Consider the following 72,089-nt stretch of genomic DNA (forward strand, 5'->3'; position numbering starts at 1 on the left):
GGTGGGGGGGGAGAGAGAGGAACAGAGAGAGAGAAAAACATCGATGTGAAAGGGACACATCAAGTGGCTGCCATCCGCACAACCGACCAGGGGACCAGGGCCGGGGACAAACTGCAACCAAGGTACATGCCCTTAGCGGGAACCGAACCCGGGTCTCTCAGGACCGCAGGCCGACGCTCTAACCGCTGAGCCAAACCGGCCAGGGCGCCACAGCAATCTTGAAAAAGAAGGTCAAAGCAGGTGGGATCACAATACCGGATATCAGGTTACACTACAAAACCACTGTAATAAAAACAGCCTGGCACTGGCACAAGAACAGGCGATAGATCAATGGAACAGCACACAGAACCTGGAAATTGACCCAAGGAATTATGCTCAATTAATACTTGACAAAAGAGGCAAGAACATATAATGGAGTAAAGACAACCTTTTTATTAAATGTTGTTGGGAAAACTGGACAGCTATATGCAAAATAAAAAATAAAAGTAGACCATCAATTTACGCAATACATAATGATAAACTCAAAATGGGTAAAAGACTTAATTAAATGTGACTTGTGAATCCATAAAAATCCCAGAAGAAAATGTAGGCAACAAAATTTCAGACATCATACGCAGTAGAATTTTCACTGATACATCACCTAAGGCAACACAAACAAAGGAAAAAATGAACACGTGGGACTATATCAAACTCAAAAGCTTCTGCACAGCACAAGAAACAATCATCAGAATGGAAAAGGAACCCACTGTATGGGAGAGCATAATTGCCAACAGTATATCACATAGGGGGTTAATTTCAAAAATATATAGAGTACTCATACAACTCAACAAAAGGTAGACAGCCCTGGCCGGTTTGGCTCAGCGGTTAGAGCATCGGCCTGCGGTACAGAGAGACCAGGGTTCGGTTCCCGCCAAGGGCACGTACCTTGGTTGCAGTTTGTCCCCGGCCCTGGTTGGTCATGCGGGTGGTGGCCACTCGATGTGTCTCTTTCACGTCGATGTTTCTCTCTCTCTCTCTCTTCCTCTCCCTCCCTCCCACTCTGTCTCAACAAAAAATGGAAAAATGTCCTCAGGTGAGGATAAAAAAAAAAAAAGAAAAAAAAGGAAGACAAAGAACCCAATTAAAAATGGCCAAGAGATATATGAAGAAATGCTCAACATCATTAATCATTTGAGAGATGCAAATTAAAACGACTATGAGGTACCACCTCACAACTGCCAGAATGGCTACCATCAACAAATCATCAAACAACAAGAATTAGCAAGGGTGTGGAGAAAAGTGGACTCTAGTACACTGCTGGTGGGAATGTAGACTAGTGCAGCCACTATGGAAAACAGTATGATGTTTCCTCAAAAAATTAAAAATTGATTTGCCATTTGACCTAGTGATACCTCTTCTAGAAATATATCTGAAGAAGCCTTAAACAGCAATCAGAAAAAATATATGTACCTCTATTTTCATAATAGCACTATTTATAATTGCTAAGATCTGGAAACATCTCAAGTGTCCATCAATAGATGAATGGATAAAAAAGCGGTGGTACATATATACAATGGAATACTATGCAGCGGTAAGAAAGAAAGATCTCTTATCTTTTGAGATGACATGAAGGGACTTGGAGAGTATTATGCTGAGCTAAATAAGCCAATCAGAGAAAGATAAATACCACATTATCTCACTTATTTGTGGAATACAATGAATGAGGTGGGATGATGAATGAAATAGACCCAGAGACACAGAGGGGAGTATGGTTCAGACTGACAAATCTCAGAGGAGCATGGCAGGGCAGATGGATGAGATGAACCAAAGAACTTACATGCATATATGCATAAACAATGTATATAGACAACAATGCTGGGGGCGGGGGGGTTGAGGGGCAGGATGGGGAGGAGGGTGTCTAGGGGAAAGAAGGAGAAACATCTGCAACAAGAATCAATTAGTAAAAATTGAAAAAAAAAAAAAGAAAGATAGGAGGTTTTTATTGGTAGAAGGTGGAAGACACAAGAAAAGATCAGATTATATCTTCTTTCTTTGGAGAACGAAAAGGGGTCTATGTTGCAGATGTCACTCAAATTCTCATTTTGTGAATCCAGTTCAATCATTCCACACAAGTACAGTAACATCACTGCTTTTGTTCAGAGTTGTCAAGGAAAATTACAGCACACAATGTTAAACACACCAGGATGACTTTATTTATGACTACTATAATAAGAGAGAGAGAGGCCATAACTGTGAACTTGATTCTGTCAAAACAAAGGATGGTAGAATTTTTGAGGGCTGTGATGTGCTAATGGAAAAGTACTGGAGGGTGTTGGGGAGGAGATCAGTGGGTTGTGTTGTGAGCACTGTGTTGTTTATTGAGTTTGTATTAGGACTAGTTGTCTTGGAATGTTTCTGTCTGTGGTTAGGTTACCTGGATTCTGTGAGGTCCAGGGTTGATCACAGAGGTGGGGGGAGGCGGGTCAAATATCTAGAGGAAAAAACCTGTCTAATTTTAGTCTAACAGAGGGAAATATTAAGGGCATCTTTGTCCTCGCCATTCATTCTAAATTACCCCGAGAGAGAGAGTAACAAAGCCATTCTAGAAAAAATAAAGGTATAGGACTCCTCAGAAAGTATTGTTCCAAAAGGTTTCCAGGACTGACCTCAAATCACTTTATATTTTCATATGGGGTAAGATATTCTGAAAGTTTATAGCAATTAGAGCTCTTGGAAATAGTGCCTATTCCATGTCTTGGATTAGTCAACGTTGGCGTTATTGAGTTCCCTAAGGCAGAATAGAATATCTGGCCAAGCAATGGCTTTATAAGGTTATATCACTTGCACCAAGGAAACGTTTTTGCAGACTAGCATTTAGGTGAATGCCATTATATCCAAATTTGGTTAAAACCAAAACCACTTCAGTTATAGAAAAAAAAAAATCACGAGAAATGATAGCTAGAAGCTTAGCAACTGAAGTACTGATAAGAATGGTAAGTATTGAAAGAACCATGAGAGCCAATGTTTGGTTGGATACTTTGGAGCTGTGATATTATAGCCATAGGTTTACTCACTTGTCTTTCTTGAACCGAGGGAAAAAAACAACAACGGGATGATGATATTAATGATCAATGGTTATACTTATATGGGTGAAAACTCCCTTCCCAAAGCTACTGATTCAACAAAGGAAAGAGGTAACAAACAGAAAAATACTGCATACAGCTTTTAAACGATGTGTGCTATTTGAGAAGTTGGGGCATTCTGTGCTTTGAAAGGTGAGGAAAGAGTAAATAAACAAAATGGAGTTACCATAGCCAAGCTGCAAAATTACTTAAATCAGAATAGGCTGGAACATGAAGAATAGATTTTATTTTACTTAAATTAGCCTGAGGACTTACACTTTTGAACTTCTCAGTTGTGCATCAATCACGGATATACATAAAAATCCTACAGGTAACCCTTCGGAGAACTTCGGAAAGAATGTTCATGCGTCCAGACCACCTGGGTAACACTCGTTACCCAGAATGCCTGACATCTGGAGAATCACCATATTGGACCAGTCCAGAGGCTGAAATGTGTGGGACTGATTCTTCTCAAGAATGTGCTTTTTACTATTGGAACTCTCAACTTTTCTCTTTTTGTTTGGAACACTCTGGGTGTTACATTGGTGGTGTTCCAGGATTTGCAAATCTTAAGACCCTTAAACACAACTTTGTCATTTAATCCTAGGGAAGGCTCCTGATTTATTTTCACTCAGTTGACAAAGGTGATACCAGCTGGCATTTATTATAGGCAAAGTAGTCACCTTAAAAATCTTGGAATAAAACTTTAAGAAATCAACAAGATTATGATCTAGAATTCTAAAAGGTTCAGTTTTAGGACTAATGTACTTCAATCTGAAAGATAAGATATTATTATTCTTAGACTGATTTCATCGCTAAGGACACAGACAGACAGTAGACAAGGAAGCTTTTTGTTTCAGTGTGAGAACTATATAGACAATGAAGAAGAATATTGGCATCTTTCAAATAAGATGAGAGGCCTGTTTTAGTTCCACAACTTCTAGCAAACATTTACTCATATTTGATAGTGGTAAAAGTACCAACAACAAAGTCAGGAAGGGTTCTCAGTACTAAAGTTATTCTGTTTTGTTTTTGCCTTTTTGCCACAGTTTGAAGGGTCGCAGAGCTGAGATACCCCGAGCTAATCACCCCCAAAGAGAGCTGAGTACATGGATATAGATAGGAGCGTCCTTTAACACAGTTAAAATCTTCATTTCCAATGTACTCCACTTGTCAGTGTGAATATAAAAAAATAAAGATATTAATTTTGGTATGCTTCAGTAATTAACATGTGTTTCCAACTAAAAGTAATATTTTGAAGTTTAAAATACTTTGGGTTCACCAGTGTTTCTGAACCAAGTGTCAATCTGATGAGTTCTGAAATTAATTGTTTGAACTGTTCTGTAACTACATAATTTAATTGATTAAAAGATTATTCTTCTAGAGTTTATAGCATGAAAAGGCTTATTAGAAAATGATCACCTTACTGATGCATAGCAGGGAACTTCAGGCTGAGAGATAAGCTGATTGATTACCGCAGTGTTGCAGTGTTGTTCGTAATACCAATAGAAAATCAGTGGTGGTTTTACTGTTGTTTCCATACATTTTTAGTGCATTTACATTCATGGAACGTAAGAAAAATTTGCCTGAAAATTCCTGAAAGGTCATTGATTCTCCATTTCTGGGTTTGCTTGTTTGTATTAACAGCTAAAATGAAAATGTATGAATATGTTTCAACAGTTCTTTTCTGTCATGGAATCTAGTAAGCAAGCATGTGCTAATTCGTGTCAACTCTTATCTTAAAATTTGTTTGCGGTTCTTGCTTTCAGAAGAATTGGCATTTATTATAACAGTAGAAGCAATTTCAAATGTCAGTTCAGAATTTTACAGCTTGAAACTGCTCATCCTTCAATAATTAGGTCAATAAAACTAACTTAATTTAATTTAAACAGTGATGCTGTTTCTAAGGCCTTGTGGAGTCATTACAATTAGTAATTCATAATTAGTATTTTATTGATGTCCTAGCACCATGTTACTGAGGATCATCAAGAACCTATGATTATTGGTGGTAATTTGATAAACTTTCAGAATCATTGCATTAATTATGTGCCTTCCAATTACATCTGAAGTTAATGAATGCATATGAATATTGTGGAGATGAATTTAAAGGACAGCTCAATCTTAATTATAAGACATTTTTTCAAAATTCTAATTATAACTATCCTAGTTATTAGCTTGAGAGAAAATGAGGCTTATCCAAAATATGAAATTTGAATATTGTTCATATGCAACGATCAGTTTTCTAAAATGGTGACGGTGGATACAAAACAGCAGTTGGTGTAATTTATACACAGTATGTTGAATAAAAAAGCTATAAATTTTTTTTTAGAATGAACCCAGAACAGGAAAAAAGCCATTGAAATTAAAGTAAATGGTTTCACTAACTTTGCCTCTATTTTTAGTATAAAACCATAATAGAACTGCAGTCAAATTTAACATTATTTATTTAGTTAATAAAGTAAAAGAATTACAAAACAACACATTTTCATAGATAAACATTTCTATCAGTCAAAGTCATAAATACCTTTTTCTTTCTTGATGGGTAGAGGGGGGCATGGTCACCCTAAGTTGGCTCCAATTAAACGTAATTAGCAGAGTGTATTTTAAAAGTCATTTTAATTACCAAATAGTTGGAAGGTAAATGAATACACATTTTGAATTTGAATGAGAATGAACATCGGTAGTAATGTCCATAGAATTCAGATGTTGTGAATCTTCAGAGTACCTCCTGTAGGGTTCCAAAACCTAAGTTAGCTAAGGCTCTCGCTCTTTGGTGTTCACCTAGCACACTCTTGATGCCCTGTTCTGAGTACTTCCTGCTGTTTCTTTGTTCTGCCCACATTTTTTGAGATTAAAGGGCCACTGACCAGACAAACTAACATAATAATCTTAATAGTCTTAAAAATGTTGGGGACATTGTTCCTACAGAATAAAGAGAAAAAGCTAAAATCAGAGATAGAAACAGGGCAAAGGAGGAAGAGAAAGAAGAAAAAGCAACAGATTTTGAAGTAATTAAAAAAATAATTAAATTGAAAACTTATTTTTTCAAAAGTAAAAAAAGAAGATTGGTTTCCAGTGTACAAATACCAGAGTCATGAGATGCTAACTAGACTTTAATAGTTTTTGAAGTTTATTTTAATTGATGGTGAGGTATGGGTCTAGGAATTGGGGGGTGTGGGTTCATAACCAGATGCTGTAACTGTCTCGATGTGTGGTTTTCAAACAAGCCGTTAAACCTTCTCCAAAAGTAGGGGTCTGGAATGCATAAGCTATGAAACTCCTTACTACCTTCAAAATTCAATGTCTGTGAAAATACAACTGTTACCAAAGTCCATGGTTTACATTTGCAACAACTCGTTATTTATGCACTTAAAAATCTTAATTAAGGAATGTACCTAGAGCAGAACCTGACACCGATGCAGCATGTCAGCAGGTTTAAGTTTTAGAATAATAAATTATACCCTGGCTGGTTTGGCTCAGTGGTTAGAGTGTCGCCCGCGGATCAGAGAGTCCTGGGTTTGGTTCCCGCTAAGGGCATGTACCTCGGTGTCTCTCTCACATCGATGTTTCTCTCTCTCTTCCTCCTTCTCCCCCTCCTGCTCTGAAGATAAATGAAAAAATCCTCGGAGGAGGGTAAAAAACAAACAGAAAAGACTATCTTCTCTGAAATTAGGTTCTTTCTTTTCATTGATAATACGGACAAGATAACTGAATGTACCATGACTGCATGATCTCAACGGACCTTTCATTGTGTCCAATTGTAAAGTTTTTATCTTCATACAGTTTCATTTTAACAAGATTTATATAAATGACAAGAGTCTCCAAGGTATTTTTTCTTTCATTATTTCTGTTATTTTGTGAGAAATGTGTAATGATGACATATAACCATTCATGACAACAGTCTCACAAAAGCTTGCCTAGTCATTAAACATTTGAAGTAGGTGTCTTAGAAGCCTGCACAGTGAACTGGGTCAGGACAAAGAAACAGACACAGATATCCGATCTAAATTTTAGTATCAAATTCCAGGCAACATTTTAAAATCTTCGTGGTTCCACTCTTTATTGTCAATTCGGGCTCTTAGGCAGCTCGCCCTAATCACAACCAGCTACCAAGTACTTAACAATTTAAAATGTTCACTGGGTGAACTAAATGTGTGATGTTAATAATATTTGAATATTAAGACTTCCTTATGGTTTCATCTGTTTTGGGGAAATTTCTTCAGTTTGGTTACGTTGATGATAATGATAATTTTGGTGATGATGACATTGATGAAAGAAGAAACTTTTTTCATTGTTATTGCTATGATATTATTACTACTACTACTACTACTACTACTACTACTACTACTACTACAGTTGACTAACAGTGTGGGGCTTAGGAATACTGACCCCTGAGCAGTTGAAAATTTGTATAAAACTTTTGACTCCTCCAAAACTTAAAAGCCTATTGATAATGGTCAACTGCTCAAAGGAAGGCTTAACCCAAAACAGATGACTAACACATATTTTGTATGACATATATATTGCATACTGTACTCTTATAATAAAATAAGTTAGAGAAAAATAGAAGTTGCCCAGCCAGTGTGTCTCATGATTGAGCATTGGCCCACGCACCAAGAGGTCGCTAGTTCGATTCCTGGTCAGGGCACATGCCCAGGTTGTGGGCCAAATCCCCAGTAGGGGGCATGTACGAGAGAGAGAACCAATTGATGTTCTCTCTCATTGACGTTTCTGGTTCTTTCTTCCTCTCTCTTCCTCTCTCTCTCAAATCAATAAAGAAAAAAATAAATAAAAAGAACATGTTATTAAAAGTCATAAGAAAGAGAAAATACAGTAACAGTGTTTATTTGAAAAATTTCAAGTGTAAGTGGACCGATGCAGTTTTCACCCATGTTGTTCAGGGGTCAACTATACAACATTAGCAGCCACAAATTCAATCTATGGGTCAACTCAACACCAATTATGTAACATATAAGTCATCTTCAACACCCCAAATTGTATGCGTTATTATTATTTTAACCTTGATACTTTGCATTACCATCAAACCATTCATTTATTTCTCCTAGGTCGGAAGTGGCTTTCTGACTTCTTGTACTTTTATAGTAACTGTCTCTGTGAGGTTCTTCAATTGAACAAGGTTTTGAAACGGTTCTGCGGTCTTTTAAATGGAAATTCTTTAATATATGAAATATTTGCATGTCACTAGAATTAGCCGCAGTCTCCTCATCTCTTGATAGTCCTGGAAAATTATTGTGTGTTGCAAGGAAAAAACCCCAGTGCCTTCCAGAGCCACCTGGGGTCTTCTGTAATGCTGGAAAAGTTCAGCCACATGCGTCCACAAGAAAGCCTTTTTCTTAGACAGATCTGTGAAAAGAGGGCTAAGACTCTACCCTAGCCTAAAGAGGAGATTGACTATGTCTTTTCATTCGAGGTTGTATATTCACTTCTATATCCACGATTTGATGAGTTTGCAGGGAATAGGCCTATAAAGCAAGAAAGTAACGGAAACCATTCCCTTAGTGACTTGGGCTTGTGCCAAGGTTGCAATGCTGCAAACTGACTGAGAAAGGTTTCAATGCAAACTTTTTTCATCATGCCCATATTATTTTGCTAATAATAGATTTGAAAGTTGCTGTTTAAAAGCAGTACCTAGGGTCGGGGGAGTGAGAAAGATGAAGGGAAATAAAAGGTAAAGACCTCTAGTTATAAAAAAAAAAATGTGTAAGTCATGGGGATGTAATATACAGCACAGAGAAAATAGTCAATATTATTGTCATAACTTTGTATGGTGACAGATAGTTACTAGATTTATTGTGGTGATCACATTGTAAGGAGTACATATGTCAAATCACTGCATTACACCTGAAACTAATATGATATTTTATGTCAATTATACTTTTATAAAAATTAAAATAAGAACTATGTTTATGTAGTCCAAAAATGTGAACATAATATAACATCTAGACAATTCTCTTATTATCCTAATTAGATTTTGTGAGGCAACTGTATTTATAAGTAATATTGCATCATTTTTATTTTTGTTGTATTAAGCTAAAACTTTTTTATTTTGTTTTTCTTCCCATTTCAAATGCTTGGGACCCCGATTTAATGTTTTTCTATGGTTACTGTTATATCCTCCATAGAAAAATCTGCATTAAAACCACTAAAACAATAATATTCGCAGGACTCAGAGTGTTGTAAACACGTCCAGAACAGAAATTTCAGTGACATTTGTTTTTTAATCTCGAAATCTAGCTTTAAGATGATCACCAGACAGAAGCCTGGGAAACATACATACGCCTGCCGTGCAGTGGGCCAGGGCCACTCAAGCTGCTAACTTGTCATATGTCACTACAGGGAGCTTCCTCCCGGGAGCGGGGCCTGGAGGAAGGCTTATTATTCAGCCGGTGATGAAAGGTGTGCACCATCCTTCACACCAGTGAGAATGCTGCCCACACAGAGTGGGAGCTTTGAGGTCTTCGCATTTCAGTCCTCGGGTTTTCATGTGTCAGTTCTGAAAACAAAATGTAGGAAAAGCTGCACAAGAACCTCCAGAAATAGCCTGAGTCAGTAGCAAATGAACAGGCATTCTGTTGGACATATTGATTTAGTCTGTAATTTTCTTGTTGCTTGTTAAAAAGCAGAATGCACTTAGAACCTCCATCTCTGTACAGCATAATATGCCATTGATCTTCTCGTGTAAAAGCGTTTGTTGGGAATATCTGTCCACTTGAGCTTTTACACGGGGCAGGGTGGGTTCCAAATGCAAAGCTTAATTGAGATGTATGAGTCGTTTTATTGAACGGACACATGAATGAAGGAAAGGCAATGAATAGGAAATCGTTCCCGCCAAATTTCCAGGGTCATGTCATGCAAATGCAAGTCTGACAGAGCTGAGTTGGACACTGCTACTTGTAAATCCAGCCATGTTCAGTGGGGGTAAGACATGCCTTTCACTTCACGGCTTCTGCAACCTTTCCCTTCACAGTTAGTACTCTGGCCATTAAGATTCCCTAGTTCTTGTGTGTTGCTTAAAAATAGTATTCGGTTTTTAAATTAAGTATAAGAATGGAACAAAAGAAGCAAAAGAAATCTGCAGAAAAGAAACATTATAAAGGAATTGTTATGTTCATCCATAAACATGTTGTTTACTGAGTGACCGCTGTGTGCACTATATGTGCGGGTTTGGTGGGAATAAAGAGGGGGTGGGGTATAAAGATGGAGAGACTCTTTCCTACACTGTGACAACGGAAACAACACATTTAAATAAATATTAAGTATTTAAATAGATTTAAATTGGAGAAGAGTTTAATAAATGCAACAAGGACATGTAAGGTTACAATGATAATCATAACAAAGAGAATTGCTAAGACAAATAAGCATGAAGTGTTCAGAGAAGTCCACGGGTGAGGACACAGGCACTGAACAGGGAGTGAGGGATGGAGGGACGGCAGAGTGTGCGGGAACGTAAGAAATCGGGCGGGTGAAATACTCACACTGAACACTGAGAACAAAAATAAGTGGAAATGTTGAGGAAATTTTTAATATACTACTTTGGTTAGAAAGAAGCATTTGGGAAAATCAATAGTTGGATAGTCATATTACAGTGATATGTGAGATCTCTGTGTGTGAGAGAGAGAGAGAGAGAGAGGAGACGCACGTGAGAGAGGAGAGAGAATAGAATTTCAAGGCAATACTCTTCTCACACATGTTGGGCCTTTGCTCAAACTAATGTCCTATAATTACCTAGGCTATCTTTTATATATATATATATATATATATATACATATATATACATATATATACATATATATACATATATATACATATATATACATATATATACATATATATATAGTTTTCATGAGTCTGGGCAAAAACTCATGCAGAGTTCAGTAAAAAGCATTACTTCCAATGAACTGAAAGCTTTACCTCTATTTGTGCATCTTCCACTCTTCATGGTTAACACCAGACGAAAAGCAGAGTTTTGCCGGGATCAGTAACACTCCACACGCTCCACATTCAAACCCACTGAGCACTGTACGGGCAGAGCCACCATCCGGGAGACACAGGAAAGAGGACCTGGTTTCTGTCTTTTCTGCAAACTTTGGAAATTACCTCTCACACGAGGCATTGTTTTTGCATTTTAAATATTTTTTATCATTAAATGGATGGCTTTACTTATAGTTGATGAGTTAATTCTCAAGAGATTTGTGTATTTTAGTAGATAGCTTTAAGATTCTTACTAAAGGCCTAAAACTTGTATAAATTTGAACTGAGACATTATACACTTGCCACAGCTACCCAGTGAATACTTTTTAAAGATTAGGCAAATCCATTCAATGTCAGTGTTTTCTATAATTCATGTTGGAGAGCTAGTAACTGTGCATCCAAAAGACTAAAATTTCTAGATATTTTAAGAAAGGACCTCATTGTAAAAGTAATATGTATTGTTAAAACTCTATTTAAAGGAAATCAAATACTTTCCTCCATGTCAAATGTGTTACAAAAATCTGAAGAATTTGAGACTGTGAGTTTTCCTGAACTGATATTCTTGCAGAATGATATTGAAAGATCTCTGCTAATGGGGATAACTGACTATATTTGTCCGTAGCCAACGTAGCTCTTATATTGGGAAAAAAACAAAAACAAAAAATAAATATAGACAAAATCCTTGATAGCAATATTTGTTTTGGTTTGTTTGTTTGTTTGTTTTTTTGTTTTGGGTTCTAATCTGAATCCACATAAAATATACAACATGTGCTAGAGATCGAATGTGAATATGTCTGTACAATTTACTCAGTCTAATTTCATAGCCAGTCTCCATGGTTCTTTGGACAGAAAGAAATGTAAATAGTCTACCACTGCCACCGATGAAGCAGTATGAGACTATAAATGGGCCAAACTTTGTGTTATTCTTCACATAATTAAGACTTGTAACTAATTCAACATTCATAACGTACCCATGTGGATTCCATAGATGCACCCACCATGCCGACTGCTGAGGATGAGGAAGAATTCAGTGTGCCAGAGATGTGGGTACACCAGGGTTGGTCATTCTGTGCTGGATGAAGTTGTCTGTGTGTATGTAATAGAATCTGGGCATTCAGAGTCTCAGGAGGGAACGTGCTTCAGGAGAGATCGGTCGTTCTGGGACCCGTCCATCTGTCCTGGATCATCAGCCTGTGTTCTAAGCAGGTCTGGGCTATCAGTATATCCAGAATGGATAATGTCTCTGAGATTTAGAGGTCTCTCTAGAGAGGTCTGTCTAACCAGGCTCTGAGAACAGAGTACTCAAATGTACATATTGTTCAGAGGGTGAGAAATATCTTTAAGTTTTTCCTCTACCTTCTCCTAGACCTGGAATCAATTCCTCTTTTTAGGCTTGGATCTGACCATGCCTTGAATGTGTGTGAATAAATGGAATAAATTCATCAGGGTACTTCATCTCTAAATATTCTAGCATGGTTTTCCCAAGTGCAAGAAAAGTTTCTTTTACAAACAAACATTAGTACCACTCTTAAAATGTAATGTTATGCAGAGTCTATAGCCAACTTTACCCATTTTTTTTCAAAATGCCTTTTATGATTTTTTCTACCTTCTCCCCATAAAACTTCAGTAGGGGTTCATGCATTGAATTTATCTGCCATCTTTTACAAAATTAATGCATTTTTTATTAAAGTATAGTTGACATACAATATTTCAGTAGTTTTAGATGTACAACATGGTAATTTGACATTTATATACCTTACTAGGTGATCACCATCCGTCACCATACATAGTTATTAAAATATTATTGCCTACATCCCCTATACTATACATCACTAGGACATTTTATTTTACAACTAGAAGCATGTACTTCTTATTCCCTTTCACCTTTTCACCCACCTCCCACTTCCATCCCCTCTGACAATCATCAGTTTATTCTCTGTATATGAGTCTGTTTCTCTTTTGTTTGTTTTATTTTTAAATTGCACATATAAGCCAAATCATATGGTATTTGTCTTTCTCTGTCTAACTGCTTTCATTTTGTATAATGCCTCCTAGGTCCATTCATATTGCCACAAATGGTAAGATTTCATTCTTTTCTCCTGCTGAGTAATATTCCATTATGTATGTATATCACATCTTCTTGATCTGTTCATCTCTGGATACACACCCAGGTTGGTTCCATACTATGGATGTTGTAAATAATGCTGCAGTGAACACAGTTTTCATTTTCTTTGGATAAATACCTAGATGTGGAATTGCTGTCTGCTGTCTTTTTTATGTCCCCTACGCCAGAGCAGTTTCCCACCTGCCTCTATTTACTGTGACATGGGATTTGTAAAAACCTTTCAGATGACCCTTGCTTGAGTTGGGTTATTTGACTAGATAATAATGTTAACTAGAGCTTTGGGTTAATAGAGACCTGGATTCTGAATTATACCACTTCCTAGTTGTATGACATTTGTCCATTTATTTAATTTCCTGAACAGACTTTATTCTTCTCTGGAAAACAAGAGTGATAATAATTAATAACAATGCCTAACTCATAGGGTAGTTATGAAGATTAAACTATGTAACAGAAAAAAAAACTGATTACTCCAACACTTGAATTAAGAAAATACAAGAGATGATGAGGACAAGGATGATGATGAACATAATGATGATGAAAATGATAGTGAGAATATGATGCTATTATGGTTAGTGTAATATCGTTATTAGCACGACTGCTGAGGCCCTGACAATTTGCCCTCCAACAAGATCCCAGTTTGCTCATACAGCTTGTTTATTCCTCTTGTTCCAAAATATATCATTCTCTTTACTCTCAAAAGTGTCCTAGTTTGAACAGTGAATTATATCCTCATGCTCCCCATGAAACTAGTATGAATATTCCTCAATAAATTGACCCTGCTAAAAAGGAAGGCCACTTGATTGCCTGACGTCTTGCTGTCTCGTCTTATTCTCAGTATCTCATATCACCCAGAGCTGATAAGATTCCTTTATTTATCTGCCCACATCCTTTTTCTTCCTCCCTAGTAAGACAATTCTTTGGAGGCAGAATCCAGGTTTTGTCCCCCCATTTATTAAATGCCTTATTTTATTCATTTTATTATTATTATTTAATATAGTTTTGGTATCACTTAACACTATAACCTCAAATATTTCTATTTATTTAACAAGGTCCTAATAAACTCTTGTAGGTATTTCCTAACTCTGGGTTACTAGCCCGACTACTCCACTTAGCTTTCTAGTTACATTCTCTCTTCACTCACCCACATTTTCTCTAGATCTTTTTTTTTTTTATCCTCACCCGAGGATATTTTCCATTTTTTGTATAGATAGAGTGGGAGGGAGAGAGAGAGAGAAACATCGATGTGAAAGGGACACATCGAGTGGCTGCCACCCGCACGACCAACCAGGGCCGGGGACAAACTGCAACCGAGGTACGTGCCCTTAGCGGGAACCGAACCCGGGTCTCTCCAGACCGCAGGCCGACGCTCTAACCACTGAGCCAAACTGGCCAGGGCTTCTCTAGATCTTCAGAGGCAAATGAGGAGTGATGAACATTATATAAACAAATAAACAACAACAACAACAGAAACTAATAGCAACAGTAAAAGGCAGACCTGTCCACCACTACAATGACAGATGAAGAACATTGAACTTGGTCCAACAAGGTCTTACCAAGGTACTACCTCCACGTGGCTATGAACAGCCCCTGGCAGCTTGACTCAAGCTTTCCAGTTAAGTTTAGTTTTAAGCTACATAACTTTCCTCTCTCTCAGAGCTAACACTCAAATGCTTTCTACAGCAAAAATAGCAATCTCTGCTTGTGTAATTATCTTATTCCAGGAAATTGCGAGTCTCCATATGATGTCCTAGCTTCCCATAAGCTCTAAGGGTTTCTGTTGCTTGGTTTTAATTTCTCTTTCTTTTCTCTATGTACATAGATGGTGATGGTGAAATTAGGAGTAGGACCCAGGCAGAATGAGAAGTCACACCTGTAACGTACAATGCTTATTCTTGACTCTCAGTCATTTTCATGAAAGGCATTATTTTCTTCATGGTTGGAAGAGTTATAATCAATATGTGGTGTTTCTAAGAATTATTTTACGGATTTGGTAAGGAACAAGTCTGAGTTTATAGAGTTGTATTTATTTATTCTCCTTCACTGTACATTTGGTGTCTGTCTGCTGTGCCACTCTGGGGAGCAGACATGGCTAGACTGCTGTATTTCACCCCCTATCCTTTACCCAATGACAGCCATCTAGTACTTGTTCTTTTAGGAAAGAGACAATAACTGCACGCCAGTTGTAGTTATACAGGTAAATGATTTGGGGGAGCAAAAGAAGGTTAGAAATTTCACGCTCTTCTTATTAACTCCAGGAATATTAATTTCTGTCAATAGCAATTGGATTTATTTTGTCAGCACAGAACCATCAAATATTTAGTTTTTTTCCTTGATTTGAATCATATCTGAATTTAAGTGGGCAAATCATACAACAAATATAGAATTTTAATTTATTTTTTTCTGTAAAATGAGACCATTGGACTTCCTTCTCATTTAACTTTAATAGAAGGTAAACCTAAGCAGCCAATGTGTATTAACTTAATTTTTCTGTTTAGTTGCAACAGAATATGTCAATTGTAATTAAGAAAAAAAATGAGAAAGTGTTACTATTTAGAACTTAGAAGTTGGAGACAGATTTTTGCCTGCATAATAAGTTAAATAATCATAACTTTTAGCTTACCTTAAATATATACAAGCCTTACAATTTGTTATATTCTAATAATGATCTAATCTAAAAGTGCAATATAACTTTAATTTTAAATTATTGAAGTAATTTCATGTGATGTTGGGCTTTAAGGGGAAGGATACTTAACAAAGAGCAGAGATATTCCTAATATCCAATCACATATTCTGAACTTATCTTTTCCTTTTTATGCAGGTTAGTATCATTAAGTCAAACCTCAAAGGATCTGAAATCGATCATTTCTTTTCCCAATTAACCATGCTTGAAATACGGGTAATTCAACTAAAGGGTAAAAAATAATAATAATGGCTAAGCCATAGCTGTACAAAAATTTTTAAAGAGGCAAATACCACGTTTGACAAGGTGAGAGATGGATAAATGGATTTCTTGACAGGAATTGTGAACGTACTCCTAAATATGTGAATCAACTCCTAAAGGAGTTTGCAGAACTGAAGGACTTTAGAAAAATGAAGTTTCCTCCTATCTATGCTACAAGAGATGGTTTAGGTAAGATTATGACTGAAGACAAAATAGACCTGATGAGTACTAATGAAATTTGGAGCCCTGTGGGTTTTAGATTTATTTTAGAGGATATGATAAAATCAGATTCAAAAGTCACACCTTATTATAAAATTGGACTAGAGAAGAAATTTTATATTGGGATCTTTTTTAATAAAGTAAAGGAGAGGGAGTTACTGTCCAATTCATGATAATGCAGATAATCTCTATTTTAAAAAACAAAGACTTTTCTATTCCTTTCTCCCCTTACCAGCGGTTCTCAACCTGTGGGTTGCGACCCCTTTGGGGGTTGAATGACCCTTTCACAGGGGTCACCTAAGACATAACAGTAGCAAAATTACAGTTATGAAGTAGCAACGAAAATAATTTTATGGTTGGGGGTCCCCACAACATGAGGAGCTGTATTAAAGGGTCGCAGCATCAGGAAGGTTAAGAACCACTGCAAGGCTGTCAGATACTTTCAAAGTCCCTCAATGGTGTAAGCCGCATGCCCAAAACAGCCCCAGGACTTACCAAATTGGGTCATGTGAGTCCTACTGATGGCTGGGTTTCCGTAGAATAGCACTGGGAGTCCATCACTCCCATTGGCCAGAGGTATATATTTTTTTCACAGGATAACTAGAGATGGGGCCACCCAGAATGGGTGACTCTGATCATGTAGGTGACTATCAGAAGGCAAGGCTCAAGGTTTGACTTGAAGGCATGGGCACACAGACACACTGCCTCTGGTCTGCAGCTCTGGAGGGCTGCAGGAAGAGGCATCTCTTACCCTCTCAGGAAAATATATTTTTTAAATTGGCTTAAGAATTTGTGATACAGGGTATATAAAGTCAGTTTCTAACTTTGTATTATTTGGGTATTTTGTCTCAATGATTGTGATCATTTAAAAATAGATGTCCAGTAGACGAACGGATAAAAAAGCTGTGGTACATATACACAATGGAGTACTATGCAGCTGTAAGAAAGAAAGATCTCTTATCCTTTGAGACAACATGGAGGGACCTGGACAGAATCATCCTAAGTGAAACAAGCCAAACAGAGAAAGACAAGTATCATATGATCTCACTTATTTGTGGAATATAATGAACATAACAGTCTGAGGAATGGGGTAGTTACAGAGACGTGTAAGTGGGGTACAGACTGACAATCCCCAGAAGAGGGGGTGGTAGGGGAGAGATAAACCACAGAACTTATATGCATGTATGCATGAACAATGGACATGGACAACAAAGCGGGGACAGGGTGGGGAGGGACGGGGAGGGGAATCAGTGGGGGAAAAAGGAGAAACATCTGTAACAAAAATTAATTAATAAAAAAATAAATAAATAAAAATAAAAAGTGAGAAAAAAAATAAAAATAGATATCATAATTACTGCTGGATGTCCATGGTAAAGCAAGATATTCATTTTTAAATTATAAAAAAATTAACAAGGATTAGTCATAATTTATGAAAATTCTATCTTTCCTAAAGTTTATCAGTTATTCTTAATAGTTCATTGTATCTATTATTTTAGTATTGCATATTCACGTGTAACACCTATATTTATATGTGTTTTATAAATACATGCCAAATACATTGTATCTCTTAAACACTAGAATTTTCAGCAGACTATAAAATATGGTTTTTAGGTATTTACATTTTATAAATGAGAATTTTTGTGAGATACATTTACCACACACAATATTTTCAACACTAAAATACATGTAGTAAAGATTTTTAAATTATGGTTTAAAAATGATTTTTCCACAGCATGTCTCTCTGAGATATTTCTTCACTTATTATTAAAGTATTACTTATAGATTGAAGAAAACCTTTTTTTCTAAAAAAAAAAAAACTATCTTAACTCTAAAAAGCCCTTCGTCATGTAGTGAAAGTTAGCAAATATGAAAAAAAAATTTCTAAAAAAAAATGTTAATTATATGTATATTTGACACATGTTATAAATGCTTCCTAGATAACAGCCCCAAATTCCAGCCTCAAGACTGCTGCTTTCACAGTCACGTGATTACCAGTATTGTTTCTAATCTATATTCCAATTGATTAATATTTGTTCATAAGCTTTTGATTAGCTTATTTATTTATTAATTGACTTGGCCAAGTATTCATGATCTCATTTGTGAAATGTCTGGAGATCCTTTTTACAGTTCTTAATTACTACAGACCTCACAGTTAATCTAAAATACACTTGTGCTATGCCAACTTCTAGTTTATATTTAATTTTCTGAAAATTAGATCTAAATTATAGATCACTAAAATTTATTCAGTGACTCTACTAGAACTTCTCTCCATCCTAAATACGTGTACTTCTATTTTATTTGGAAAATATTTAATCAGCCCTCCATTATTGCTATTATATGCCAAGCACTGTGCTGAGCAAAGGGGTATAGCACAAGGACTTACTCCTCGTGGGGTGAGAATCTAGTAAGGAACACAATACCTTTATGCACAGAAAAAGTAACGGCACAAGTCAGCAGCATGCTCTCCTTAGAATTTATTTGACTATGAGCTTCATTAGTATTTTAGAAAATCAGTGCTGTGAGTTTATAATGAACGAGGGCATTGAAATGATCAAAAGTATTCTCTGAAAAGAGAATGGAAATGGCCTTTAAACTTGGAATGAGTATGCAGAAGTGCACAGGGCATTCCACATGGACAGAATGTTATGATGAGGGACCAGCCGTGGAAATCCGGATGGTAGACTGTGGGGCAGTGACTAGATCACAAGAAGGTGTGCAAACGCTTGTAGTGAGAAGACAGGTTGAAGATGGGTCAAAAGTTTGAACTTGTAGATTCTATAATGAGAGTCGTGTTTAGAGATGAATTATTTCAAAATCTTGAATTGCTCAAGCTTTCCTAGCCGCACAGGTGCCTCATGGGATATGGTAGCAACAAAATTCTGTTCAGGGAGATTTTATTGAAGAAGCAATTGAACACCAAAGAACCAAAGATGGGTAACTATCAGATTGGCTTAACTGTACTCATGACTCAACTTCAGCCTTATCAAAAGCTTTCCCAATTGTGCAGCACTTAAGTGCTTCATTTGTTTTCAAAGTAGAGACTTTGGTTAAGCAGACTAGTTCATTCTTACAATACAGGAAATAAATCTGTATGTAGCCGACACACTAACTTGCTGTATGCTCCCAAGTTTAAATTGCTTGTATTACCTTTTCCTTTATTATTTAGGTGAAATGGGCTTAAATCAACTCTCCATATGTGGCAGGGGTAGAAGAAATCCTTGTTTCCAATGTCCCTAGAGAATCCTGGGGGTTTAGAGGAAGAATTGCCTACATGCTTCTCCTAAGGGTCTCAAGCTCTAAATTTTTACTTCTCTTTCTTCTAGATTATTTTCCTTCTGTACCGACAGGGGATTTTCTACACGATTGTCACTTCTCACAAGCCATCTCCTCTCAGAGACCATGGACTCAAGACTTCCTGAGCCTTCTGGACAGTAGAGGAGTTTCACAAAGGATTTTGCAAAACAATAAGCTAATATTAAATATTTAACAATGTGTTCTTAACAGTCCCCCAGTCATTTCCACGGTCAGGACATTTTCCCTGATTACCGCTTTAATTCAAGTTGCAACCTCCCACCAATACTACTACTACTACTACTAATAATAATAATAATCGCCAATATTTATGGAGCACTAGACTAGTAGTAATAACGATAATACCAAACAATTACTAAGGATCCTATATGCGTAATTAGTGTTCACACCATACTAATGATATAAGTACTATTATGGCCCTAGTTTGAAAGGAGAAAAAAAAGGAGACAAAGAGATTAAATTTCCCCAGATCTCATAGCAATGGAACATGGAGTGGAAATTAGAAAGTAGATTTCATATTATGCAATTATATTGACCATACTGCACAGTCACCATATTTCTGGGCAAGGCTGGTGCAAGGGTGAGCAGAGCCATAAGCAAATATGCTTTGTGGGGACCCTACATAAACAAGGATTTTTAAAAATGCATTAAAATGCGTGGGCCCCTGGGAGGCTGAGTGATATATTGACACAGGCTTAAAATAATAGGTTGGAAGATTCTTTGTTGTTCACTAAACTGTCTTTTCTTATTCAGGCCCAGAGATCACCTGTTCTTTTCATTTATTGTCCAATGTGCCATTTCTTGCTAATTTTGTAACTCCTACCATGAGAAACGGGTAGTAACATTCCTATTATACTTAACGGCATGGCTCTTCTCAGCCTATTTAAATGGAAACAATATGGGCTTTCCTGCCTCTCCCGACCCCTAACACCATGTGTTTAATGCTGCCCACGTCGCTGCGTCAGGCTGCCTCATCCACTGCTACACAGGAGAACAGACTCCAAGTGACTCCCTCAAAGGCTGTGACTATCAGGGAAACAAAACAGGCAGACACACAAGAAAGCCTCTGTACAAGTGATTTCTTTTTAGCTTAAATAACTGAAGAATCTCAATCTCAAACATGTTTACTCTTGATTTTCGCCACCAAAAGCCTAGAGATACAATTGAAACCTCCCTCCCCTTCGCTTTATTCCCGGAGCTGTTCTGAGATATAACTGACATGTAGCATTGTGTCAGGCGTCCAGTGTGGTGATTGATACGCGCCTGTGTTGCCAGTGTTTACTGCAGTAAGGTTGGTTAGCAGACCTTCCCTTCACAGAGTTACCACTCTGCCGTTCCTGTTGTTACGGTGAGAGCGTTCAGGGTCAGCTCTCACAGCAACTTTCAAGCGTACAATACAGTGTTGTTGACCATTGGTTGTGCTTTAGATCCCCAGAACTTGTTTGCCTGTTGCCCCGCTCCTCAGCCCCTGGCAACCACCCCTCTCTCTGAACAGTGGAAGTAGGTAAGTACTCTCGGCTTTGACGTGACTTTGGACAGTCATGGTCTTACTTCTCCTACACCTTAGTTTCTTCGTCTATATAATTTAAATCCATGTAGTATATCTACTTTTGTTACTGTTTGTGAGTGGGGAGCAGATAGTTGCCTGAGTTTCCTCAACTCTAAATCGAAGAAATACACATAGACATGCTGGGTGACATGTTTGAAAATTTAAAGTCCCTGCATCTGTTTCTTTTTTCATTTAATTTGATGCTAATAAGTTGTGACATATATTTATTGATATCAGTGTCTCCAAGGAAGACACTTCATCTCTACACTAAAAAAAATAACACCAAAGAAAATTATTTGAAGTAAAAAGATTAGTTGTAATAATCCAAATCTGTCATTATTAATGTAATTAAGAAAATAGAAAAAAGTCTATAAGCATATACTTTACTAGCATTTTCCTTTTTATCTGTGAGACCAATAGCTATTTTCCTATAGTATATTTATTTTTCTAAATATAGTGATATTTTATAAAAGGTAATAATTACATGTGTTGTGTTCTGATTTTTCTAATGACACATTTTTAAAGAATTATTGCGGATGGGCAATTCCATTTCCTTAATCACGTTCCTGTATCAGTGATGCATATACTATGTAACTCTTAGCTTCCTAAAGTAGACTATTGTTTGAATATGTGTTCCACATTCCATTAAATTAAAGAAGTTTATTTGGAAAATTTTCTTCCACATTTATTCTTTATTCTACTTTGATATTCCTGGGAATCCACTTTAAATGTGGATGTCAGTTCCATTGAATAAAGAAATATATTTTTATCTAATTGTATAAAATAACAATGGTAAAAATTCAAATAGAATATTTCTAATCTCTTCAGACATTTAGTGATAGGACCAAGAAAAAGAATGACAGGGACCTGGTATTTTATGTAACCGAAACGTTAATAATTTTTTTTTTTTTTTTGTCTCATGGACCGAAACAAGAACAGTGATTTGTTTACATCCAGGGACATTGGAACATCTGGTACAACATTCCTGTGACACAGCTATTCCCCCTTGTGTGCAGCTAAAACTCAGGCCCACTTTGAAATGTGAGTCTTTTTCATCCTGTTGTGAGCACATCTTCCCTGTCCTTTGGATAGTTTTATAATTTCTCCCTGATCCACTTAATTTCAAATATTTTAAGAATCTACTTAAGCTTTAAATATTTTTGACCTTTAAAAATGTTACTTGAGCAAAAAATATAATTATTATTGCTACTTTGACGATTGTCTAACAGTAATACATCTACAGAGTAGAAATAACTAAAATGCACCCAATCTTCCCTTGAGATCATATTCCATTAGAGGCAGCGTGGTGAAGCTGTCATCTGGGAGCAGGTGCTGTGATCCCTTTAATCAGGCAGGTTAAAACCCAGGTTTAGACAAAAATAAATAAATAAAGAGATATTCCAAGTTTCTGAAGAACCAGTCTGAAGGACTGAGAGCAGAACATTCCAATGTGGAGTGAAGTCTACGCCAGTTAGACTATGAGATGTTCTTGAGTAAAGGGTACGCGACATGGCAGATGTAATGCCTTTTCTTTCTGGTGTGGAGGTAAAGAACAGGAAGGGGAGGGGAGGGGAGGGGAGAGAAGAGAAAAAACCATCTCTTGGTTCCGTGTTAGGTAAGTTGAGCTGAGGTCAAGGCACAGGGACTGTGACTCAGTGCACGGCTGTGTCTGTGAATGTGACAGGGGTGGCACGGTCCTTCAGAGATGCTCAGGGTCATAGCCTGAGGCAGGGAGCTGGATGAAGGGGCAGCAGAACTTCAGCCCTTGTTGCGCAGGAGCCAGTCAACTACAGTCCACTGCGATCTGGAGCCGCCTGCTCCGTGTGATAAGGAAAGCGCTGTGACCAGGCTCATCGCGGCAGGAACCGACTGTGGCTGTTTTTGAGCTCCAGTGGCTGGGCTGACATTGTGACATAGAGACCAGAGCCTCCACAACAGAGGCTGAAAGCAGATCACGGAGACAGGAAGGAGGGGCAGAGACACCGTCTCAGCAGGAGCACACCACGCCGGTCACGGATCCGCAATCCGGAGGGACATCAAAGCTCTGGAACCTGTCCCTGCAGAGGGAAGGATTCAAGCCCCTCGTCAGGCACCCTGCCCTTAGACTCTACACCAGAGAAACAAGATTCCCAGTTGCTTGGCTTTGCTAACCAGTGGGGAAAACTACAGAACTGTAGGGAATGGGGAAAAAAAAAATCATGTTTTTCTTCAAGGGCTGACATGCAGACTCACTTGACCCGGAAACCAGCACAACAATACCAGTGTGAAAAGCCCACAGGTCCTAGAGAAAGGAGCCGAACTGGTCTTGGAGTGTCCACAGGAGAGGCGGGACCTAGCTGGTCGGCCCCGTGATGAAAACATTGGCGGAGCCATTATCGCAAACTCACTCAGTCTTGCTAATACCTGTGTTTGCAGATGCTATTCAAGCTCTAAACCTACTGGTGCCAGTGAGCACCCTGCTGAGCCCCCCCCCCCCCCCCACACACACCCAATATGCCTAAGCAGTTGCACCTTTGCTCCACAGCTGGGCCAGACTGTGCTTATGTAAGTAATGCATGGGATACAACACATGAACAGAATGAAGGCTGAAAATTACCTAAGGAGGTAAGGAAGGAGATTGAAAAGTAGGACATCAGCAAGCAACCCTATGCTTTGAACACTCCATCCTTTCTACGTCTCTCATATCCTTTGTTCCAGATACTGCCAAGAACTTGCCAAATGGGTTTTAAAATACTACAGATCAGACATTTTCAGAATATAAATTTTGTCATTTATTTACGATCTCGAAAGTGAAGGATATAAGTGAGTTTTATCACTAGCCAGAAGCAAAGGATTACCGGTGCCAATTTAGAAAAAATGTAAACATTTTAAGCAAAATTCTCCTGTTTGAACGTTTACTTCATATTAAAGTTTTAACTACTTCAAAATTGCTTATGCAAATATCTTCTACATACATATTTATACTTTTTCTAGTTCCTTAAGTAAGATTATTAAAATTAGAGAAGCAATGTAACATGATCTCTGTGTTTGAGCTTTTGAGATCGACAACATGGTTCTGAAATCTGGTTTCAACACTTCCCAGCTGTGGACCTCCATTTATTTTATCATTCAGGGCTGCAGGGTTTTGTTGTTGTTGTTTTCATCTGTAAAATAGAAGAATACGGATTCCTACTTCATAAACTTGTAAGAATGATACAGATCCTCCTCCACTTACAATGGAGTTATTTTCCATTAAACCTATTGTAAGTTGAAAATAAAAGTAGAAAATACATCATGGCTTAGCCTAGTGAACTTTAAATGTGTTCAGAACATAATACTCTCCAAAAAATGCTGGCAACACAGTACACTGTATAGTATGGCTTGCTCATCCTCTTGATCTCATGACTGACAGGGATTTGGCAAACTGCCACTGCCCAGCATCATGAGAGACTAGCAATAGCCCAGACAAGAGCACAATTCAAAATATGAGGTACAGCTTGTACGGAATGCATATTGCTTTTCCACCATCATAAAGTCAAAATTTATTAAATCAAACTATTGTGACTCAGGGACCATCTGTATGTAATGCACATAGAAGAATACTCTTACCACTATCTCAATACCTATGTTCTATAATAATAATTAAAAATATACTTTAATATTGTATATATTACCAAATCATATTCTAGAAATGAGGCACGTTTTCATTTTTTGCTTCATGAAGTAAGATATAAAATATCAGTTTTCCAAAATTCTTAACATCTCATATATCTAATTTTATTCTTATTTGACAATATGGTAGAAAATGTTGTTATGCTAAAATTTATAATTCTTGGTTGTTAGTAGCTTTGTCTTCACAATTTTCTTTAAAGGTTTATTTTTACGTTCTTTACCCATTTGGGGGGCACCTGTGTGTATGCGTTTTTAAAATTATTCTATAAAAGTTTTTAAAATTAACAATATTATATAAACATTTATAAAATTAATGACAAATATTTTGAGGGTATTTTCTTCTATAGTTTATTCAGATATTTTATTGTGGTCATATAGTTTATACTATATGAATATATATATATTCCTTTGTGATCTTTTTTGATGCTTTGATATAATCTAATCTCAAACTAAAAAAATATTATCATATATATAGTAAAACCTCAATATAATGAACTAATTCAGGTGGGGGGTGCCCATTAAAGCAGAAAGTTTGTTATATAATACAGTAGGTTTTCTGAATACTTATGTTAAAAAATTGACAAAGTGGCCCTGGCCGGTTTGGCTCAGCGGTTTAGAGCGTTGGCCCATGAACCAGAGAGTCCTGGGTTTGGTTTCCGCTAAGGGCACGTACCTTGGTTTCAGTTTGTCTCTGGCCCCGATGTTTCTCTCTATCTTTCTCTCTCTCTCTCTCTCTCTCTCTCTCTTGCCCCCCCCCTCTCGCTCTAGCTGAAGATAAATGCAAAAATGTCCTTGGGTAAGGATTAAAAGAAAAATTGACAAATTGGTTAGTTTACCTGTTTTTACTTATGTAGACACATTTGTGCAATTAAAATTATGTATGAAGAGACTAATTTTAGCTAAAAGTTTTCTATGTGTATTACCATAATTTTAAATTTATGTTAAATAGGTCTAGTAAATGTGTGTGCTCACCAGTCATTTTGAGTGAATAATGCACATGGGTGGGGGGGCCCTGGCTCAGTGCCCGTGGGGACAGCAGCCTGCCAGTATGCATTAAAACTGCTACAGAGCCTGGCCCGTGTGGGTCAGTGGTTGAGCATCGACCCATGCATCAAGAGGTTGCTGGTTGGATTCCTGGTCAGAGCACATGCCCAGGTTGTGGTCCCTATCCCCAGTGGGGGGGCATGCAGGAGGCGGCTAATCAATGTTCTCTCTCATCGATGTTTCTATCTCTCCCTTCCTCCCTCTCTAAAATCAATAATAAAAAAATTTTTTTAAACAAATAAATAAAAATAAACTGCTACACAAAGTCAAACCAACAGAACCAATCACATCTCTCTGTGTGGTGTTATCACGTGCTAATCAATTGCTCAACGATGTTTATGAGTGGTGACTCTTAGATTTGAATATGCAAACTATCTTTGCAGATATGTAATATGTATTTATGTTGGCAAAATTATGACTTTTCCAACATACGACCTATTTGCTAAAATTTTTAAAAATAAGAGTGAATTGATAACAAAATATAACCTGTTAATTTAATTGTAAGCAAATCTTGGTTAAAGTCTTTTAAAATTAAAAGGGTGTTAATTTTCACATGTGATGTATGGACCAGAAATTTTGTCTATTAAATCAAGGTCTGAAGAATCAAGGGTATACTGTATTTTACAGTTGTATTTCTTACAATTAAAAATATTAACCTTTCTGGAATTCATGCCATAATATGACGTAAGACTTGAGTTGACGTTACCTTGACTGTTTTTAATTACCTAACCTATTATCACAATCCTCCTGACATTTTATGTCATCATTATCATGTTTCTATCTTATTTCAACTGTCCATTCAGTTGTCTGTCTATTAGATCTGATAGTTCTTGAGGCAAAATGGCTTTTTTTATTTTTTTTATTTTTTTTTACATTTTGCAGCTTTGTATATAATTTGATAATTTTAGGGGAAATATCTTTTCCCTCTCTTTTTTCCCCCTACTTACTTTCATATTTCCTCCCTTGCAGGAAAAGTGAGAGCATATGTCCAAATCCTGTCCACATTATGATCTGAAGCAAAATTTTCTGGGGGATTTCTGGAAAAGTATGCCTCCTGATTTAAAACAAGAGAGTGTGGGGGGGGGATACAGGTAGAGAGCCATCGTCTTTTTAAAAAAATTTTCATTATGGATATGTTTATTGATTTTTTTTTTTTTTTTTTTTTTTTTAGAGAGGGGAAGGGGGTTAGAGAGAGAGAGAGAGAGAAACATTGACGTGTGAGAGAAACACTGATATGTTGTAGCCTCTTGTATGTTCTCCAAAGAGAAATTGAACCCACAATATTTCCATATGGAACAATGCTCCAACCAACTGAGACACACTAACCAAGGCCAGTAAGCCACACTCTTAAGTCCCAAATTATATCTGATCATATGAGTACATGGTGCTAGATCTATAGCACAGCCATCGTGCAAACAGGAGAATAGTATAAAGTTGACCTAGAGTCCTGGCATCATTGAGAAGCTGAATTATATAATGCTTGCACCACCTGCCCCATACATCTTACAATATAACATTATTAAATTCAGTAATAATAAATCCTGCTCTTGAAATATGACAGCTGATACACTTTCTTTAGTGATATTACTAAATTGAAATATCTTCATTATATTAACTCTCAATTTGACTATTTTTTCCTCCTGAGTCTTATTGTTGCTGATGGAAGTGAGATTCTTGCAGTGTCACAAGAAAGAACATTTTCAGGGACCCATAAGAGAGGATGCGGTCAGGTGGTAAGATTTATTCGGGAAGCAAAATTAAAGGAGTTCCCCAATGTCCCATATCTGTACATCCCGCCATAGAAAAGCAGGACCAGAAATGGAGTCAATTTCCAGAGCTCCTGTGTCATGTTAAAGCTTAGTCCCACTTCAGCATCTGGCCAGCTTAGCTCCTGTTCCCGGCTGCAATCCTTCCTCTTGCTGCCGAACCCAGGCTCCCACCCGCAGCCTGCATCTGGAGTCCTCACAGCTAACAGCCACTAGTCGCTAGGGCCACATGGCTCCTGTGGGCAGAACAGGCAAGTGCAGGGGCGTGGGCAGGCATGGGTCATGAGCAAGATTGAGGTGAGAGTGCTCTTTGTCTCCTGGGATTTTAATGGGAGTTTTTCAAAATAACCAATCATCTTCCCAAGTTTTCACAGGCTTGTTTTGGGTCCACCTCCCCAACCAAGATCTTCTTCCCAGGTTAGACTGACAGTCCTCTATGTTAAATCCTCTCCCTGCACCACTTTGACTTCATTGCCCATGTCCTTACCTCCCCTGCTCCCCTCCACACAAGGCATCCCCACCAGAGCAGGGAAGGGAGGGGAGTCAATCCCCTTGGAGGGACACGCTGGGATTCCCTGGAGTGTGCAGCTGACCTTCCTGGTGAAGCAAGCAGGCCTCTGCTTCCCAGATGAATATGCTCCACAATGTCTGACCCCGTTTGCTTCCTCTCCCATCAATACTTAGCTAACTATGGTAGCACTACCAAGTAAATACCAACGTTCTAAGTCCAATACTCAAAATTCTTCAGAATCTCCCCTATCTTTTTCCAGACTCACCTCTGACTACTTAACAGAGCTCCATACCTCGCCCCAGGTTATAGCTTCATGCGCTGTTCGATCAGTTCTAGCTAGAACATCTTTCCTGCCCATGCCTTCCAACTGAAATTTTTTCTTGTTTTCAAGAACAGTCACAAATGTCAATAGACTTACAAACATACTCCCACCTATCATACCTTAAATATGATGCCTCTTTACTCTGAAAATAAACAACATTTGCCTTCTATCATTTAAATGGCAATTTTTCACATGGGAATTGAAACCATTTACCGTCACAGACCTTGTTGTTTACCCTAACATGAATTTAATATTTAACTGCCTGCAATTAACATAAATCTAATACTCTAGAATTTTTTTTTTTGTCCAGGGAGATGATGTTCCAATAGTTTTGTTAATTGTTTTAGGAACTTAACTGGATATTCATTTATCTGAACAAAAGAAGAGTTACATGCTCCCCATGAGTATAAATAACCCCTCCTCTGAATAATAATGCCCAATTTAGCTAGACAACAAGTCTTTACTCTTTCTCACTCAGAACCCTTCTCTCACTGTGTCCCTCAATGCTGAATTATCCTCGACCTTTGTCCTGCCCAAACAGGTCCCCTACATGGGAAGTGCTGAGAAAACATAAATAAAAACAAAATCTCCCAACCCAGATATCCTTTCTACAAAGGTAGTTAAGATTTCATTTTCATTTTTGAATAAGCATTAATTAAGCCAGAATGTGATGTGTATCACAAGTAATCTAAGAGATGGAAATGACCAAAATAAATCCCACTCATTTACATAGCCAGGCAGATGCAACCTACTACATGTTTCCCAAAAAAGCGACAACTAGTTCTAAAGTCAGCTGACTTAATAGCACCATTTGTCACATCTAGTTCATCTCAACCTTACTTGATTGTTAGGGTGACCATCTATGTGAGTTCATTGGCTTTATCCAGAGGAAAATTAAACTTTTCATCTCTTTATAACGGGGTAGTTTTGCAAGTTTGAGCAATGTGCTCCAGAGTTATGCTCCTACCGTGCCATCAAGACTGAGAGTTAGGGGTGCTATGTCCCTTGATGATTACATTTCAAAGTGACAGCTCCCAAGTCCTTGAGTAAGACAATCCTAGGTCATAAAATAAAATCATACCAATCTGGTTTTCAAAATAATATATGTATTTCAAAAAGAAGAAAAAATAGTTAAAATGACATTTTTCTAAAGCAAATGCTCAAAGAAAAAGGAGAGGAAACTCTCTTCCTTTATTTTTAACAGAGAAAATTAAGCCTTTTATTTTTATTTAATTTTTTTTTCTTTATTGATTTTGGGAGAGAGGAAGTGAGAGGGAGAGAGAGAGAGAAATAATGAGAGAGAACATGATAGGCTGCCTCCTGTGTGTCCCCCACTGAGGATCTGGCCCACAATCCGGGCATGTGCTCTGACCAGGAATCAAACTGGCAACCTCTGGGTGCATGGGTCGATGCTCAACCACTGAGCCACACTGGCCAGGCAAGCCTTTTATTTTTAATTAGTATTTGTCCATTTAGGTCTTACAAAGCAATTTAATTCTTAACAGCCACGTTATAAGCTTCCCACCACAGGAGAACAAAAGACCAGGAGAACTGGCCAGAAAAGAAATGCAGGCCACCAGGAATCAAACCATAAAAAGAACGAAAATTACCAAGAAACACCGAATTGCACATCCTAATTCCTGCAGACCCAACCCACCTGCCCATACCCACCAACCAAGACCCCAAAACTCACTGACCTCAAAGGCTTCCTGCCAGGGGCTGCATTTAAGGATGAAAACTCGAGCTCCTAGCAGCTGCCATTATGGACCCCATGGCTCTGTAATGCGTAGCCCTTGCCTTGGGGTATCCCCATCCCCCATCTCCCCCTTTTTAAAAAAATAAATCCAATTTTTCTTTATTCACCATCTGGGATTGCCATTTAGCCTGCCTGTATACCACAGCACAGACTTTAACCTTTCATGTCCTTACAGAAAACTCATTTTCAATGCAATCTCCAAACCCTTTTGAATATACTGCCATTGATATCTGCCTTCTGAGAATCTACTAAGACTGTCAAAACAGTAGCTCCCCTACTGCCGTGGGAATGAACTTGCTTGTTTTATCCACAGGTGATCATGCTGGCATTTCCTGGGACCTGACAATAGAAAACATCACGAGTTTAGACTGGTTTTTGAAGCTACATATCCTCTACTAGATTATAAACTGCTATTTGAATGTAAACATACGTTTTGCTTTTATTTCCTCTGTGGTTAGCATAAGACTCTCATACTCACTTGAATATTCAATGAATCAACACATTTTCTTTTATAGTCTCAACAATATCTTGCCCATGTTATGTAATGCAAATCGGACAAAATTAACTGACTCTCCCTGGCAGACAATTTATATAGTTCTCTCATTACGCTGAACACAATTTAATAACAAAAACAAATGTAATAACATCTCTTGTCTAATGTAAATGAAAAAATGACTGAAAATTAATTACAAAATTCTTGCTATGAGTTAGTATTGTTTTTGTCAATGTAAGAAACATTCAAACCTATGGGGAATTTTTGTGAGTTTATTTGGGCGGAACTGTCAACGGATTGAGACAATGCTCCAGAGAAGGGCACTTTGCGCCTCATTTTATATAGTACAGTCAGAAGAGAACATGCAAGTGGGTTACAGGAAATCCACTGGCATAGACCAGGGAGGTGGGAGAAAGCAAAGTAGGGGTGGGGGGATTCTCTGCTATTGGATAAAAAGTAAAATGATAGACATATACATCTTTTCTTGGGGAAGGGGGGATAGTTAATAGTCAACAATTAACACTTAACAGTCAACAGATAACAATGGTCTTGGCCCTGGTGCAATTGTGCCCTGAGGGATCTGGAGAAAAGGGGAGATACCCTGACATTCCTATCATAGTTGTCAAAGACAATAGACACTGCTTTTAGTTAAAAAGTTTTCATTTCAGACCATCCTTTGTGGCTACTTTGGGTCTCTGAGTTTGCAAGGCCACCATACAGGTCTGCCCTGAGCTGGTCCGGGTAGCACGTGGCCCCCTTTGTCCACATTTAATAATATCTGCAGTAAAATATATGCAAATAGCAGTGTTTTAAGAGACAGAAATTACTAGATTTCCTAATGGACTTTGGAAATTACTTCTTATTCATCAATGAGTTCCTTCTAGTTTTGATCCTCATGATTTTTGGCTGGTTCTCCATTTCCTAAAAGATACTCTTTTTTTAAAGCCCTCAGAGATGCATAAATCTGCACCCCTCTGAAAATGACCTCCCAAAAGAAATTTCTCTGAGAAAGATTTTAAGTCCTTTCATTCCTAATTAACCTCCTACCCAGACGTTGTACAGTTTCTCACTCATCGTAGAAGCCACTGATTTCTTTAAACATCCCTGAGAGCAAGGTTCCTGCTGGGACTACACAAAGGCAAGAAGCCGAGACAAAGTCAGCCGTGACCTTTCTCCCTTTTCTCCTGAGTCATCAGACAGTAGCTACCTCAAGATCACAGATGAAATAGCAAGACAAAATGGTAATAAAAAGGTCTGTTCTAATTAGGGGAAAAAACTGATAATGCGATTTCTTTACTTCCATTTAACTTGCAGGAAGCCTACTGAAAGTGCTGAAACACATATTAGGGAGTTTATTTGACCTATACATTACAGTTACCAAATATCTGCCAAGACAGGCAATTAAAGTGGGCTAGTGAGGAGCTTGTAGTCAGTGAAAATATCATCCTCAAATGGAGTGAGACATTTACATAATTCTAAAATTACGCAGTTGAGTTAATCCCATGTCGTTGTTTTTGTTTTGTTTGTTTTGTTTCTATGTGCTAGACCTCCTGAGTCATGTTTGGTTTGGTAATTCTAGAATTTAACAATCTTTTCATTTTTTGGTTTGGTAATTCTAGAATTTAACAATCTTTTCATTTCAGCCACAGATACCTCCTCTCCAATTTTAGGTAACTACTATCATCTAAATTTATTATGCATGTTCTTCTTCCCAGATTTAAACACATCAGAAGCAATTAGCAAACGTAATATGTTATTCCCATATTGTAGTTTTAAAGATAAATACACAAATTCAGATTATAAATATTAGAAAAAATATATAATCTCTTTGAAAGAGTATGTGACAGGGGCATCTCACCTGGTCTAGGGCTTCAGAGAAAGTTTCACAGAAAGGTGGCTAAGGTCCCGAGAAACGAAGACGAGGTGATGCTGGCTAGGCAGAGAGGGGTGGAGGAACAGTGTCCCAGCTCCTGGGTCACGTGAAAATGTAAGGAAGCCAGAAGAATGTGAAAGGCACTAGAGGTATCTCTGTGATGGGGAATGTCTGGGGAGCAGTACAAGGGTTGGGCTGTGCAGGACATTGGAGGTTATTAGGAGGGTATAATGTACAAACAAGGAAAATCTTTAAAATTCCATTGGTCTAAATAAAACTTCATAAATACCAAGTATTTGACATGTGTTTTAATACATTTATAATTTTAAAATATACAAGGTTCCAGACACTAAAGAGAAATAATAAGTACGGCCAGTGTGGCGCAGTGGTTGAGGGTCGACCCATGCACCAAGAGGTTGTCGGTTCAATTCCCAGACAGGGCACATGCCCAGGTTGTGGTCCCGATCCCCAGAGGGAAGTATGTAGGAGAAGGCCCATTGATGTTCTCTCTCATCGATGTTTCTATCTTTCTCTCCCTTTCACTTCCTCTCTCTCTAAAAATCAACAAAGGAAAAAAAATTAAAAAAAAAAAAAAAAAAGAGGAATAATAATACTTGGATTTCTATTTATGTCCTCCCAGGAGATAAAAACAGAGTGAAAGGAGGAGAAATGGGCAGATGTCAGGGGGATGTAGGGAGGCATTTTCTTAGTCATATGACTAGCTTTCTGGAAACACATTTGTCTTCTACCAGCAGCAGGCATCTGTAGAAGCTCACTGATAACTTTAATGCCACTTTGTCTACTGGGCTAATATGGAATGCAGATCTTAAATTATATCACTAAGTCAATTACAGCAATGCGGTTACAGTTTCAACTTTCAATGTTTAGGTAAATGCTTTAAAAATTAATTTTAATGCAAAACTATGTAAAGACCTATATGAAATTTAATGTTAAAATCAAGATTGGTGTTTATTTAATTTTTTTATTTTTTATCCTTTTATCCTCACCTGAGGACATTTTATTATTTATCTTCAGATAGAACAGGAGGGAAAGAGGGAGGAAGAGAGAGAGAGACACATCAATTTGAGAGAGACACATCGACTGGTTGCCACCCACACGACCCCAGGCAGGGCCAGGGACAAACTGCAACCGAGGTACGTGCCCTTAGTGGGAAGTGAACCCGGGACTCTCTAATGGCTGAGCCAAACTGCCCAGGGCAAGATTGGTTATTAATGTGACTTGCTGAGTTAATCTCAAATTTACTGTTGCACAGAGAAAGAAAATAAGAATGTTTCAATTTTCTGTAAAGTAACATCTTTTTTTTAAAAAAAATTGATCTTTATTGTTGAAAGTATTATAGATATCAACCATTTTATCCCCACTGGCCCCCTCCAGCCCATCCCCTCCCCCCCTTACCACACTATTGTCTGTGTCCATGGCTTATGCAGTCACATCTTAATCAAAGGAACTGATGTACTCAGTTGGGACTAAAAATAAAGTTCTAAACTGAATAAATGAATCATTATATGGCTGAACTGAGTCATATTGCCCAATACTTTAATGTCTGTTTACGTTAACACTATTGTTTATGGTGATAGATAACATTGCATTTCTTAGGAGATGAGTTCAATCACCTCATGACACATGGAGTTCATAGGTCAAACAAAAACAAACACATTTCACTATTGCAGGCTGCCTACCACCTACAAAATAAAAAACATATTAACATACTGAAATTCATCATTTCTCAGAAAGAGAAAAGTAAAATTGCTACAAGGCTCACCTGTCACTTTGAAATAAAATCTTGTCCCCAAAATATTGGCTCTGATGACATTAGGATTGAAAGAAATGTCACTGATAGCTCTACCCTCTGGACCACAGGGCATTTGGTCACATAGTTCGAGCAAAGTTTTCTCAGTAGCTGACAGTTCTGTTCTCTTACTGAATAAGATACCACTACTATTGTAATAAAAACTAATATAGGTCTGTATTTAGCAGTGAAAATCAAGTTACACATTAGAGATAATTGAAATAAAGCTTTTTGCCATTTTGTTATTTTTTTCTAATTTCAGATTAATACTGGGACACATTCCTAAGGATGTGAACGCAAAGTCAATAAAAGTTGAAAAGGTTTCACATTAAAACATTAAGATTTAAATATGCTCTAATGAATAATAATAGGAAAATGAGAGCCCTGGAAATAGACTTGATTTCTAGATCCTATCTGTGACAGGTAAGAGCACTCTGAGAGGGGAGTGCATCCCAACATACACATAAATCACAAGACTACAGAAACTGGAAACACGTTAGCATAATAACATAGGCAGGCTGTGTTATGTTACTGTGCCATTCATAAAGCCCCAGGGTTGGAGAATCTTACCAACTTGCTTCGAATTTTAGTCTATTTCTTGTTGTTCTTCATCAAGCGGCTTGTTCTGTATTTAGAATTGTCTTTTTATTCTTTCTCCAACAGGCCAATGTTATTCCCATTATCATACTTTTGCAATTGCTCTTGGCTTGAATATATTTTGCTTCGTCTTATAGGCCAAATATGACTTCAATTCCACCTGTTTATAGAAAGTTTTCCTGATTACTTTTCCTTTGTTGCAATAAGAAATTTATTTTTACTACAGGAAAATGGACTGGATGGATGGCTGAAGGGAGGCAATACATCACTCTGGGTTTATTGAGCTCTGCTGGATTCTGCTGAACTTGATCGGACTCCGATTGGCTACATGTATCTTCTAGTTCCAGAACACAGTGTGAAGACTGGCCAAGATCTGTGGTCAGTTGTTCTTAAATCAAGAGTGTGAAATACATTACAAAAATGTACCCAAAGATTCAGGTTGAACAGTCATTTGTATGTCATGTCTATTCTCATTCCATTGGCTAAAGCAAATCACTTACCCACGCCTTATGTTAGAGCTGGAAAGTAGGCTTCCTTTCTGGGAGACAGGGTTATATAATACATTGGAAAGGGAGAGAGCCGATATTCAAACAATAAGACCAGTTGTTCCAATCTGTGCTCTTGATGGCATAATTGGTTTTCCTCCTGCGTGAAAAGTGCACTCAGTATTTCCCCAAATTGCTAAAATTAAGGCATAAGATACAAAGTTCTCCATCTCATGATCTCAGTCAGGGCCAGAGGCAGTTCTTATTGACCTGTAAACAGAAATGAATAACAAGGTATATTCCTCATCTACACCCTGTACTTTATGATGAAACAGGGATACTGTACCAAAGAAACACGCCCATTTAGATAGGGGAAGAAAAGGAGACTCTCACAGTCCCTGCTCCATGGCCGGTAATCTCTGTGTGACAATAGTGAAGGTTTGTCATTACTGACTGAAGGGAAAGTTCCCTGATTAGACTCCAGTTCAACTCACTCCTGAGTCCCAAATCATCAAGTTATATTTGGTGGCATTTAGCTATTTGATTACAGTCAGGTGTTTGAGCCAGTGGTTACACCCATAATTCTTTTTGAGATATTTCTCTTGTGTAGCCTTCTTGATAGGCATTTTGACCTCAGGCTTCTTTGAGACCACACATTTGGTCTCTTTTCCCTGACCACAAATCAGGGAGAAGTGTTAGTAAGCAGCTTGATGATCACCTCTCACTCCCCGCCTTGATTTGGTGTTGTTCTCAAGGCTTTGTTTTCACTGATTTCCGCGGCTCATGTCTGTTCTCAAGTTTATGTTTTACTGATTGGAGCTGAGTGCATTTTTCAAACCCGTACGTTCTGAATGTTGTGAATTCTCTTTTTGTCTGTTCCATTTCTACTTGCCAACAGCCTAACTTTTTCCCAAACTCACTCTTTCCTGTGGTATTATAAAAAAAAAGAATACAGCTAATAACAAAGTTTGGAGCACAGATTCATTAAGTACATCACTTAATTTAATGACAAGCAGCAGTTTTAGCCAACGTTTCAGCTAAAACAACATGGATTGTCATTTATCTAAACTTCTTTAATGGTTTCCTCACTGCCTGACACGTGACCCAAGGTCAGTGGCATATTATTTAGTTGAATATATGCCATGGTAACATTCTTACTCTAGTATTAATTTCTGCAATAACAACAGTGTCAAAATATTAGCATGTTACAACACTTAAGTTGACAGTTGTGCTGCTCAGCTCTGTTCCCATGTCCTCGTCTGGAACTGAATGAAGCAGCCTCTACCTGGGACACAGCATTTTCTTCTGGAAGAGTACCAAAATACGAGAGAGACTGAGCCAGACCATGCAATTATACCAAAGTTTCTGTTTCCACATAACTAAATTACATTCATCCACATTCCATTGGTCTAAGCCTACTGCATTGTAAAGTTCAAAATTAGTGAGGTAAAGAAATAATGTCCATCCACAGAACAACTGAGTAAGTTATATGATGATGGGTCAAGATGCATGAATCTATTATGAGGGAGAACAAATAGATGGGACAACAATCTATTCTATAAATATTTCCCTCAATGATATCTTTCTTTATCCTCCTTGAAATTTTAAATGCTTTATTACTATAAACTTTTGTTTCAAGTTAGTACATGTTGACTTTCCAAACAGATTGTAACTACCTTGATGTTAATTCTATATCTTTCATAAATTTGGTATTTCCTGAGGATACAACACTTATTTATTCATCTAGAGGCCATATCAGTTTTAGACCATCCCATGTTTGTCAATGAGTTCAATCTACCTCTAGGATTTCTGCTTATGTGTGGGGAGTGGAGAATGATGTCAAGTGTTTTTTAAATATTCAGATTCTTAAAATACTAGATTCACCATATGCTTATCTGTTCCAAAGGGATGAAGGTCAAATAAAAGTTGATCAATCCTTTTTATAAGTCCTATATGTGCATTTCTTTTTCAAAGATTACAATGGAAGATAGTCTATTTTTGTCTTAGGAGATGTAAAATATATTTAGTAAGCTGTTTATAAATGTAAATAGCAAGTAAAATACCTAGGACAATTTAAGGAAAGAAAACAGTAAATATTTTCTCTTTACCAAAAAAAAAAAAATTGTTACCCTCAATGTCAATCATTTGCATTCTTGTTACAAGAGAATATTAGTTTGGAATTACAGAAAAACTTTGAGCTGGGGGAAAATCTATTGGAATGATTATAAGTCAAAGAAGATTCTTGGTGCAGTTCTAATAGTACTGGGCATCTTCTAGAACTATTGAAGTTCCAGAGTTTAGAAGATTGGGCTGATTTCCTCAATGATCTAAACATATTCCAACTCCATAAATATGTGGATTTGTCACACTTGATTTGTTATTATTATACACTTGTTTATTCATTCAAGTAATAAATTATTACAAGAATAACTTTTGTGCAGGGAATATTTTTGTCTTAATTGAGAAAGACTACCTAACTTCAATGGTTTCATTATCTAGAAAATGAGCTACATAGCACAAAACATAAATTATATAAACAGTGTGTTCAATATAGGACTGAAATATTTTTAAAATAATATGTAGGACCCAGGGGATCTGGTTTAATGTTACCTGCCTTTGACTATAAGAAAAAGTTTACTTGGGGAATTTATGATTAAGGTATATTTTGAAAGATGAATAAAAATTTAGTAGCACAGAGGTTAGGCATTGCATATAAGAGGAAATTTTATAATATATGTCTGTGTGTGTGTGTGTGTGTGTGTGTGTGTGTGTGTATGCATATATATAAAAAATATCATGATGGATTCTGGAAACTAATTAATTTCAACTGCTAAACAATAAATAATAAAGGAGGATTCCAAGGGTGGCAGAGTGAATGGAAGCTACTTAGACCATTTCCCAGGACCAAACTGGAATTACAACTAAAATAAGAACAAATCATCAGGAAAAAGCAAAGAAAAGCAGCTTGCTAGCACTATATAACCAGGGACACTGACTCCATCCTGGTAGGATTGCGGAGGTACGAGAGGGAGGCTGGGAGCCCATAGACAGCAGCGGCCTTAGCTGTGAGCAGCGCCCTTGGGGTTAATCTCCCACAGCGCAGAGACGGGACAGATGTTAAAATAGCCACAGCCACTCACCTTGGGATCTGGCAGAGGGAGGGTGGACTAGACTGGAACTGTGTGGGGACACTCAGGATTTGGAGGGTGCTCAGAGCTTTTGCTGAGTTGTAGCCACGCAGGATGGTGGCCATCTTACTCCTTCCCAGGGCTCTGGGGATAGGTGGTGGCCCCTCCCTTGGAGATTCAACCTCACTCAGGTGGGCCATTGAAATGCAAATTGAGGCTCACTAACAACCAACATCTGCCCCACCCTTGGGAAATGCCCTTACTCTGAACACCTGAGGGAGTTTTTTATTCCACTGAGAAACCAAGGCTCTTCAAGTTACCTCAACTAATAGCCTCCAGGCAAAAAGCTAGAGGATAACTGAACCTTTCCTGGGCATACAACTCTACCCAGGAAAATAAGACTTGACAGTGCTGTTGAACACAGGTCCTCCCTCACTCATCCAAACCCAGGAGAAGGAGCCACAAACAGCAGAATACCAACACCCACAGGGAAAATTTGGCAGGCTCCAAAACCCACTGAGATAGCCAAAATGGTAAAACAAAGAAACAAATTCCAAATGAAAGAACAAGAGATCTCAACCAAAGATGAGATAAATGAAACACATTTAAGCAAGTTAACAGAGCTAGCATTCAGAGCCATGATCTTGAGGAAGGTCAACAGCATGTGTAAGGACATGAGCACCATGAGTGAAAACACAGAAACATTGAAAATCAACCATTTGGAAATTAAAAACCACCAAGAATAAATGAAGAATGACATAGCAGAATTAAATAACACATTGGAAGGTCTAAATAGCAGAAGAGAGGAAGCTAAGGACTGGATCAGTGAATTAGAAGACAGGGTAAAATAAATCAACCAATCAGAAAACCAAAAGGAAAAAAAAAACCAATTAAAAAACAGGAAGACAGCTTAAGAGAATTGTGGGACAACTAGACACATAATAATATTCGCATCATAGGAGTCCCCGAAGAAGAAGAAAATGAGCAAGAGTTAGAGAATATAATTAAAGAAATAGTGACAGAAAACTTCCCTAACTTGGTGAAGGAAGAAGGCACTCCAGTTCAAGAAGCACAGAGAACCCCAAGTAAGAAGAACACAAACAGTCCCACACCAAGGCACATAGTAATTAAAATGCCAAAAATTAAAGACAAAGAGAGAATCCCAAAGGCAGCAAGAGATAAGCAACAGGTTACCTACAAAGAAACCCCCATAAGGCAATCAACTGACTTCTCAACAGAAACACTACAGGTCAGAAGGGAATGGCATGATGTAATCAAGGTCATGAAAAACAAGGATCTGAATCCAAGACTACTCTATCCAGCAAGGCTATCATTCAAAATAGAAGGTCAAATAAAGAGCTTCCCAGACAAAAAAAAAGGCTAAGGGAATACATTAGCACCAAACCAGCACTGCAAGAAATGTTAAAAGAACTGCAGTAATTAGTAGAAGAAATAGAAAGAAAAATAAAACCACACTAAACAAAAATGGCAATAAATAAGTACATATCAATAATCACCTTAAATGTAAATGGATTGAACATTCCAATAAAAAGACATAGAGTAGCTGATTGGATAAGAAAGCATGACTTATATATATGTTGTTTACAAGAGACTCACTTCACAACAAAAGATTCACATAGGTTGAAAGTGAAGGGATGGAAAAAAATCTTCCAAGCAAACAAAAAGGAAAAACAAGCTGTGGTAGCAGTACTCATATCTGATAAAATAGATTTCAAAATAAAGGCCATAACTAGAGACAAAGAAGGCCACTACATAATATTAAAAGAATCTATCCAACAGGAAGACATAACATTGGTAAACATATGCACCCAATATAGGAATACCAAAATATATTAAAAGTCTTTTGGAGGACTTCAAAGGAGAAATCGACAGCAATACAATCATAGCAGGGGACTTCAACACCCCACTGACATCATGGGATAGATTCTCTAGAAAAAAAATATTAGCAAGGAAACAGAGATTCTAAATGAAGCACTAAACTAAATGGATTTAATTGATATCTACAGAGTATTACACCCCAAAACTATATTATTCACATTCTTCTCAAGTGCACATGGGGCATTTTCAAAGATAGACCACATGGTAGGACACAAAGCAAGTCTCTACAAGTTCAAGAAGATTGAAATCATATCAAGCATCTTCTCAGACACACTGGCATGAAACTAGAAATCAATTGCAACAAGAACATGCAAAGACAATGCAACTCATGGAGCCTAAATATCATGTTATTAAACAATGAATGGGTTACCAAGGAGATCAAGGAAGAAATTAAAAATTTCCTGGAAACTAATGAAAACGAATGCACAACAACACATATTCTATGGGTTGCAGCAAAAGCAGTTCTGAGAGGGAAGTGCATAGCACTATAGGCCTACCTCACAAACCAAGAAAAATCTCTAATAGACTATCTAACCTCACAAAGTAAAGAACTAGAAAGCAAACAAAAGAATACCCCAGAGCAAGTAGAAGGAAGAAAATGGTAAAGGTCAGAGCAGAAATAAACATAGGGACCAAAAAAAAAAAAATAATAATTCAAAGGATCAATGAAACAAAGAGCTGGTTTTTAAAAAAGATAAACAAGATTGATGGACACTTAGCTAGACTCACCAAGAAATAAAGAGAGAGAACCCAAATACACAAAATCACAAATGAAAGAGGAGAAATAATAACTGACACCACAAAAATACAAAGGATACTGAACAAATATTATAAACAATTATATGGCAACAAATTCAGTAATTGAAGCCAAATGGACAAATTTCTAGAAACACATCATCTCCCAAAACTGGACCGGGAAGAGATAGATAATTTGAACAGACCAATAACAACTAAGGAAATTGAAGAGGTACTCAAGACTCTCCCAGCAAACAAAAGCCCAGGCCCGGATGGCTTCACGGGGGAGTTTTATCAAACATTCAAAAAAAGAACTAACAACCATTCTCCTCAAACTATTTCAAAAAATTCAAGAAGAAGGAAAACTTTCAAACTTGTTTTATGAGGCCAGCATAATTCTAATTCCAAAACCAGAAAAAAGACTACAAAGAAAGAAAACTACAGGCCAATATCCCTTATGAAGATAGATACCAAAATCCTGAACAAAATACTAGCAAATTGTATCCAGTAATACATCAAAAAAATTATTCATCTTGACCAAGTGAGATTCATCCCAGGGATGCAAGGCTGGTACAATATTCGCAAATCAATAAATGTGATACACCACATAAACAAAATGAAGAATAAAAACCACATGATTATATCAATAGATGCTGAAAAAGCATTTGACAAAATCCAGCACCTGTTTCTGATAAAAATGCTCAGCAATGTGGGAATACAGGGATTATATCTTGACATAATAAAGGCCATATATGAAAGACCTACAGCCAACATCATACTTAATGAGCAAAAACTAAAAGCATTTCACTTAAGAACAGGAACAAGACAGGGATGCCCACTTTCACTACGCTCATTTAACATAGTACTGGAAGTCTTAGCCACAGCAATCAGACAGGAAGAAAAAATAAAATGAATCCAAATTGGAAAGGAGGAAGTGAAACTGTCATTATTTGCAGATGACATGATATTATACATAGAAAAACCCAAAGACTCCATAAAAAATCTACTAGACTTAATAAATTAATTTGGCAAAGTAGCAGGATACAAAATTAACATCAAGAAATCGATGGCATTCTTATACACCAATGATGAACTCATAGAAAGTGAAAATAAAACAAACAATCTCATTTACCGTTGCGGCAAAAAAATTAAGATACCTAGGAATAAACTTAATCAAAGAAGTAAAGGACCTATTTGCAGAAAACTACAGGACATTGAAAAAAGAAATAGAGGAAGATATAAAAAAAGTAGAAACACATACCATGTTCATGGATTGGACGAATTCACATCATTATAATGTCAATATTACCCAAAGCAATCTATAGTTCAATGCAATTTCTATCAAAATACCAAAGACATATTTTACAGAACTAGAACAAATACTTCAAAAGTTTATATGGAACCAAAAAAGATCCCGAATAGCCCCAGCAATCTTGAAAAAGAAGGACAAAGTAGGTGGGATCACAGTACCAGATATCAGATTATACTACAAAGCTACTGTAATCAAAACATCCTGGTACTGGCATAAGAACAGACATATAGACCAGTGGAACAGAACAGAGAACCAAGAAATGGACCCAAGACATTATGCTTGATTAATACTTGACAAAGGAGGAAAGAACATACAATGGAGTAAGTCAGCCTCTTTAATAAATGGTGTTGGGAAAATTGGACAACTATATGCATAAAATGAAACAAGACCATCAACTTACACCATACACAAGAATAAACTCAAAATAGATAAAAGGCTTAAATGTGATCTGTGAATCTATAAAAATCCTAAAAGAAAATGTAGGCAACAAAATTTCACTGATACATCATTTAAGGCAACAGAATCAAAGGAAAAAATGAACACATGGGACTACATCAAATTAAAAAGCTTCTGCACAGTAAAAGAAACAACCACCAAAATGGAAAGGCAACCCACTGTATGGGAGAGCATCTTTGCCAATGATATATAATATAAGGGGTTAATTTCCAAAATCTATAGAGTACTCATACAACTCAACAAAAGGAAGACAAAGAACCCAATGAAAAAATGGGCAGAGAAGCTAAATAGACATCTCTTCAAACAGGACATACAAATGGCCAAGAGACATATGAAGAAATGCTCATTATCACTAATCATCAGAGAGATGCAAATTAAAACAACAATGAGGTATCACCTCACACCTGTCAGAATGGCCGCCATTAACACATCATCAAACAACAAGTGTTGGCGAGGGTGTGAAGAAAAGGGGACTCTAGTACACTGCTGGTGGGAATGCAGACTGGTGGAACCACTATGGAAATCAATATGGTGTTTCCTCAAAAAATTAAGAATTGAACTGTCATGTGACCCAGTGATCCCACTTCTAGGAATATACCCTAAGAAGCCTGAAACACCAATCATAAAGAATATATGTACCCCTATATTCACAGCAGCACTATTTACAATTGCTAAAATCTGGAAACAGCCCAAGTCAAGTGTCCATCAATAGATCAGTGGATAAAAAAACAGTAGTACATATACACAACGGAGTACTATGCAGCTGTAAGAAAGCAAGATCTCTTATCCTTTGAGATGACACTGAGGGACCTGGAAAGTATTATCCTAAGTGCAACAAGCCAAACAGAGAAAGACAATTATCACCTGATCTCACTTATTTGTGGAATATAATGAAAATAACAGTCTGAGGAATAGGGTGGACCCAGATTCTTGGAAGTAGGGTACAGACTGACAACCCTCAGAAGAGGGGTTGGTGGTGGGAGGGAAAAGATAAACCACAGAACTGATATGCATGTACGCATAGCCAATGGACATTGACAACAAAGCTCGGTATGGGGTTGGGGGGGATGGGAAGGAGGGTGTCGATGGGGAAAAAAAGGAGAAACATCTGTAACAAAAATAAATTAATAAAAAATAAAAATAAATAAATAATGAGGTGTGATATTAAAGAAATACATTTGGGGAACAAGAATCAACACAGATCATGATGGCTTGAAATACCATGTGTAAAACTTGAAGCCAACTATGTGGGATATAGTGTAAGTATATGAGCCTTTACTCTTCCAAGTGTGACCTCTTTTTGCAATGATACAGTGTTGGTCCTGGTGCTAATTATTCTTATTTTCTTCTGTTCAGCCAATGAGAATAACAGTACTCATGTTCATCGAAGTGTCTGAATATTTAAGAATCTGAGGAATTTTGCCCTGGCCGGTTTGGCTCAGCGGTTAGAGCGTCGGCCTGTGGTACAGAAACCTGGGTTGGGTTCCTGCTAAGGGCATGTACCTCAGTTGCAGTTTGTCTCTGGCCGTGGTTGGGTCCTGCAGGAGGCAGCCACTTGATGTGTCCCTTTCATGTTGATGTTTCTCTCTCTCTCTCTCTTCCTCTCTCCCCCCCACTCTATCTGAACAAAAATGGGAAAATGTCCTCGAATGAGGATTAAAAAAAAAAAACTGAGGAATTTTAAATGAATAATATATTTCATATATATATATATATATATATATATATATATATATTATACAATCAACAGTTAAAATGAGTCAAGAGACCCAAAATCAAACCAGAACTGTTTACCCAAATTTCCAGATAGTTCTTGAATCCATAAACTTCTCCTGCAGACCTTAAGACTATGCCATCAGTTTTGAGGCAAAAATCTTTTCTTATCTACACTTAAATCTGAAGCACATATATAGGGAAGAATCTTTATAATTAACATATATCCTAAGGAGTTTTTCCTACCTAAATCAGAAGATCACTTTTGAACTTGTAATTTAATTATCAACAGTTCTTGAAATCATGATTTTATTGAGTTGAAGGCATTTGGGCCATAGAGAACAAGGAGTAGCCCAGGATCACTTGCTACCAAGCACATCCTCTGGGTGTTAATTTTTAGAGCTAAATAGCGCCTGGAAATGTCAGTTCTCTATAAAGACTGTATGACTGTTACTCAGTGTTAGTTACTGTTAGTTTTAGAAGAATACTTTGTCGATATTTATTTCTGCACGGTAATAAAACATAATCCTTTTTATATTATTTATCGGGTAATTTTTATACCTTCAATTTTAAGACAACACACTATACTCCTTATCCAAGGCTACCACTAAATGTAGGTCTTTTACAAGTTGTTTAATTCAAAGTGTTTTATTTTCAGAGTAGACTCTTTAATTGGTCATATGAAATATACCACTGATATGTTTATTGTATAAACATCTATTTATTCAAAGTTATAGAAAGCAGGCTGATCTAATCAGTGGGGAGTTCATTAAAAGTAGAGATGGGGAAATATGCTTTTAAATTACAGGAAACTAAAAAAGGTATGTGATAAATTAACTGATTAAAAATTTTTATCTCCTCATGTTACCATTTACCGGGCCAGAAACCAATTGTATCACTATCTTCTTTAATAGCTTTTCATTCGAATCCCTTAGTAGAATAGATCTATTTTTTAAAATAATTACCTACTCAACAATTCTGCTAGATAAAACTCCAAGACAAAAACCTCATCACTGTAACAGATCTTTAGCAATAGAATCATATACACAATTCCGGCAGTTTCTCTAGTCCAACATCTAATTATGGACATACCCGTTACTTATTTCACACAAGTGAATGTCAAGCTAATTAGGACTTTTATTAGGTTCTTCATCCAAAGAGAAAATAAAATAAAGACTGGCCAGATTTCTTGTAAACTGAAAGGACACGAACAAGAGATTTTTTATTATCTGAAATTTTATTATCCGAATTGGTTGCTGCTATAACTCAAATCTTTTAAACAATTGTCAGCACTATCCTACAACTCCGTGCACGCTTTCGACTTCGTCAGCAGTTGAGATGGTGAAGATGGTGCCGATTCAATGTAGCCAATGAGTTCTCTGGGCTCATGGAAAGAGCCCAGAGATGTCACCACGACAATCAGCCTTGGAGAGCATGAACGCAAACCTCATCCGGCCCTTGGTCTTTGAGCACCGGACACTGTAAGGCGGTCTAAGTCCCAGGTCATGCCTCATAACCTTGGAAACAAGCCCTACACGCATCTGTGCATTGCTTAGTGTGACCCCGTCTGCCATCCTGCCCCACTTCTGATCCTTTCTTTTATTGTGTCCTCTCCATCACAGTCTTCTGACCCCAATTCTCCACTCATCATTTTACTTACCTTCTTGCTTCAAATGATACCTGGCTTTTACCTGAGATGACTGTTGTCCCTGAAGCTCTCTCATGAAACTGAACCAGAGGTGGACATACTGTTCTCGCTCCTCATTATTTCAGACTGAGCGTGCCTCTTGGCTCGGCTCTAAAACACTTACCAGATTTCGCTGCCTACTCTCCAGCATGTTTTTTATTTTTACTTATTTATAGAATCTGTGATTATCTGCTCTTAATTTTTTTAACCAAAATCAAAACATGCCACTGAATTTGTTTTTAAATGGCAAGCTTCCTATCATACAAAACAAAACAAAAAACAACAACCACCACTCAACAAAACAAAACAAACACTTCAAGAAAGTTATTTGCAATTGTTTTATTTTTTTACCCTTCATTTTTTAAGATTTTAACTCTTACACTGATCCTATCACACTTCCTCAAGAGCCATGCCTGTACAGATGCCTCTTCCATTTGCAAGGCACCGGAGCATTCATGCTGTTGCAAATATACTGTTTGTCTCCTATTCAGGTAATGTTGCACTTTCTACTCCCCTCCTTGTAGGGTAGGGCAGTTGGCCTAGCTCCCATCAATGAGTTCTGAGCAAACACAAACGTTAAGTATACCTTGAAGATAGAGCATTTAACTGTCAACTTGAGACCCTCCAGAGCTTGAAGACAACTAACAACACCCCCCCCCCCCCCAACTATGTTGAACATATCACATGACCAAAACATACACTTGGATTGTTTTAAGCTGCTGAGTATAATTTTATTTTGTGTAGTGTAGCATGCTTTTCTTAATTGATGGACCTGGTCTCCCCATTCCTTGTACCCTAATAGTAAAAGTCCTACCTAGATGACATTCTATTCTGTCTTATAATTATAAGCATGCATGTGACTGAAGCGAGAATAAATACCCTTGCCGACTGGACGTACTCTAAACCAGGACTGCTGACAGCTTGCGACCCCTTCATGCTGCCCTGTAATTTAACCATATTTTCTTACTCACTAGCAACTATATATCTCCTCTGACCTCAAACATTTTTTTCTATACTTCGTAGGGAATAACCAGCAGAAAAAAAATAGTGTTAATTCACTGAAGCTACATATCAACCATAGCCTGTGATTATTAATATGTTTGGAATACAGAAATGTGAAAGTTAAAACACACACTTCTAAGCCTCTTCTGTTATTTTATGATTTGATTTAAACAGTGTATTTTTTGTTTTCTAAATTTAAAACAGCTATTATTTGTTCAGTGCCTGCTGAGCGCCAGGCAATGTGTTCCATTTTTGTAAGTCATGTCTCACTTAATTTCCAAAATAATGCTATTACTAAGTACTGCTGTCCCCTTTTTCAGATGAGAAAATGAAGACAAAGACATTAAATACTTGATCTGAAATCACATAGCCAACAGGGGTGTGGTTTGGAGTGAGGTTGATGGTGGATTCTGGAGACCATGGATCTAATTGCTACATAACTTGCCTCTGACAAAATTTCTTAAGAAGCAAAGAAATAAAGCCACATTGCTTCCTGATATTTCAAAATTAAGAGTTGTTAGATAGAATTTCACCCAGGAAAAAACACTAGTCTTGGGCTTGATTTCATTTGATTGTATTTGTCCATGTGCTGGCGCTACATAGAAAACAGATTTATTGTACTGTGTTATTCTTGGTAGTCAATTAATTATCGTATGAACTCCATTGACATTTTGAATAGTGATATATCCATTGGGTGGTTTAGATATACCTTGTTTTAGTGCAACAGTGCCACTTCTTATTTGACTTCAATTTATCCAGCTCTCTTTTGTTATAAAATACCATCTAGGAGTTCTAAACAACTATCACTGAGTTATAGTGAGAATTTGGGAAAATGATATACGTGTGAGAGCCTGTACAATACACATTGCCCTTTCTGGGCTTTGGTTGAATTTGGGATATGCCAGCTGGGCTGGCCTCTGTGATTAAGCTGCCTCCTAGGGATTACCAAATGGATTTCTGGGCAAGCATAACTCCTTCATTATTGTCAAATGCTTAATATTTTTCTAAGCTTGTATCTAACCACTCCCGCAGGTTTGCAAGCCCAGATCCCCATGGACTCGAAGACAGACTCAAAATGCATCTGGCAGAATGACGGTGAGCAGAGAATGCCATAAAAGACGGTCACAGGAAAAGATGATGAGTGCCTTAAAGAAAAATGCGCCTATTTATGACAAAAGACTCTGGTGTGGGGGCAAGACACGGCAGAGGGCCCTGTGGTAGAACGACGCAACCGTTGTGGGTAGAATGTGAGGCTGATCACTAACCTGTCAACATTCTCATCTAGGGCACTTGGAAAGCAGAAGACTGGGAGATAAGATTGAAAGAATGTGTCACTGAGAGAACAGACAGCTCTCCTCTGTTAATATCCTTTTATAAGAGTCAAACATGCTGAAGGGAATGTATTTTCTTATCTTCCAGGGAGAGAAGTAAAACTCAGGGATACGGAAGGAGCAGGCAGAAATGATGAGGAACTTGGAGTCCGGAGTGCAGAAGAAATAGTTTCCCCAAGATTGCCTGAGGTCAAGGGATACTTCTGCTTTGGGGATTCCTAGAGTCACAAACTGAGTGAGGGCCTGAGGCATTTGTTTTTGGTGTGTGATGTCTAGTGATCCAAGGAATCGGGGGCAACTGCTAAAGTGCCTTTTCTAGGATCCTGTAGCTAACAGGTGGTTACACCAAGTAAAATATCTGGTAAATATTGTTATCATCAAATATCGGTTTCTTCCCTGACAGTTCTATAACCCATTCTGTGTAGGCAGAAAAGTCAATTTTCAGTGTACAAATTTCTATTAAGACAAGAGTTACTACATTGAATGGAGCCATATTTTTGGGTACGAGTCAGGAATGAATTTTGGATGTTTAATGTAGCTTTGACTTTTATCCCACTGAAAGCTATAGTTCCATTCAAGTGACCAAACTAATTCAATTTCCATGATATTTTTGTAAAACCCTGCTTGCTTATGGTTAGTTCAAAAGTGCGAAAAATTGCCAACTTTCTACCTTCTTTTGTAGCAAGTAAACTTGTCCTAGAAAGTGAATTTAAGGATTATTACACTTTTTTCCATTACAGTCTGTTTGTGTAAAGCTTTCTACATTGTCAAAATAAAGACTTTATTGAAGGAAAGTGAAATAGAAAAGGACTAAAAAAATAAAGTTGATGGATTAGCTCAGTATTTCCCAGCAGAAACATTTTATTCTCTTATGTTTGGTAGTTTCTTATCTCAGTGCGCTATACCTCTAGTTTTTATCAATTACCTGAGGGGCATGTCTGCAAATACTTTCAATTCTATAGACTCTTCTGGCCGACCTCCCAGTTACCTTTTGCTCCGTATCTCTGGATTCCATCGGCTGCTTTCAAGAGAACTATTCTTCAGCTAACTCTTGGAAACTGAGCACTAGGCTGTTTCAGATCTTTTTCCTTCTTCTGTTAAATAGCTAAGGATCCCAAGATACCTATTTTAAAAGCAAACACCATTTTGTAAAGGCAGAAAAAGCTCTTTGGTTTATTCATGATGGGAAAATTTTCTAAAAACTTTATTTCTATTAGAGTGCATTCTTTTGCAAAATTCCTATGGGGTGACATAGAGATTAGATAGATGATAGATAGATAGATAGATAAATAGATAGATAGATAGATAGATAGATAGATAGATAGATAGATAGATAGATAGACAGACGAGTCAGGTCATCTAGTCATTGCTGCTGACTAATGTTAAAAGACAAGTTCTCTACTGTAAGAAAACTGAGTAGCATTTGTAAATACAAATTTCTGTTAACTAGCATTCTTAATCTGGTGCCTTTGAGGAGACAGGCACGTCAGGCAGTGAGGGACGGGACCTTGGGACGGGAAGGCTGACCCCAGGGAAGGCTCAGCACCCAGGCAGGCAGCCCAGTGCACAGTGTATCTGGAGGTTTATTCAGACGCTACATCTCAAAATAAAAACTAAAATCAACCTGGCAAATGTTTGCCTTCAAGGCCAGAAATTCCCAGCCCCCATTTATAGAAATGCACGTTAGAAGCCCCGGGAAGGGGCACAGGTCAATTACAAAACAACAACAAAAACCAGAAAGGCCGGTTTCAGGCAAAGAGGGGAAAGGTGATTGTAGAATTCCAAGGAATTTTATTTTAAACAATATAGTGCTGGTAATTCTGCTGGGAGCAAGGCAACAGGATTTCTGAATGATTGGATTTGGGGGAAAAACGGAAAGCAAGCATAAGGTTGCTCTGAGGGCGTTTCCCTTCCTCCTCACTAATAGTCTGGAAGAAGTTGAAGTTATAAACAGGAAGCCACGAAAGCCCTATAGATGACCTAGGGCTGGACCCAGTCAGGTGGGAAACACAAGCTGTAAAATGTATGGATGTTGCTAAGGCAGAATTCCTTGAAAGGACCAATCAGAGGCGAGCAAAGTATATATCTACCCCTAGACAACAGAGCCCCACTGGCAACCCACTTGGGTCCCCTCCCTGCTGTGGGGAGTCTGTCTATCTTTTCAACAAACTTTCCTATCATTTACTCTCGGTCCGTGAACTCATTCTTTGATTTCCAGAGACAACATACCCAATCATCGCCGCTTGGTTTCACCTTTAGTCACTCAAGAACTTCATGAATAAAATATTGGAAATCCATGAGCTTAAATGGAAAAAAATTACATATTCATTTTCAACAATCTCCAACTGAAATGTAGCACTATTTTTTTTTTTTTCCAATTATGAGTGGGGATAACGAGTCACACCAGTACTTGGAGTGCAGACTATCCCCAACTTACTATGGTTCAACTTATAACTTTTGACTTTACAATGCTGTGAAAGCAATTTGCATTCAGTAGAAACTGTACTTTTGAATTTTGATCTTTCCTTGGACTGCTGATGTGCAGTAGGTACTCCCTGTGGCAGTGAGCCACAGCTACATCAGCCACGTGGTCAGAGGATAAATCACCGATACTCTACAGTGTAAAATTAAAATGCACTTTTGACTTACAGTATTTTCAATTTATGATGGCTTTATTAGGACACTCAGGGTAAGTTGGGAAGCATCTATACTTTGTTACCAATAAAATTTTGTACCTTGTTACTATTAAAATTATACATATCTTTTTTTTCTGTTCCATTAAAGATATTATATATGTGCTTAATTTTATACTTAGCACTATTTTGCAATCATAATTACTAGATGCCTTCCTGCCAAAACATAAATTATATATTTAATAATGTCATTTTTATTAATATACCACACAATTTAAAAATTATTTTATAACCTTATTTCAATGTATTTGTGTTTCTTTTCATCCTTGATATTTTAGTTTAAGGATTTTAAGTATCCTGAGAAGTAAACCAAAGGAGTCATACAATTACCAAGAGTCCTTAAAAACAATGAAATGTTTAAGAACATCTGAGCAGAGCTTCAGAAGTCTAAGAAATCTAAGATTCTTGATATTCTCTAAAAATTACAGTGATAATAAAAATCTTCATTTATGTAGTGATTCCAATTAGTAAAGACTTTTATGTCATTGCTTATTCAACAAGTACTTATGACTTTGAATTTTACATTTTATGTATTATTTTATATTTTAGTATAAGACAAAAGCGAGTAAAATTTTAAAACAAATACTGTAATAAAGTTTAAGGAATCACACTAATTGACTCAAACACTTAAAAAACTGTAATAATTGTGACTGTGGTACTAACACAAAGATTGAAACTTAGATGAATAGAACAGAATAGAGATGTTACACATAATTTAGCAAAAGCAATTCAAATGAAAAAAATATTAGTCTTTTCAACAGATGATATTAGAATAATTAGATATCCATATGCAAAGAAATCTAATAATATCAAACAAGTAGTTAAAAATGAATCATACACTTAAATTTAAATGTTTAAAGTTTTTTAATTTCTAGAAGAAACTATAGGACAAAATTCTTTGTGTACTTGTATGTATACTGGTATCTCATTGTAATTCTCACAGTCTGATGTTGGATTTCCTTTCATGAACTCATTTGCCATTTATATATCTTCTTTCATTAATCATCTGTTCAAATATGTTCCCCATTTTAAATTGGAAGTTTTGTGTCCTAGTATTGAGTTTTGAGAACATTTTCTATATTTTGGATATGGACACATGATGAGATGTTTTTGTAAATATTTTCTTCCAGTCAGTGGCTTTTGTCCCATAAATTTGATATGTTGTTTTCATTCTCATTGAAATAAATAATTTTTTATGTATTTTGTCACTTCCTTTCAGACCCAGTGTCATTTAAGAATAAGTGGTTCAATTACTAAATCTTTCAGGATTTTCCAGATTTCTGAATCTATTTTTGATTGCTAGTTTAATTTTGTTGTACTTAGAGCATTACTTGGTGTGATTTTAATTATTTTGACATTGCTGAGGCTGATTCTTTTTTTTTTTTTTTTTTTTTTGGCCAATAGCACATCTATCTTGTTGAAAATAACCTGTGTACATAAAAAGAATGAATGCACATTCTGATGTAGTTGGGATGAGTGTTGTGTAAATGTTAATTAGGTCAAGTGATGTGTTCTCCCCCTGCCATTTTACCTTTTCTTATAACATTTATATTTCCTGAAATTTATACATCTATTTATCATGTTCTACTAGTTTGCCATATTAATCTTAGTGATTATAAATAACCTCTCTGTGAATTTCTACATAGGAGTTCATCTTTGAGTCTGGTTGTATTGATTGCTTTGTCTATAGGTAATACTTTTTTATTTCTTGTGAATTTCATATTTTGTTCTTGAATCTTCAGCTTTCCATGTAGAACAGTAGAAACTGAATTATAGATTCAAGAAAATGCTTTAATTTTGTAATTTATCTGCCTTTCTATTGTTTAAGTGGGAGTGATGGTCTTTCTAGCTTCCTATATCCTAGGCATAATAGTGAAAGGATCTGATTTACATCTTTGTTAAAGGAGAACTCTTGCTGCTCTATGCAAACTGGCAAGCAGAAACTGGAGAAATAAGTCAGCAGGATATTGCAATAGTTTAGATAATGGTTGGGCAGGGGAAAAATTGTCAAATTCATGATATAATTTAAAGGAAGAACAAAGAGGATTTTCTAATGGATTAATGTGGATTGTGTGAGAGCCCAGTAAGGAAAATTTCCAGGTAAATGTCCTTAGTAATTGGATGGATTGTAGTGACATTTACTGAGATACAAGATAATGGGTAAGGAGCAAGTATTTCCCAGGAGCAGCAGAGAGGAAGACTGAATCATTCATTCATTTATTCACCGAATAATTATTAAAATATTGTTCTATTTAAAATGATAGGGGCCTCTCAGGTGAATCAGATGTAGTCTTTATATTTGAAGCAGGGGGGTTATAGGACCATAAGCAGGAAATCACAATTCATACGGTAAATTATAAGACAAATCAGATTCAGAACATTATGACAACACTTAGGAAGAGGACTATTATTATTTGACCCTAAATGTTGTTCCTACAAAGTATAGGGAATCAAATTATAAATTTGAAATTAAAAATGTTCATTCAAGCACTTAAAATTGAAAATATAAAACTAAAATTAAGGATGCCATTTTTCTAATTTATTTATTTCAGTACTTCCTGACAATCTAAAATTTAAATACCTTACTGTCAACACACAAGTCTCATCCGGATCTGACCCTTGTTCTTCAAATTTCCAAAATTAGTATTTTTTCTCTTTCTTCCATGCATTGTGATATGATATTTTCTCCGGCAGAAGTGTTTTCTTGTCATACAAATCCAATTCGAGGTACTACCCGGACACATCCTACTCAACCGTAAATAATCAGTTCAGTTGTGATCTCACAGGGGCTTTCTGCAACATGGCAAAAAGCGGTGGCTTACTGTCCTTTCTGTCTTTAATATTATTCTTATACTGTTTCCTAACCTTTTTTAGTTTGTATTTTACTTGCTTGCTTAGTTGTCTCTACTTAAGACTATCAGTTCCTTTTATTTCTTCATTTATAACAGAGTGGGTGATACACATAAGATAGCTTATAACTGTGTATGCAGAAAATAATTTGTTCCTGAAACACATATTTTAACAATGAATTGGAGAAAACCCATTGTCACTTAAGCATTTCCTCATTTTTATAAAAACTAATTAATTTAGTCACTTGGAATTTAAGGGACTACTGTGGAACTACTGACTTTGGCTTGATACTCAGCATTGCTCTAAAGTCATCCTCTAATGTCACCTGCTGAGTGTGTGTGTGTGTGTTGCCAGAAAAGGGAATGAAAGTGTTGATTGGTAGGGGAAATATGTTTGTAAGGGAAGGGCAGGAAAATAAAACACATACAAATAAGACTGAATTTCTTTGGGTAAAGAATTTGTCTTGATGATTTTTTTTTATCCCGAGTCTGACATAGGAAATAAGCAAAGATAAATTATTCTCTAATAAGATTACTATTGACTTTCGCGTGTTAGTACTTCCAAGCCAAAACATACTCTGTCCACCCTATATCTCTCTATACTTTTAAGTGTTTATTTTATAGTTTTTATGCTTCACTAGACTAAGAAGCTATATAGACAAGTACATGATACTTTTATAGCAATTATGTATATACTTATCAGTATGTCATATCTATTCAATTCTACAGTTAATAAGACTACTCATAACTTCATTAGTTATTTGAATGAGGAAAATGTGTTTACCACCTTCTCATACTACTTATACAAATATAATTTTAAAATTTTAATACCATTTTAACATGTGAAAATTATGGTACAAAATGCTTTAAACCAGATTCCACAAAAAATTTAAACCCTTGAATTAGGTATATGTATATATAATGAAAAGATTTGTACAATAAAGAGATTTGATGTTGAACTCTGATTTTCTGAAACTTTTCCAAAAATATTTATGAAAATTTAAATAATTGATTCAACAAACTGAGTCTAAGAGTGGCAGAAAGCCTGGCAGACTTTCCTTTTGTCATCTCTCTGGTAGCTACGAAGCTGAAGACACAGATGCTCCCATCAGTTTCTGGGAAACTATCATGTTATATTTTCTTACATAATATTGACTTTTCTTTTGAAAATTGATGAAAGCTGTATATTAAAAACAAATTGTAAACATAGGAATTGCAACATATTACAATATTTAGATTGCAATTTTGTATATGTGTGAACTTAAATGTATGGGCCAGTTGCACCACTTCAACACCTTTATCTCAAGGGAACAAAATAGAAAATTTACAAATCTTTGTCGGGCAAGTTATTCCACATTTGTTTGCTATCCCAGGGTTTCCTTATAATGTCTTGTTCCAATGTATGTTATTTTCTGGACTAAGAAACAATTAGCAAAGGAAAAAGAAGAAAGATTCATGGACACAGACAGCAGTATGGTGATTACCAGAGGAAGGGAGGGTGGTGGTGGAGGTAAAAGGTGGTAAAGGGGGATACATGGCGATAGAGGGGAAGCTGGCTTGGGGTGGTAAACACACAATACAATATACAGGTGATATACTGTAGAATTGTATACTTAGAGCATGTATAATTTTCTTAACTAATGTCACTCCAATAAATTCAATAAAAAATAAAATCAAATTTTAAAAACAAAAAAATGAGGTCTCTAGGGAATTCCAGTATTTTGCTTTGATTATTTATGGGGATAAAAATCTAAGACAGAGAGAGAGAAGAGAAAGAAAGAAAGAGAAAGTGAGAGAGAGAGAGAGAGAGAGAGACAGAAAAAGAATGATATGGTGGAATCCTGGTTTGGGTTCAAGATCCAATTTTCAACAGACAGACTTTTTTAGCTTGTTTCATATTTTCTAGTTCTATAAAGCATCCAAATTTAAAAGAAAAAAGAAAAACAGACTAGGCCAAATTTCTCCCAGTCATAATGACTCATAACTTTATAGCAGGGGTCAGACTGTTGTTGTTATATTTACACAAAAATAGGTCAGATTTCCCTGGCTGAAATGAAAGGAAGCAAAATAAAAATCTGCTGTGTGACTCAGGTAAATAACAATTTTCTGTTTCATCAGAATTATCCTGACCTTTATATTAGGGAATGGAGAAGGGAAATTTGAAAATCAACAAGCATTTATTTCTTCAGCAAAATAATGTTACATCAGCTGCTCATTATTTAAAGAGAATAGTTGAGTCACTACCTCCTTTTCAGCTGGTGAGTTGTGTTTATTTATGTGCCTTGTAGATTATTTTTGCTGTAGCTATAGATTTTTTCTTTTCATGCTATAGACATATGCTAGCAATATTTTGATATCCACCTGACAGAAAAACATGTGTAACGGGATTATGTATTTACAGAAAATCATCAATTACAAGAACAAAATCTGCCTTGGGGAAAAATAGTTTGCACAAGGCATTAACCTGGTTCACGGTGTAGTGTTGCATGCTGAATTTTGTCTGTCCCCTGAACAGAACTGCTATTGAAATACCGTTTTCATGACTCTCAATTCTTCAAATGTATGCAGGCGTGTTACATGAGGAAATCTGCATCTAGTACGTGAACTGGAATTGGCAAAGGAGGATGGTCGCTCTCCAGCTAACTTGAAATAAATCATGTCACAAATTGTACGTAAGCCTTATAAAGTATTAACACTGGCCGGCGTTGAAACAAAATGGTATTACTATACACCTGGGAAAAGATCTTTCAAGATCTTACAGTACTTCAGCTAAACTAAATGAAACAAGTACTATAAAATGTACTAGTTTTAAAACCCAGTTGATGAACTATTTTTCTAAAGTTTGCGTGATTACTAGGAAGGTGGCTGGAACAGGAGAGAGAGGCTTTGTTTGTGTTTTGGGGCAGCTTCTCCCACTTTGCTTCCCTGTTTCTGTGGAAGAAAATCTTCCAGCATAAATCAGCTCCTGAACTAAAAGATGACAAACATGTAGATTACACATAGTATGTGCCTTTGTTTCAGCCTTCTTTCTTTTTCTTTCTTTGCTCACATATCGAAGTTTATTTTGAATGCCTTAATTAGTGGGACTTACACAAAAACTGTTGTGCTTCTAATGCTGAGGTTGTCTTCTTGAAGAAGGTGTTGATTATAGTTCAAGAAAATTGGATTAGGGAACAAATCATGCGGTGGCAATTCGCTGTTTTTATTTTTGTTTGTTTATCTTCTATAATGGAAAGAATATGTTGTCAAGAAAAGATAGATCACTATAAACAGTGTAACTCAGTGTCTAGACCCACCCTGCTCTCGTTGATAATTAGTAGAAAAAGGTGGGAAAAATGGAAAATATAGGAAATTCTGTTGTACTGACTATACCTAATATGCAAGAGAGAGACAGAGAGAGAGGGAAGAGAGAGAGGGAGAGGGAGAGGGAGAGGGAGAGGGAGAGGGAGAGGGAGAGGGAGAGGGAGAGGGAGAGGGAGAGGGAGAGAGATGTATACATATAAAGGCAGATATACAGTAAGGAATAAAAATCGTTTTATCTATTATTGATTTATTGTTAACCCACTATATTATTAGTACTGGGGTAGATATAGGGATAGAAAAGTAAGATATAATCTCTGTCTTCAAGGAAAATATAATCTTGTCAGTAAGGTAAATTGTATTTGTAAGTGCTAAATTAACTCAATAAATTATGGGAGAATATTTATTGTGTTTAATACTTTTCTCTGAATGCAGGAGAAGAATAATTGAGTTAGAGAAAAATTAACAGTACTTAAAAAGCTGTCATGAAGCCCAGCTGGTGTGGCTCAGTGGTTGAGTATTGACCCACACACCAAGAATTCACTGGTTCGATTCCCAGGTTGTGGGCCCAATCCCCGGTGAGGGGCAAGCAGGAAGTGGCCAATCGATGTTCTCTCTCATCGATGTTTCTTTCTCTCCCTCTCTCTCTTAGTTCAATAATAATAAAAAAAAAACCATAAAAAAAAAGCTGTCATGAAAATATGTGAGGGACAGAAAGCTGAATACTAGAAGTTGAGAGGGGAGAGCTTGTCTTTATTTGGTGGAAAGAGCCTGAACTTCAGAAAGTGATAGAACTCAATACTCACCTATTTCTGGAATTTGTGACATAGCCATATTATTTCCTTAGAGTTTTTGTTATGTAAGAGAATCACAGCATGAACTTTATCTTAGCTAGAGTCATTTGGCACATGGTTGGTGCCCAAACCTTTTTTTCTCTTCTAATGGTACAAACTTTCCTGACACAATTTCTTCTAACTACTCCTTTCTCTTTTTATGAGCCCCATTTCTTTTTTCTTATCATCACAACTAGCATCATCATCATGTTGCATTCTAATGAATCATCAAAATTTATTTTTTATTATTTTGTCATCTCTTTGACTGCAGAGCATCTTCATCATTTTGGAATCCCCACTTCCCAGTAGCTCCTTGCATATATTAAACTTTTCAGATCTCTAACCCATATTTCTGCTTTCTGTATTCCATGCATTTGATGATACAGAAGTCAAGAGGGATACTCTCTGTATTTATAGAGCAGAATAAAGGAGACAGACAAAAATCTACAAGAAACTTTAATAGTACCCGCAAGATTAAGGAGTCTGGTTGTTCAGAAAAACGACTTGCTCAGACAAGCGGTGATAATGCAATTTCAGCATCCAGCATGCCCATTTCTTGTAGAACTAATGCACATCTGAATCATCAACATAGGAAGGAATTGGACAACTGAACAAATAAAGGAATATTTTGGGCCGGGAGTCCTCTAATATTTTCTGTAAAGAAAGGTCCACATAGTAAATATCTTAGGCTTTGACGGCTCTGCAGTGTCTATTACAGCTACTCAATTATATTATTTTAGTGTAACAGCAGAGATGCACAGCACATAGGGAATGGGTATGGTTGTCTTCCAATAAAACTACAAAAACAGGCAAGGCACTCACCCCTGTTCTAGGCAAAAACATTTGCATAAAAGTGTAGATTGACATGGTTTGCAGAGGGATCTAGAAACAGTTGGCTATTAATGTGATCATCAGTTACAAAGTGTGTGTGTATGTGTGCATGTGTGTGGGGGTGGGTGGGAGGTATGTGATGGTGGAGTGGTGTTTACAAACCACCAACAATTCTCCAATACCAGCTGGGTGTCCTGAATTCAAATCAGTTCTGATACTATTTATCTGGACATAGTCTCAGATTTCACCAGTTAAGAGTTCAGTCTTACAAGTTGCCCCTGCTTCAGGTTGCAATCACAAGCCCTAGTTGTCACCTGTGCTTCTGATCAACTGGCTGCAGATTGGAGGTTCCCAAGATGCTCACCTTGGGTTTGATTAATATTCTAAAATGGCTCTCATTTTACTTACAAGGTAAGTAAAGCTTTTTACTTACAAGGTTAACAGTTTATTATAAAAGGATCTAACTCAGGAAGAGCCAGATGGAAGATATGTATAGGGTGAGGTCTCACAAAGAGGAGCTTCTGTCCTCATGGAGTTTGGGGTCCGCCATGGTGGCATGTGGAAGTGTTCATGTTCACTAAATTGGAAGCCCTACAGATCTCCTTTTTGGGGTGTTTTGTGGAGGTTTTATTACATAGGCATGGTTGATTAAATCATTGGCCATTGATAATTGATTTAACTTCCAGCCCTTGTCCCTTCCCCAAAAATATAAGGGAAGAAGGGGACTAAAAGGTCCACATCTCTATTCTTGGTTAGTTCTCCTGGCAACCACTCATCATCCTTAAGCGCTTTCCAAAAGTCACCTCATTATCATAAATCTAGTTGTGGTGGAAAGGGTCTTATTATTAAGAACAAGACACGTCATCTTTATGGCTCTAAAGAAATTTCAGAAACTGAGGACAAGAGACCAAGTATAACAAAGGTTATTTCATTGTTTTTATTGCTCAGGGAATTCCAGGAGCTTTGGGAGTTGTGAGCCAGGAACCGTGGATCAAGAGCAAATATATGTGAGAAGCATATTTTGGCCACTAAATGACCAAATATGTAATTCTTATAATCATAGTACCACAGTTACTAATGGTGAGTACTATGAAAATTTGAGCAGTAATGAAAGTAAAAATAAGAGTTTCAGGTAGAAAGAATCACAGTATAAGCTCTATTTATTACTTTAAGCAATTTCATTAATAAATCAGGGTGAGGAAAGATAGGCAAAATGCAATGATGATGTCTCAAGCAGAACCACCTAGGTGGATTTTGAAAGAAATAGTGCATATAATAATGGGAGTGTGGGAGGTTACAAGTTTCTCAAGATAAGCTTCTCCACTTGAGAACCACCACAGTGTGTGCCAAGGTGGCACTGAGGAATTTATATCAGAGTTATGGCATGCCATTTTTCCTTTTAAATGTTCCATTCTTGGGTCTTTATGCAAATTTATTTAAGGGGTCAAATGGAGAAAAATACATTCTGACATGATCCAAGTGAAAGATGATGAAAACTTGTTATAAGGTAGTGATGATGAGGATGGTGAGGACAAGAAAAATTTAATGTTTTGGAGATCCTTTTTGCTACTGGGTAGTTCACAATCACCAGGGAAGACTGAAACAATGCAGCATGGTCTCTGTATTTTAACTTGAGTAATTATTAGTTATTATCAGGTGAAGAATACAGCGGTAGAACAAAATGGGTATATGTGTTTGTGTGTGGAACTCAACTACTTAATTGTTAAAAAGTTAATTATTTTTATGCCAAATAAAAAAATTAATTAATGACTAAATTAATGTTGGTTAATAGGAAAAAGTAATTGGTCTGCCCCCACCCTTTTTTTTTCTGGTGGAATTGCATACTTGATTTTTCTGTGCACCTTTGCTCCTTCAAGTACAAATTAAAGTTGGTGATACATTATGCTCATAAGATATTTATCATTTTCTTTTTCAGAAGAAATTATAGACTTCACTTGGGGCAATGTCAAAGTTGAGTTATCAGTCTCTTTCCTTGCAAAGATAAATTTTGCATCACACCTAAATTACGACTCTTTTTGTTCTCTCTGGAGAGAGAGGGATACACACACACAGAGAGAGACAGAGACAGAACAAACTAGCATTATTGGGGAATGAGATAAAAAAATTTGAAGTCTCATGTGGCTAATTATGAATTTTCAGGGGCAGAAATTTGACAACTTTAATAAATCTTGTGATTTGTACATATCCATTTTGACATATGCCTCTAGGTCGATGCCACTAAAACATTTGGTTTCTTCCTTACTTGGTAGCTCAGAGCTACTCAGTGCTAAGTATGACAAGTGTGATTTGTAGAGGGTCTTTCAAAGGATTGAGAGTCATCATCGAAAGAACAGTGAGAAGGAAATGCCATTTCTAAGATCCAAAGAAGAACAGAATCTGTATTAAGAATTGAGACTTGAACATCACTTAATGGTGTCTCCAATCTAGTCCCATGTATCACCTGAAAATTATTGAAACTTCAAGCACCATGTGAGATAGAGTAAGATTTAAGGCCTGACAATCTTACTGTCTTTTCTAGAATGAGTTTCCAGAGAGGAGAACAAACTTGTGATTGATCTTGGTTTTTCTTCGTAGTTATAATATTGAGGTATGCATATCTTACACGTCTTGACATTTTAGTTATTATTGGTAAGCATCATGCTTATGATTAGATTTTTAAAAATTGCTTGAAAGCATGATCTTGACTGAAAGTAGTTTAAAAATCATAGAAGAGTGTCAGAGACTAGTATGGGTAAACTTTTTCTCAACACAAAGAAAAGTTGGAGATTTTCTGTATATCATTATCATTGTTTCTGAGTTTTTCAAGGTCTAGATGATAGGGGATCCATCATCTGTTTTTTTCTTTAATATATTTGTCTTAAAGATTAAAAAAATATTACTATCCATATCCATAGTAGTGAGGTCATTTGAAATACAAGTTCGTTTCTATCTACTTTATATATTTATTAACACACTAACTTTATCTGTCAAAATTTTGAAGTAACATAAAATTACAATTAAAAATAAACTTATATTTTTATGATTTAATATCATAGTAACTGAAAATTCAGGAAGCAAGGCTTATATTTATTTAAATCTATAAATCTATGGAAACATGATCAGTAACAAGAAAAGTAAAGAAAGGTATGTTACACGTGACAAAGCATGTGATTAATTTAGCTGGGAGGTAAGACATGGATTAAACTCTGAACTTGAATTATTTTACTTCTCTCTTCCCCGTGTCACCCATTTATAAAACCAGCTATACCCCATGAATGTAATGCAGATTTAATGAGTTATTAAATATAAGTCATTTAGAAAGCTATGTAGCACGTACTAAGTAGTGAATAAACGTTAGCTGTTTTCAACTATCAGCTATTAATATCCTTTTCTCATAAAAATAATTTTGTATTTGTTCCCTTGTTTTTTTTTATGGAATACGGCAACTTATAAAAGGGACTAGGGTATGTACACATATTAAATTTTAAAGTTAGTGCTCTAGTATTGAAAAAGCTTTCTGTTTCAGAGAGAAATTAACCTAGACTATTTTCATGTAAACTGTCATGTAATGATTGATATTGCTATTCAAAATAAAATGAAGAGTTGACATATTTTCTTGCTAATATAGTCTCAAATCTTTACATTGAAAGTGAGATCTTATACTGCCTCTAGCTTTTATTCTTGCTAGAGCTTCCCTAGATTTATAGCAATCATTATTTTAAAAAAGAAATATATATTAAATATCTAGATCAGTATTTAGACACATAGATATTTATAATTATGTAAATCTCTGGATGCTTATGTCTTCAATTCAACCTAAGTATATATACATACTTTATATGGTTGCTTTATATGTACTATATATAAGTATATAAGATAAAGTCTATATAGATAAGTATATATATAGATAGATAGATAGATAGATAAAGCTAAGAACATATATGTCAAGTTAAATATATATATATTTTTTCTATGAGTATATAATTTATATACATTTATTGGTATATACATTATGCCTCAGTATTCAAGGATAATACAAGAAAAAAATACTGACAACATTTTTTGTTTTTAAGACCAAGTAATAACCTAGATGAAAATGAGAACATTTGTTTTGTTTTAACATTGAGGCTCCTTGGCAGTTGTATTGTGCTTGCTACATTTCAAAATCCATAGGTAAGATGACATCCGTATAGTTTCCTGTATTCTTCCCTCTCAGTGTCAGCTTTATTTCTTTGGTTCTATGCTGTGTGACTGGACACATACTCTGGTATATGTCAGTCTAACCAAAATGCAAAACGGGTCTTGCTTAATAAGGACAGAGTCGGAGCTATTGTCCTGTGCAAATCAGAGCATCCTCTCAGCCTGTGAAAGGAATGAAAGGCATTACTTTGATATTAGCTTACTTTTCATTCTCTCTCAAACATAACTTTTCCAGCAGAGAACCCCTCATCTCTTTGATCCCACCAAAAGACAAACATATACCTCTCCTCTCAATGACTTTACATGACCATTACTATCCAGGACACAGGAAGGAGAGAAGACTCCTAGTGTGACCTGTCCTGTATCTCATTTAAGTAGGCCTCTCTTGGAAATACTCTCATCTTATCAGAAATAGCTAAAGAGAGAGGGTGCACTGGCTTTTTAAATTTTTATTTTTTAAAGATGAAAAGAACTTGGTCCAACAAGGACCTATATCCAGTGAAGCCTCTTGGAACAGAGTACAGTTTAGCAATGCTCCTGAGAAAGGGATTAGACAGATGTCTAGAAAGGTAGGCTGACAGATTCATAATAGAATAACAGCCTCAATATGTTTGGTTCCTCTCCAATAAAGAGAACAAAAAAATATTGCTAAATCGTTAAAACACCTTTGCAATAACATAAGTGTTTACGGCTTTATACCACTGTTGCTCAGCTACAAAACTGGAGTAAAAGCATTTTCCTTGTGTAGAACAATTGGATGATGGTGGATTTATAGCAGATTTGCAATTATTAATATGTATGCCAATGATAGTTTAGCAGTGCTTCTATTAATATATATGGAAATAAAATGTCTATAGACAGATGTGTAAAATTGAAAAATAAATATATAACAAGTGTTGCATCTATTGAAAGGACAATATATGCATGCACATCAAATAAAGCAACATTTTGGGGACCATAATATTTATTTTCATTTTAAAATGGAATATATTAGTGACACCTAGAAATGACAAGGACTTTGCAGTTAATCGGCAAAGATACAAGCCTAAAAATGAAGATTATGTATAAACTGTATTTCTTTCTGCTTTTGTAATCTTCAGTTGCAGAAATTTACATGCTTAAGTAATCATCTGTTTTCTTCAAGTAAGAATCGTGTTCATTTCTCTCTTTCTTATCCTGAAAACACCTGTTAGGCAGGAGGGCAGAGCTGGAGTTTACTGCCCAAATCACATGAAGCATGGGACAGACTCCTCAGCTCCTTAAGACTTAAAGCTTTGCCTCTTACAAAGATGTTTGTTTTGTCTTATTCATCATCATCCTTCTCTCTTCTCCCCTCTTGTGCTTTTTCTTTTATCTTTTCCTATTTTCCTCATAAAAATTAAATATTTTCCTCACAATAATTAAATATTTTCCTCCCAACAATTAAATTCGTGAATGACTCTGTGTTCTCTCTTAGTTACAATAATTCTCTCAAGAAATATTACAGTGCTTAGCCATTGACTTAAAAAAATTATTGGGGGCTATTTTAACACCTCACTGTTGTATTTATATATATAATACATGTGTGATGTGTACAGCTCAATTAATTTTAACAAAGTGAGTCTACCCATGGTCCCAACATCCAAATTAAGAACACAAATATTACCATCGTTCCAGAAGTTTTCATCACATCTAGTTTGGGTCAATATCTGCCAGTTTGAAATGTAACTGCTATTCTGAATTTTAAAACTATAGGTTAATTTTCAGGCCACTGTACTGTCTTCTTGTTTTTGTGTTGTTGTTTTTCTTTTTTGGTAACTGTGATTCGGTTGTTTTCTCCCTACCTCTGGATCTATTTTTTCATGTATTTTCTTAGATTTAGTTAACATTTACAAACAGTTAAATGTACAAATATTTAAGTGTAAAGTCTGATAAATTTTGACCAATGTGCATACCTATGTGATCACATCTTCATAGAGAGAGAATCATCTAAGGAAAATTTTTATGTACTCTCTTTAAGTCAGTCCACACACACTAGACATGATTTATACCACCTTAATTTTATTTTGTCTGGCTTTAGTATTTCACATAATGGGATCATACAGTATACATGTGGTTTTTTTGTGTGTCTGGCTTCTTTCTCAGTCAACGTATCATAATGAAAATTTCTCCATGCTGCTTCATAACTCACAGCTGCAAGCTAACCAATTAAAACAGGTGATTTGTAGCGCACAAGCCTTAGCATAGCCAACGTGAATACAGAAAGCTCAGTTTGAAGCAAATAGCTAAATAAATGGCACAAGCAAAGGGGTGTGCATGAAGGCTTTTCAATCACTGATAATGCATGGTCAAGAATGAGGTGAATGGAAGAAAAAAGAATGAATGTATTAAATAAATACAAAGTGACTTATGACTTCAAAATAGTTGTGGTTGATGCAGACCAGATGCTAGTGGGAGAAAAAGAAAAAAAAAGAAATGTTTGCCAGAGTGAAAACACTGAGATAACTGATACCAAAATTTAGAAGATATTTCTACTAACTACAGTACTAACTACAGACATAATTTAACTAGATTGCAAAAAGTAATTGTGGACTTACCCATACTTTACTCAAGGAATCAAGCAAACTCATCAGAAGAAACATAAAAAAGAAATTCATTTATTTTTTAACTTTAAAGTCTGACCCAGACACCCAGGTCTCTACTAACTGGAAAACCAGATAGTTGTCATTATGCTGTACAGCTAATACAGTTTGAAGAGGTTTTTGCACTCTTGCCCATAGTTTCATAGTCATTTGGGGATTGCAATGTTAAGAAATCAATGAAGCAGGGAGTCAGAAAGACAGAAAGTGAAATAGAAGTATATAATATTGCAACATAGAAGAATTTTCATGCAAAATAAAGCACTTTCAATGAGAGGGGTATGATAATATTCCTGGAAATGATGCATACTCTGCATCTTATTGTCCTTTATTTTAGATTATCAGAAAACTAGGCAATGGTCTTAGTTGGAGCTCAGTGCAGGGAACCTGTGTTCTATGAATGCAATTGGCTTATGGGAATCGGACAGATATTCAGTCTAGATATGGGAAGGACATTTAACCAGTCCTATGTGAAAAATGTTCCCAACTAAGGGACGTTCTCACTTCTTAATAAAAGCAAAGACCTAATAAATGTCTTCTTAATATATAATAAAGAAATTTAAAAAGCAAAAAAGTCCTACAAAATTTACTGTAAAGTAAAAAAAAAAGCAATATCAGGAAGTTGTGAGAGAAAAGCAAGTATCTGAAATGATCTATTACAGAAATTCAAAGAAAATTATGTTTTGTTTTGCTTTTTCATAGAAAAAGTGGCCTTTATTAAATTAGTAAGCAAAAAACATAGAGCATTCTTATGTCTAAGAATTTTTGGTTGGAGAAATACAAATTCACTTTTACTAAGATTGAGACAAAGGAAACAAAATGAAGCCAAAGAACAAGCAAGATTTTAAGGAGGAATCCAGGGAATTCAAGGGTAACAGGCACTAAAAAGAGAGACTTTCCATTCTGTGCAAGGAACATCTAGCATGACAGTCATGCCCTCAGTCCTTTAGGCATATGTCTTCATATTTTCTTCACTTTTCTCTCCAGAGAACATTTTTCCATGCAATGCAAACCTAACAATGTTTTGGCCAATGCAACTTGGAGCTCTGGAGCAAATTATCACTCACCAGATGCCACTTGTTCTCTTTCAGGACTTTATAATCCCACCTCTCTCAGTCACTAGATCTGGGCTGCCTGGGGAGCATGTGACCTTCAGGAAGGCAGCTATCTATAGCTGAGACAAGTCAAGAAGGTAGTAATAGCTCCAGGTGTCTGCTGACCACACTCCCCACAGCAGAGCAGGAAGGGCTTTCTTGAAGGGGAATCTGGATGGAGTATCTCTGTGACCACCACAGTACACACCCTGTGTGTCCTTAGATATTCTTCTCCATACACTTTTCAGTAATTGCTTCATGAACCCATGGGGCTCTTTCCCTGGAGGGAAATTTAGAAGAGAGTGGTATAGTATAAACTATACCTCCTTGATGTAGCAGTACTCAGGGCCCAACAGATACTCATAGGCTTTTTCTCCATTATACAGTGTCCTTCACATTCACCCACAGGTATCATTTTTGCTGGCCTCAGGTATGATCTAGACATTAGACCCAGAGTCTCATCCCTGATCATGAATTCTCAGGCCAGGTTGCTCTATTTGTCTTCAACACTCACAGTTGGGCAAGGAATGACCAAGAGGCTCTTCTCTATCCTCCAACATATTCTTTGCTACTCTCACCTTTGCGTGGTAATCGGGGGCAATGTCCTCTGCCAAAATTGTGAGTCTACATCTTGTCTTTTATTCACTGCCACAAGGAACACATAGTGCTCAGCTGACAGCTATGGTTTATAGGTATGTGGAACACTTGTTTACCCCGGAACAATTCTGACTCTTCTAGAAACTTGGATGTCTACTTTAAAGAGTCCAGATTTGTTGGGATGTGATGTATAAAGTTCCTTAGTGATTCACTGGCATGATGGCAAATGGGTCTTCTCATGCTTCCAGTCCTTATATTGCAGCACCATATATTCTTTCTGTTGAGACACAGTCTTATCAATGTCTTTGACTCAATATGTGTACTACCTCCTGGGGGGAGACATGCCATTTTCAAAGAATATTGTCTCCAGTTGGTAACTCAGGTATGTATCAACCATTGCTTTGATGGTACAACAGGTCAGTAGATCAGTATGGGATGTGATGTGGCCAGTCAATCCCATGGCCGGGGGCCAAAACATGGAGGTGGCCTCTGGAGTCTGGAAAGGGCAAGGAAGTGAAATCTCCCCCACAGTCTCAGAGAACAAAGTTCTGATGACCCATTTTAGACTTCCAACCTCCAGAATCGATAGGTGTTATTTTATGCCATTCAATTGTGGTCATTTATTATAGTAACAATGAGAAACAAAAACGTGATATTTTGAAACAGTTTTTTGTGAAGTCATTGAGTTTTATTTTTCTTAAACAACAGGCTTTGAGCTTAAAAATATCTGTGTCATTGAAATGTTTTTGAATATTCAATTATTAGTAATATAAATAGTGTGATTTTTTTGTCCTTTTTACCCAAAGTATAAAATGAATATCTTAGTAATTTTCCTAAAAGAAGAGGAGTTATCATTTTAATCTCTAAACTTACTTGTTTTCTCATCTTCATGAGCAAAAACATTTAATTGTATACAGCTAACATATTTATATTTCTTTATAAATTATATTCATGTGTGATCATATAACCTATAATCATTTTCCTATAATATAATTAAAACACATATTTTAAAGATCAAACATAAAATTAAAATGGAAGAGATAGAACACATGTGAATGAAATATCTAATATCTTTTTTTCACACTTTATTGGACCATATCATAGAGACTCCAGATTTTTGTTTTCTACATTAGAAATTGCTGTCTCTTCCTACTGTTTAATGATTCTCTTCCCTTTCTACTGTGAGCTGTAAATGCCAAATATAGTACACACTTACTTAGATGCTATGGGATATGATACTGAATAAGCAATGTGACTAATCCTCATTGTGTATTCCCAAGCTGACCCTTTGTACTCTATTTTATGTCTCTTGAGCACTATAGCTTATTAAAATTGTCTATTTCTTTAATGTTTCAGTGAAAGGTATTATGATGCAATATATTTTCTTTCTCAACTTGCAAAGGTGATGAATTAAAATTATATGATCATTTGGCTAAGGATGTCAATTTATCTGTATGAATATACATTCTTTAAAAATCACATCTGTTATGCCAGGAAATAAGATTAAGTTTCTCACATTTTGAAAAATCAGATAATATACATGCCACAACTAAAAAGACATTTTATTGAATGAGTCTATTTTAATCTCAGTATAATTATGCTATCTCATGGTTTTTCATACTAGAGTGAAATATAGAGCAGAGATTTTCTATTAATAAAACACGTTGTTGTTTTTTTCTTCCAAAGTTTCTGGCCTCCAGAAAACCCAAGTGACCTAACTCATCATTACAATGGGCCATAATTTACAGAAAAGAGGAGAAACAACCCATTGTACTGCCATTAATGAGATGGCTCCAACTATCGCCAACAATGATTTAAGTGCAAATAACTTTTAAAAGGAACTGTGATGTGTTGAAGTTTAAAACATCTGTTAAAGTCTGTTATTCACAAAGTAACCTAGTAACCACCCACAATGTGACAGAATTCCTGTCAGTAATATTAAGGTCAGTAAGATCAAAGACAGAAAAAATAGGTAATCCCCATTAACATAACTTTACTTCAACATTCAACTTGATTTTTTTCATGAATAATTTTGCTACTATAGGATTGAATTATTTCTACAGAAAACACAAACTCCATCTTTTAATCAAACAGCATTCAGAAATCATTTCTCTTGAATAAAATTCAGGTTATATTGATTATCACAAAATATTATATCTAACTGATACAAAGAGTAAGATTTTCTGAAAATGAGCTTGAATCTTGACATTGGGCTGCATTTACAATGCCCCAGAGAACTCTGGAGAAGCATGGCATCACTGTGATGCCCTAGTGACCCTGCATGTATCTACATAGGCCATGGGGCAAAGGCTTGAAGCACTGTTATCGGAGTCTTGGCAGACTGCCTTGTGATTCCCCTCTGCAGAGAAGATGGTTAGGCTTATAAGACACTACCTCACAGCTATCTCTCACTCATCCACTTTTTCTCCTGGGAGGCTATCATGAGACAGTTTCTCCTTGTCTCCAAGATTCAGAAGAGGTGCATCCCCATTCTACTTCTAGGTGTACATACAGACTATAAACCCAATGAGCTGCAACTGAGAATCCCCACAACTCGCACTATAGTCATTGGTGCGGTGTCACCCTTTTTGGTGTGTGGGATAAAGACAAGAAGAGCTGGCATCTTCAACTTTTTCTTCCTTTCATTGTACATGTTAAGTAATAAACTGAGTCTAACATGACTGTTGTATCTTACTGACTGAGTAGTCAGACTTGGCCTTGTCTGCTGTGTCCCTGCTCTAGTCTAATCTGGTCACCAGCAACACTACTGCGGCCCTTGAAACCAACACATGTCATGTTTTTAACTTTCTGGACCATCTGAAGTCTGACAATGGTGGGCTTTTTCTCAAACAAACAAACAAAAAATACTGGACAGTAAATAATTTTCAAGATATTCAGTGAATCTTTCATACTCCTTACCATCCACAGGCACTTTGTATTTTGATCATTAGAAAGTTATCTTCGCCCTGGCCGGTTTGGCTCAGCGGTTAGAGCATCGGCCTGCGGTCCTGAGAGACCCGGGTTCGGTTCCCGCTAAGGGCGCGTACCTCGGTTACAGTTTGTCCCCAGCCCTGGTCGGTTGTGCGGGTGGCAGCCACTCGATGTGTTCCTTTCACGTCGATGTTTCTCTCTCTCTCTCTGTTCCTCTCTCTCCCTCCCACTCTACCTGAACAAAAAATGGAAAAATGTCCTCGGGTGAGGATTAAAAAAAAAAGAAAGTTATCTTCAAATAATTGATGTAAAAACTTTTCTGACTACCACTCTTACCTCTTCTTGGTTCACACATCCTAGTAAGGAAGTTTGTCACTGTATGTGGCTGTGACCAGTAAGGGATAATCCACTCTCAGTTGAGCAAGTTGGGACTTATTAAATACCTATTTCAGGTTTTGACCTCACCATTTCTGAAATACAATGCCTTATTGGTATAAACTCTGCAGCCTGGACAAGAGTGAGCCTAGGAAATTCAGATGCAATTCCAGTTCAGTTAGTTGGATACTGATATTAAATCAACATAGTCCTAAATCATAAAGATAATGACCACTTGGTTGAATATACTACCATGGGGTATGTGAGCCAAAGTAGGGAAAACAATAGATCTCTGTGAATATTATAAAAATGTCTTAGCTCTTCATGCACCTGACCTTTCCAGACAAAGAATCTGAATGCAAGAAGGAAAATTATTAGACAATGGGTAAAGCTATTTTTTTCTGAAATGGAACACGCTGATTTTGTAGTAGTAAAAGGCAAACAACAACCTAGGTACCTGTTGGCCAGGTAACAGATACATCAATCCATGGAAGTAAGGGATGTTGGTGATCTTTGTTTCTTCAGAACTGCCCTTGGAGCCTTCTTCAGGAAAAATCACTGTGGTGAAGCTGTCCTGAACTGTTGCAAGAATCTTCCATTTAACCTACTGCTGCATTGTCTACATCCACCAGACACTTCTGTCCACAATTTGATCACTATTCTCCTTAAATTTGTAGATCAATTTTTGGAAAACAGCAGAAGGTGTCTCCTGATCCTGTATCCTCCAAGTGAAATACAGTTGTTCTATCTCCCCAGGCCCATTTCAATAGCTGCCTCTTAGCCATTCCATGTGAAGAGGAAGGCCACCTGCTGGATCATACAGAAGACAGCATAAACTGAGCTTAATGTCTTCACCAGACCCTTCAAAAGCAAGAACTAATGTGATTGTATTCAAACTAAATTGAAAACTCTTGAATTATACTTTTTGAGTGGAGGCCAGGTATTAACCTGCCTCCTT

This window comes from Molossus molossus, unplaced genomic scaffold, assembly GCF_014108415.1.
Source record: "Molossus molossus isolate mMolMol1 unplaced genomic scaffold, mMolMol1.p scaffold_m16_p_5, whole genome shotgun sequence".
In the NCBI taxonomy this organism is placed as follows: Eukaryota; Metazoa; Chordata; class Mammalia; order Chiroptera; family Molossidae; genus Molossus; species Molossus molossus.